Below are 57,999 nucleotides of genomic sequence, written 5' to 3'. Positions count from 1 at the left end.
GTGGCTCCGAGGGGAGCCGTGAGGGCGGAGGGGGACACACACGTGAGTGGGGCTCTGAGGGAGAGCCCTGCAGGCCCTGAGGGGAGCTGTGCGGGCAGTAGTCCTGGCTGCGAGGCGAGCTGGAGCCGGGCCCTGCTTTGTGCCTGTTCTCCGGTCAGCTGTGCAGTGGCTCTTTCTCATGAGGCTGCTCGGGGTGCCGAGGGCCAGCCACATCGTCGGTGCTGTTGGAGGAGAGCTAAGCCAGGGCTGGATTTTTCTGTAGAGGGTCTTCCTAGCTACTTGTCTCTATGAGTTTTAAAATGCTGGACGAGCCAACAGCCAGTTGTACGCTTTCCTGTGGTCCAGTGAGCAGAGCCATGAGATTCTGTGAGTTCTTGCCCACTCTTGGACCTGCTGAGTTGCTTTCCTTGCCATTGTGTCTGTGTGTCCCGTGAGCTCCCGTTGCCTTCGGTGTACGGTGAGCCAAAGCAGGGAGATTCAAGTAGAGCGGGAGAAATAGTGCTGGGAGGGAACCACGTTTTGCTTGCGATAAGTCTGTGAGATCTCTTTGTTTCTCTATTCTCTGGACTGTCTTTGCAGTAAATTGCAGGTAACTGGAGTACAAGTTTTGTACAAAACCAGAAATGCACAATTGAAGGGTTAGAAAAGAGTTTTTGTAGGGGCTTAGCTGAGTTCCCGGTGCTATAATTGTTTTTGTAGGTTTATTAGCTATGTGAAAGTCCTAGACTGACAAACTGGGATGTACTTATATGTTTGAAAGATAGGTTTTCATATTTTCATGTTTTCTTTCTATTTTAGGCCACATCTAGACTCCTGGTGAACTACCAAGAACCTTATCGCTCCCAGATTTTAGATTATCTGTTCAAGGTAAAGTTGGTTTCACTGCTACAATAATGTGTAATTTCATGCAGAATTTCTTATTGTGTAATGTTGGAACTACCACTTGAAATTAGGCAAAATCCCATCTTCTAAAGCATCTACTTTAATGATTATTTTTATCAGAACCGTAAATTTTAGCTGTTGTTTTTAACAACCAGCATGTTATTCAGGAGCCTGTTTCTTCAAATTATTATTAAAATTCCTCTTATTTTTTTACAATATGTTTTAAAAAATATGTTTTCAACATGTTTTGGTCATCCATGTGGGCTTAATGAGGTTTAAATTGTTTTTGTGGCTAAAATGAGGGGTTTAGCTTTTCATAGTGATTGCAGGAAGTGGGTCTTTGAGACAGTTTTGATTTTTTTTTTTTTTGAGTACAGATAGATTCACATAATGTGAAAACGACTGTGCAGACTGCGTTGTTTCAATAGCATATCTATTCCAAACTAGTCTCAAGTATAAGTGCAGTTACTCTAGAAGGTGTGTGAACGTTATTGGTTTGTAAGCTGCTTTAGTTAGCAAGTGTAACCTGTGGAGTTACCCAGCTTAATATATGGTAAGATTATTGCACTGGACAGTAATAACTTGTTTTGCTTTTGGCACTGTAAATTACTCTGCTGGAAGAGGATGTCATGTCACTTTCAAGTAGTGTAATCCAGATGGCTGGAGGGGAAAAATTTACTGTGTAGTTTAAAGAATTGGTTTTAAAAGGTAGAGTAAGGCATAATGTGTGACTGGGGGACCAAAACCTGTGTTTTCTGGAGACTGAAGCTGTGTGTTACAAAAAAAAATGAGTTTTCTGAAGGAATCAATAGGCATGTGGTAAAAGAAAATCTAGCTGAGAGATCATGATTTTCAAAGAATTTTTGACATGCTCTTTCATCAAAACCTCTTAAGCTGTCACGAGATACCTGGGAGGGGTATACCTTACCTATACCTTATTTTCCTTGTCTTTTAATGTCAGTCAGCTTTCATGATGGGGATGGGAGAGCAAATGTGTTAGAAGTTTAAAATCAGAAATGTCAGGAAGAGAATGGTAAATTAGGAATATTTGCTTCTTATTTAAAAACAAATAAAAAAATCCAAAACTTGTAAGCTAAGCAAACTATCGTCTATGCAGCATATTTTTTTAATCAAACTGCATTCTCACATCTTAAAACTTTTTTTTGGGTGCCAAAATTATACTTGGGTAATTCCGTGGAGGAGGCCAGCTCATTAGTGGTTATTAAAATAATGATTAGTTGTAACTTCTGGCTTAAGCAACTCTTAAGCCACTAATCGCTGGAAGAACATGCTAGGAGTAGGATCACTTGTATGAGCTTGAACTTCATATTCTGCTCCACTAGTCAGATGCCAGGGGAAGAGGATAGTGGACTAGGTGGCCATTTGTTTTCCACTGTGGTGTTTTTTTTTCTCTCTTGCCTTTCTGCCCCTAGTTAGCAGATTATTTCTGACCCGTATGTATGCTCTTTCGCATAAGCAGTGTAACCCTTTACACCAATGAGTAAGTTATTTACAGAAATATTAACTTCAATAATTTGATTTTAAAAGAAAACAAGCTTGACTTGTAATAACATTAAAAATACCATTGTGTTCCTCATATAGCCCATGTTCTATTTTCTTGAGCATATTTTCTCAGTATTTCCTTGAGCGTAACCAATTTAAAATCTGCACAGTTGGGGAGAAGTGTTGCTAATCGTTCAAGAGTTGGTGAAACTGACTAAAGATAAGTGTACTATTTATCTTGCTCGATTTCCTCTTGAAGCAGAATTTTGTATAATCTCTCATTGCATCTATAACGGGTGTTTATAAAAAAAAAAGTATTGAATTTTTAGCATCCTCAAAACTGTACACTTATTTATTGCATTCTTCTTGTTAACAGCAGGATTCTGTTTGTTTTCCTGTCTCTCTTTTTTCCTAGCCAAATTTTGGTGCTTCTCTACATATCCTCAAAGTAGAGATTGGAGGTGATGGACAATCAACAGGTATGGATTTTGCCTGAGCAGCGTTTAACTTCTCATTGCAGTGATGCTGTAAGTAACATGTCCTGCACGTGTAACTTTAGCTGAAGCATGGAGATGAATTCTGCAGAAAAACATAACCAATGTCTGCTAACTTGCAGAAAAGAAATTTACACTGGCATTCTGGAGATGGTTTTCACTATCATATGGTTAATAGGTTGCATTCTAGAGCAAATGAGTTCTTTTTTTCCCCCAAGATTAAGGAAGCTCTAGTAGCTTTCTGAATTGTAGAGCATTTCTCAAACACCAGTTTTGCAATACAAACTGTAAAACTTGTGTAGGACTAGGTAGTTTGTGTCTTAAAAGCATGAAAATGCAAAGAGAGCTGGCCAGAGCAAATATGTTTCTTTGGTTTAATGAGCTGTTGCATTTCACTGGAGTAGCGTTATCTGACGCAGGTGCTATTTTTTTTTGCCTGGCCACAGTTGCAAATGAAAATGTCTTGGTGTAATTTGCCTAGCCTACTATATTTACATATAGGAGAAACTGTTTAGTAACTGATTGGAAGCTGAGAAGCAGTAACTAGACTACAGTTCATATCTTTTTTTTTTCTTCTTTCCCTCCCCCCCCCCGCCCCCCCAGAAGTAAATCTCGGCCATGTCAAGAATAGACTTAAAGAAAACTCAGTTAATAAACAAAAAGCATAGCATCTCTCTTTGTGGCATTTTATATATATATTTTTAAATGTCTGTGTTTGTGCAATTAGATACTGTTTTTCATTCTTTTGTTTACTTTCCTTAAGAAAAATTAACATGGTGAAAAGTATTATACTGGGTTTAAGAGCTCGATATTTGCTCAATAAATTGCCGGTTAGAAGAGAATGGAGTCGTCTTCATGCATGCACAGACCTTCTCTTCAAACACTCTTGCTGCTGGCTGTGGAGAATGTTACATACTTGTGTAATAGCATTCCAGATTTTAGAATGAGAAAAATAAGATGCGTATGTCTTAACATACTAGACTGCAGCTCTTATTCTGACCTCAGAGGTGTGATCAGGAGTCTAAGTTTGGAATCTAATTGTTGTTCTCTGTCTCTGACAAATAAAACTTCCAAATAGTCAAGTGTTAGTAAGGTAAAAAAAATCAATCCTATTTTCTGTAACGAAATGTGCTGTTTCAGCAGGCTTCATAAAAAAAGAAAAAAAAAATCTCAGTTCTCAGAAGAGAACTCTGGAACAATTCGGCATATACTATAGCATAAGTAATTGTTGCACAAGTTATTAATTGACTTTTGTGTGTAATGACTTCCCATGCAACACTGATTCTTTTGCACCTTTCTAGTTTGTTTACCTTTGCCTAAGGGAATTCAGTGCATAGCCTTCAATTCCAAAAACTCTTCCTGCAATCACAGAACACCACGGAAATTTTAAAACAGATCTTTTACTTACTATAAAAATAAAAAAATCTCTTTCCTGTCACTGAAAAACTTCATGGCAGTTCCTTTTTTTTCTCTCCCTGGACTTACCTTGCACAGGAGCAATGAACTATAACCTTCTTTTGTTTGCTTTTTGGGTTAGATACAACCTGCTTCTACAAATTTTTTTTTTTTTTTTTTCCTACCCCCCCTCCTGGTCTTAATGCTGTAACTTTCCTAGTGGTTGTTGGGAGCAAGATAATCGTGAATATAGATTTAGTATTATCATAGCTAGGGATAGAAAATGCCCAATAGTTAATCACATTCTGATGTTAAAAGCAGGCATAGTCCCTTAAAATTAAAAAATATTAAATATATGCTAAGTTAATATACTAAGAATGAAGGGTGGCAAGTCTTGTGTGTTCCCTCCCACTACTCGTTTTTCTTTGAAATACATACCAAAGAACGTGTGAACCATGTTGGAGATATGTGCTTGCATACTATGGCAGTGAGCAATACTGAAAACTTTTAAATGTGTAACAGCTTATGACACAGAAGATAATTGTGAGCTACCTGTCTCTTTCTTTTTCCTCCTAGATGGTACCGAACCCTCCCATATGCACTACGAAAATGATGAGAACTACTTCCGGGGCTATGAATGGTGGCTGATGAAAGAAGCTAAAAAGAGGAACCCCAAAATTAAACTGATCGGTAAATTGCTTCAAGCTTTAGGATTTAAATGCTTTTTCCCCCCTAACTAAATTACATATCTGACCCTTAATTAGCATATTAATTTTAATGGGCAGACATTTTGATGTTGCAGTAGACAAAGTAGAATCTGTAATATTTGGTAAGCTGGCCTTGATGCTTCACTTAAACTTACTGTGTTCTACTTTGTTACAGTAGCACAACTGTAACAAGTAGCATAAGAAGAATGTATGTATGTAACAAGTAGCATAGGATAAGAAATGACTCTAATAATTTGCTTGTATCAAGTAACATTGATGGTTAGACTGTATCACAGCAATGAACATAAATGATTTATCATGAGAGCTGAATTTCTGGATAATAGGGTAAAAAAATTGTGAGGGATAAAGTAAACTTACAGAAAGTATAAATCTTATATGCACTAAATTCAATTATATGTTCTTATTACAAACCCCTCACCCCCTCCCCACTCTAGTAGTCTTGTCTTCTGATATGTCTTATGTATGTAGTTGAGTTGTAAGAGGACTTTCCTGTCTCCCTGTTTTGATTGTGGGTTGTGTGTGTGCTGTCACAGTACAAATGTGGAACCCTAGATTTTAACTGAAACACTTTACCACATGTATTTCACATGAAACAAGGTAAGAAATCTATCAATTAAAAAGTATCTAATCCCCCTTTTCCAGGAATCAGACTTTGCCATATCCAGCCACAAGGCATGATTTGGTGCAGGATTTGCTAGTCAGTTTCTGTTAGACGTGCACTGGGACAAAGCAGTAAGCTTACCATTTATGACTAATTGATTGTTAATAACCTCCCTTTTCCCTCAGATCAAGCTCTCAACAAAGGAAGGAGGGTTTGCCTTTGAATTAGCCTATGGTGTCTTATACAAAGTCAGGTGAAAACTTAGCAGGATCTGGTTAGATTAATTTGTTGTTCTTATTTACTACAAGATCCAGTAAACAGCTGAGACTTGGAAATGTTTTTTCATGATCTTAATCTTTCTTCCTCTAGTATGATCAGATCATCACTGCTTCCAAAGTTCATATTCAGGAGATTAACAATTTTTGGTGTTCAGTATTGATCCTTTGTCTATAACTTTGTGAATTTTTATCCTAAAATCTTTGGAATGTTAAACCTGTTAGAGCTAATACCACACAATTGAAAGACTGTATGTAGTCAGTTGTTCTCTAGTAATGAAGGTTTTCTAGCTTAAAAAAAAAAAGCAGCTATTAATATGTTTGATCACAATTTATATTAAAGCATACTCTCCAATTAAATAAGTTATGTTTCATTGTCTTCACTGGAACTATGTGAATTTGAAATGCATTTTCTGCTGCTTCATTTTAGGTAGATCAAATTACAGCTTGCTATTGAAGCTTACTGAGTAATGTAGACCAACCACTTATCTTATTCATTTGTTTTTCTTCTCTCTTTCCAGGATTACCCTGGACGTTTCCAGCATGGATAGGGAAGGGTGAAAACTGGCCCTATGACTATCCAGATGTCACTGCTTACTATATTGTTTCTTGGATATTAGGAGCTAAACAGTATCATGATTTGGACATTGATTATATTGGGGTCAGTAAAGCGAAATCTCCTGTATATTTTATCTATCTTTGTTCCTAAGATCCCGGTCTTGTCTCTCTTTGTTGGTTACTGGAGGAGGGGAATGGGAAGAGAAACTGTTTTGTAATTGCAGTTTTGGCTTTTTCTGTTGCAAGGGGAAAGGCAGAAGTTATGTTAGTTTGCAGTGTTTCTGCAATAATGGCCATTAAAGCAGAACCAGTGTAAAATGGCTGGTCTCCTGCCTTCCCAATTCTAGAACAATGTTATGAGAGAATTTGAGAATTCTGAAACCTGTTTGAGTTTTGGGCTTGTTATTTTCTGCCTTGCTTGTTCTGCTTGGGTTTCAGCAGTTACCAGCTAACAAAAAGCATTAGTTAAGACAGAGTTTGTGAAAGTCAGCTAACATGACTTCTTGGCATAAAATATGGTCGCTGTTTTGCGGAAGGGCAATCCTCTACAACTTCTTCCGTTTTTACCCGCATTATTTATAGTAGATAAAGGTGCATGTGTTACAGTACATTACAACTACTGTATTGTGTTACAGTGCAATATATGGAAGTAGTGAACAAATGTCTGAGAAAAATGTCATAATTTGGAGATGAGAGAGAGAAGTAGACAATCTGGAAAAACACTTTTCAAGTTCATTATTTGACTGAGATTCAACTTTTTATTTTTTCTTCTGATTTAGAAGGCTAGGATTCCTCTAAAATCAGTCCTATACTTACTGAAACACTTCTTTTGGACTTTTAATTGTTTTGATATGAGACAGGTGTTTAACTGCAGAAAAGCTGAAAATCACTTCAGCAGTCCAGAGCAAAGCTTCTGAAACTATGGTTCCCATCCCTCAAAGGAAGTCTGACCTTCCTGCTGTAATGTGGGAAGGTATATCTGATGTATATCTCCTCTGGAATGCATCCCCCTTGATGTTGCGGACTTATTTCAGCTGTGTCAGTCTTGCACTTTGAGTAACACAGTGATGCTTCAGCAATTCAACTGGGGGGACAGGGAGAAAACTGCTGTTAGATTTTTCTCCTGGCTATGCTCTTAAGAGTAGAAGGCAAGTTCTGCACTTTACATATTTGAGTAATGTCTGGTTTCTGTGTTGTAACTTCAGAGTGATTGGCCTTTTGAATTCTATACTTCTAAGAAAAGGGGATTTCTGCTTCTACAGGCAATGTGGTGACATTGCATATTGTCTGATTTCTTTGTGAGTATAATCTGATGTACAGGAAAGCAGTGAGGTCTGTGAAGGCTCAGAAACTGTCAAAACAATTTTAATGCTGTTCTGATTCTACATTGTTAGCCTTTACTGCTCTATTGGTTTATAGCATGTGTTATATCATTATTTGCTTTATGATGAAATGAGCCTTTCAGTAAGTAACTTTTTGATTGGCTCATTTCTGAAGTCACATATTAGCACATATGGAAAGATCTAGAAATATCAAAATCAGATGGACATATCCCGCGTGCAAGAAACTGCTTGTACATGGTTGGGTAATCTACACCTACAGGAGGATACTTTCATCTTTACTGGTGAATGGGAGTCACAGTGTTCATGTTGTGGTTAGAAAAAAAGAAACTAAGAAGGTTTCCGACTAGGCATTTTATTGGCCAGGGTATTTGGTAGAAAGGAAGACCAGCATTCCCGCTTTTGAATTTTCTCTTTCCATAAAAGACGGAAAATCCAGAGCAACAGAAATGACATAATTTTAGGTCCGTTTACTTAAACTATGCTGGATGTCTCTTGTGTTCAAGTATGGATATAGTCCATAGAAATAAATTAGAAAGAAGTGCAAGTGTCATTGAATAACCCCCTGAAACTGTAGGCAATTGTTTGATGTGTAACTTATTCTAGCTCTCCTATGTCAGTGTATGGCAACAGGGCCCTTTCATTAGGACCACACCTTGAAGCCACAATGTGTTTCTCAATGATTTCTAACAAACTAGACCAATTGGTAATAATGTCATGTGTAACACTGCTACCATTGTAGAGCTCAAGCAGCTCTAGAGTTCTTTTCAGCAAGAAGGCAATCAGTAGACATTAGAGATAGATAAACAAGCAGCTATTTTGAACTTTCATACAGAATTTTCCCCTGAAGAGCTGATAACGAAACCCACCAGAGAACTTTCCTCTAGCAAACTGAAACCAATGAGTTCATTAATGGATTGTATAATCTTACATATACATAAATAAAATCTTTCATTATGCATTGATGTATCCTGATTTTTCTAAATGGCTTTTTACTTTTTCTTTGTAGATATGGAATGAAAGGGCATTTAGTAGCAAATATATTAAGGTATGTATTTTTTCTTATTTCTCTAAAGTGAGATGTTTGTTATAATATGTAAACAATTAGCTTTTCTGAATTTGCTTAGAAAAGGGATCTTAGTCCTGCAGCTACTTCACTTACTAAACTCTGTTTCTTGTAGTTGCAGGCATGGAATGCTAACAGGATCAGATCTCTAGATCTTTTTTTTGGGTGTCTGAAACTGTTATTTTGAACTTTGATTGTGTCAGTGTATGCTAAATGTTTAGGACCTCTACATTTTAATGGAAGCTCCAGTTGATGCTACTGAAGTCATACAAATTCATCATCTTTGTACTGGCTTGGATATAGTTACAAGTCCAAGATCTAGAATTACTTAAAATTCTGTAGCAAAGTTCCAGTGGATATAATACCCTTAAATTTTTGCTAGAACTCAAGGTTCTTATTTTATGGAAAACATAATAAAAGCTTTGTGGGTTTAGCTGTGCAAAAATCAGTACCTCCTGTTCTAAAAGAGTTGGAGGAACACAGTATTTCACATAACCAACCCTGAGATATCTCTAATGTCTCTCACTGCTGCCTGCCCCCCTGCCCTTCTTTGAAAACTCACTTCTGTTTGTTCTGTTATGTTGAAGTGGAGTCTTAAGTACAAGCTTCTCTTTTGTTCATTTCCTTGTTGCTGCTTCGAGGCTAAGAAGCAATAGCATTGTCTCTACTTAAAAGCAAATAAGAGTTAAATTGAGTATGTAGAAAAGCTGCTGATTTTTTTTTTTTTCAGAACTCAGCAGGGATTGGATCCCATCTGCTTAAAATTAGTCAACTAGTGGCTAGTAGAAAAGTTTCAGTTCTTACAGTTTGTGTATACTGGATGAGGTTAGTCACATCATTTGTCCTTTGCAACTTCTGTAGTTATTTTGTTCAATGATTAGTTTTAGTAGAATGATACAGGAAATGGCATAAGACAGTTAAACTTGACATTGCAGTCAGAGCAAAAAAGTTTCTTTAAGTATCTTTCATGAGGCTGGCATAAAATTCTGCCTACTCCTGAAAACTGAGAATGCTTTCCTATAAAACATTTCTTTTTAAAATTATATTTCCTAGAATGTAGCATTAGATAAATACTCTTAAAACTGTTTCCTATGATTTGTGTAGTGTTTTGACTGAGGGAGGGCAGGAAGCACTGGCAGAAAGCTCTGTGCTGGTTGTATACCTTGTACGAAGAAAGAGGAATACCTTACATCCAGCTTTATGGGTTTCTTGTTAACAAATATCTTAATCAACGATGTATTTTAAACTGATTTACCGGGTCTGCTGCCACCAGAGTAACTTAGTTTCCAAGTCTTATCACATCTTAGACCAAATTCTGTTATGTATACTTCACAACTAATTTCATTAAAGGTATTTTCTAGACTCTCACTTTTGTAGGCTGCTAGGCCATTAGTTCCTTTTGGACACAGAGGTTTGGCACTAGAGTTTTTGAGTGACTTACAAAATCCCTTCCAGAGAAAACTCAAATACATTGAAGTGTGACACAGCAGGATATTTTGGCATCTATGTCAAAGTGTCTTGTTTCTTTGGGCATGTTAAATTACAAAACTCTGGTGGATCTGTAGATGCTTCAGATTTTGCGTGTGAAGCTACTTAAATCCCTGTCTAAACTTGTTCAGTGGGTGTGCTTAGAATCCTCTTAAAATATCCCATCCCAATGTGTGTTCAGCATAAACCATAACCTAACTTTTTTTAAAGCTAGGAAATGAGTTCATAGGGTGCTCTCTTTATTACAAAAAACCCTCAGGAACTAGAAGTTTTCTGTTACATTTAGCCTCGGGCAATGTGGGTTCCAGGATTTTCTTTTTCAAAAAGAAAAGTGGTTCGCTAATAGAAATCACTTGGGATACTAGTAGTCTCCTAAAGGATAATCCTAATCATAGGTAAGTTATGCTGGTAGGGGAGGAGAGGGAAATGTGTGTGTGTGTGGACTTCAAATAGAAATCTCTAGTTGTTCAGTATGTATGTTATACAAGCAAAACCAAACAGAACAAAAACACTTGTTTGCAGGCTGGAATAAAACAATGCAAGTAAGATGGAAGAAAATAGTGAGAATTTTTTTTTTTTGTGCTGCAAGTTTTATTTCTTCACTGACTAGATGTTACATTGCTTGGAATGCCTATAAGACTGAACTGAACCCTTTGTAAAAAGAATGATCAGAGCCAGAAGGCAGATCTTACTATAAAGAAAATACTCATTTCCCTATATCACTGATTGGCTCTTTTTTTAAAACTGGTTTTCTGGCTTTCTGTATGTCTTGTAAGAAATAGAAATGTTCTGTTTTGCTCAGTCCTATGTCATGTCACCAGGAGGCTTTCTCATCTGTTTGTCTTGGCTTCCTAATGTGGGGAGAATGAATGTGGAGAACAAACTGTCTCCACAGTTTGTTGAGTGCAGATGCGGCATTCTACTTGTTAGATTTTTAAATGCCTTTGAATTGAGATTAAGCTTTTGGCTTCTAAAGCTAAATGTCTAATTTAAAATTTGATCTTAAAATCACCCAAATATTTGCTGAAAAGTGTCAGCCTTCTCTCCACCGTACGCTAATTGATATAAGGCTTTTTATTTAACACCTGTTTTACCATCCATTCTCTTACACTCTGCAGTGTCACGTGACATCTATTCTCTAATCAGCATGATAGTTCTGTTTGCAGTCTGGCATTTCGAAAAAGGTCTATTTACTGAAGTGTGCTGCTGCACACCAAACATTTTCTGTAATGTCTGACAAATACATGACATAGATAAGCTCTTAGTTATCTTGCTAAATTTTTACGTGTAAGAAGTTATTTTAGTTACTTCATCCACTAGGGTGCTAGCTATATTTCTTATTAAGTAGAAAAAAAGAAAAAATAAATGACGATTCTATTGCTTATAAATTCTTATTCAAGAAGATCCTATTCTCCCAATTATATTTTTAAATACTGTCATCTTAAACTAACCCTAAAATTTAAGGGGTATCTGTATATAAACATGAATACTGGGTGTGGGGGAACCATTCTGCATGTGTTTTTATGGAGTGCATTTTGAATGTCTACAGTTCTGTGTCCTTGTTACCTGTCTTTCAACATGGAAGTTCTGCAACGTTTCTAGTCGTTTTGTTCTTCTAAACTATTTCTATGGTTAGGCAGTTTTTCCAAATGTCTAGGTAGCTAGAAAGCTTTAAATTGCAAGGACCTACTGTAAGTATTTCTACCGTTAATAATTTTTCTTCTGATAAACTTTATGCTTCAAAGGCTTCAAGCAGCTGAACAGAAAACTTCATTGCTACTTTTCTTCTTCTTAATAAGTTTTATGTCCTTTAGATCTAGGCTTTCATTGTTACCAACACTCGGACTTTGCTTTGTGTCCTTACTTGACTACATGTCAAAATAGAAATGCTCCCTATTCTCCTTCACATTGCTGGAGGGCTATTACAAGAAATTATTTAGGATTCATGCCTACTGATCTTCAAATGGTTGGAAAAATCTTTCTCATGCATGCGTACATACAGCACATAGTACATCATTCCTTTATATCCAAGATTGAAAAAAGGATTTTAGACTATGGACTAATGTCCTTTTTTAGATGCAGCTGTATGTGGAAGCTGCTGAAAATACTTCTAAAAAATTTTTTTTTAATTGAGTGTTCAGATAAAACATGCTTGTATAATACCAGCCCTGTATAAGCCTGGTTCATTCTTAACTGTTAGAGCTGGGTATATTTTGCCTGGGTATATTTTGTCCAAGAAGTTCCACAGGCAGATGTGGGAGGTTTATCATCTTTCACAGTGAAATAGTAAGGAGAAGCTGGACAGACAGAATAGGAATTCTCTTCTGCCGGCATGTTTGAATTCAAACTTAAGTGCCCTCAGTTTTGTTGTAAATATGCAATTCCAGTTTTATGCATTACGTTCCTGAAAATTAGTGAGACATATGAGAGCCAAGTAGTGGGTAAACTTAAATATCAGACACTTAAAACATCAAGAATTTTTTTTTTGTTCAGTAAAATAGCCTGTGAAAAGAACACTTAGGTACTCTTCACTTGAAAAGGACAGATGTTTGGTAAAGATTTCTGTTCTTGTAGGAAACTGCATGGCTACAAGGTCTTTTCTGTTTTAAAACTTCAATCCCTGTTTTCTCAATATACTTTTTTTGGGATCAGGTTAACTTTCACTTCTGATCACTTGTGGAGGTATGTCCACTTCCACATTCCAGCCAGTCATAATTTTTAGATCAACTTAACATGACTGACTTTATGATAAATCCATTACTCACATGTAATGAATTACATGCATGCAATGGATTGAGTCAGTATGTTGAGAGTGTCTGAGCGGAGTACATATATGCACATGGGGTGTCAAAAGTAATCCAAGTGATGAGAAGCCCATTTTTGTGTAATGGCTATCTGAATGTCATAGATAACCCTTCAGTGTTAAAAATACTTATCGTTAACTTTGTTTTAGTTGTCATTATGGCTCTCCTTTGAGAAGTGAGAACTTTTCTTATCCATCTTGATCTGAAGACAGATGCTTCCACCGACGACTCCTTCAGTTCTTAAATTGTTTTTTAGTCTTAAATTTTCATGTTGCCTGGTTGATGAAGGCTGTACTTTAAGTGGTGTTATCTGTTACTAAGGTACTTCGACAATCTTTGGACGGACTGGGTCTAAGAAACATTGGCATCATCGCTGCGGATGGAGATTGGAATGTTTCAAAGGAGATGATAGTTGATCCCTATCTTAATGATGCTGTTGAGGTAGTCGGGTAAGTGTGGGAGAAGGGAGGAGTCTTACACATTGCTTATTGCTTCATTTCTGTGAGTAAGTCTCCATCTCTGTTTTGAGAAGTCATATTCTTATTCCATACTTCCTAGCCATTCCCAGTTTTGTCATCATTATGTACAGTGGTGACTGATTACTCTTTCCTGTCTTCCTCTCTTCTTTCAGTTTAGTACATGTGTAAGGTAACCTTACTACTCTTCCATCATCTTTCAAGTGTTCAGTTAGGAGCCATGTTTTAGGCTTCTTATCTTGGCACTAGCGAATGACAGGAGACTTCTAGCTAATCTGCGCGTGCATCTTTGAAGTCAGTAAAACCTTAGGACTGAATTCTTGGTCTGCAATCAGTTTTAATTTCAGGTGAACTTGAACTTTCACATTGGAACTTATCATCGGGGACTTTCCATGCTTGCAGCATTCCGTGTTACATGTCCTTTGCTTGAGATTTTTATGGTCATGTCCTAAAGCTAGGAGTTTCTGTTTGTAGCTTATATCTGGTAACAGACAGTATTAGAAGTGTACACACAGACAGTAAGGTAGAAGTAAAAACAAGCATCCAAAGTTTGTTTTTAAACTAATAAACCTTTTTTTGAATGCCCACTGTTGTAGTTCTAGCAAATGGCAACTTGATTGTTTGCCTGCACTCTTGCTCTGTAATACACTTTCCTACTACTTTGCTTCTGTTAACTGGCTTGATACTTATTCTGCTGCTCTTTCTTTCTTGGTAATCTCTGATTTCTCAAAACTATATATAAATAGGTTTTTAAAAATTATAGCACATTCCCAGTGGAAATGACCTATACATGTATAAATTGTTCACTTGTGTTAACTTGCTTACCTCTGTTGTTAACCTTACTGGGATAAGGACATGCTTGTGGTCACTAGTGTACCATTTATCCTCATCTATACACAAGGGGGTGTGATACGCTCATAATTGTTTAAACTAATGCATGGTTCAAAGGTTACAGCAAGTTGGTTAAGCAGGGATTTTATAAAGAAACTGCTTTCATATGTGTTAAGCTTGTAAACACTGATCACCTGGAAGTGGCTGCCCGAGAAATGCCAATATTAATGCCAGCATTCAGTAACTCATTTGGTTTAAAAACTTATAACTTTCTTAGGTTAGGCAAGACTTGCACCTCAGCAAGTTATAGCGTGTTAGGAAATGTTTTAGTTAATGATTTCCATGCCAATGAAACTTGCAGAATGAATGCACGGAGTATGTATGGCTCTTACTTCTTTAAGAGCTTGACAGAATCAAGGATAGGAGTACCTGTTTTTGTTTGTAGCCTTTAGGACCACGGACATATTTTAGTTGTCCTTTAAGATGAAAGTTTTTTTGTCAGAGGTTTTTCTTGAATGTCATAAGGATTTTTCCCCAACTCCTCCACCCTGGCTGATCACAAAAAATGAAGAGTTAGGAGAGTATTTCCTGTGCAGTAGTGTTGTTATCCATCAAGAAATTAAGGTTAGTACAAAATGAGAACACCATGTTTCTCAGTCAATGCTGACTTTAAGGCACCAATTACCAAACAGGGTTCTTGCTGACCTAGAAAAAGATGATAGTATTTAGGTGTCTGTCCTTCAAATGCTCAGGTTCAGAAAGTTGCTAAAAGTACACTGTATCTGTATGTCTTTTAGACAACCGTGTCTAGTTGTTTGCAAAATCTGCTGGTCAATCTGTTTTCCTACATAGTCTTAAATTCTTTTCTCAGAAATCCTTTCCTGTACATTGTTCTGTAATCTCTTTTCAAGTATAACCCTCTCTGTGACTTTTTCTTAGTTCTTCTACTTGGAATGGAAATGTGGGATTAAATTTATATTGTTTTATTTAGAAATTATAAAGATAATTGAAATGCTTGCTTTGGCATCCATCCACAAAAAATAACTGACCTTTCCCTTTCTTTGTGTTTCCTTTAATTTTGTTTTTTCCTTTCCTTTGTTTTTCACATCAGGTAATTTTTACCTTGATACCATTGCTCCCTGTGGAGCTTTATCCCTGCCTAAAATACCATTTGCAATCTGAAGCATATATAAGGTAGATTTAAGGTAAAGTTTCTATGTCTGTTTTTTCCCCTCCATATTTGCTGTCTGCTGGCTTGTGATTTGAAAGGTGGAGACTTCATATTTTCTCTTTAGAATGAAGGCTACCAAGCTGTTATCATTCAGTATGTTTCAATTTCATTGGTTGATGGAGTGGTCTTCCTGAACATATTGCTTGCCATCATTTCATACCAGTGAGTTGCAGCACTTGCCATTGAAAACAGAAATTTTGTTAGAAGAAGAAAAGAAAAAAGCCTTTATCTACTAAATCAAATTACTTACCCAATATTAATGAAGTGCTTGAAAATGAAAAAAAAAAAAAAAGTAATATAGTTACCTCAAGTCTTACTGTGTTATGTTATGCTTCCTTATTTTGTTTGCAAGACCATCCTCACTAGTGTCTTCCTATGTTATTTTGATGGGTGCTATTTCTGTGTTTGTATAGTGTATATTCTTATTACTTTTCTCCCAGGAGGTATTATGGCTCAGTACTACATCTTCTGTGTTAGACATGAATTTTGTTTGCTGTGTTTAACAAAGCCTATAGAGCCCATAGCTCTATTTGGCAAGTCCTTTCTTAAAGGCCTGTATGCCAATACACAATTAGACTTGAATATATTCTACAATATCTTTTGCTGATGTTTATCTAGTAGTATACAAATTGAGAATGTTTTTCCATAATTCTCAATTATCTAAGTTATCTTTGACTTGTAAGCCATTATTAGTGGACAGTAATTGTATGTTGGGTGGTGGAAAATAATCTGCCTTCGTTAGTTTTTATTTGCCAGACAGAACAAATCATATTGTATTTCTAGCTGATGGTAGCATGAGTCTTTTCTAATACAGTGATCAAACAGCAGAAACGATTGCTGCCATTTCAATTTCCTGTCTCCTAGTGTCTGTCATTAAAAAAAAAAAAAATCATGGTAACTCTTAATGAACAGAGAAGATGGGTGACATTTAAGAGCTATTTGTCAATGACTATGGCTTTTATGTAAGGGGTTCTTGTTCTGTTGATTTTCATAGTTAATATAGTTGCAACTTTAGAGGAATCATTAGTCTTATGATCCAGGAATGCTTTCTCAGTTCAATAGGAAGAACAAGTTCAGTTCACTGTTATTTGTTCTCTCTGAGGTGGAAGACTGTTGTGGTTTAACCTGGCAGGCAGCCAAATACCATGCAGCAGCTTGGTCACACCCTGTGCTCCCCCCAGCCCCGCAGCAGGATGGGGAGGGACTCGCTCACTCCACCTTCCCCCAGTGGGATGGGTAGAGAATCGGGAGGGTAAGAGTGAGAAAAACTCGTGGGTTGAGATAAAGACAGTTTAATAGAACAAAAAAAGGGGAAAATAATAATGATAATGATAGAATATACAAAATGAGTGATGCACAATGCAATTGCTCACCACCTATGCTGACCGATAACCAAGTAGTGATCGCTACTTCCTGGATCACGTCTACCATTCATATACTGAGCATGAAGTCACGAGCATACCCCGTTGCCCAGCTGGGCTGACTGTCCTAATTATGTTCCCTCCCATCTTGTGTACCTAGCTCAGTCAGTAGGGCATGGGAGCTGTCCTTGGACTAGGAGGGTACTTAGCAACAACTGAAAACATCAGTGTGTTATCAACATTCTTCTCATACTAAATCCAAAACACAGCACTAGGAAGAAATTTAACCCTATCCCAGCCGAAACCAGGACAAAAACATTTGCTATAAGAGAGAAAGATGAATTGACTTGTCTAAGACTATGCTAAGCTGGTGGAAGAATAAAGATTAATTATAGAAAATAGTCTTCTGGATTTATTTTATGATTTTGGACCATGCTGCTTTTGCCATCATTTTAAACAGGATTTTGTATTACATAATTCAAAGCACAAGCTAGAAACTTAATTTTGCATTTATGTAACTGATCTTAAGACACAATGTTTGTCTCAATTTAAAACAATAGATTTTACTGGTAGAACAGCCTTGTCTTTTTTTTTAATGTCTTATTTCTGGGTATGTTATCTGTAATTAGATACAATTATTGACTAACTTGGTTTGCACAGGACCTCTGGATGTCATCTGGTTGAACCCCCTTGCATCAAGCAGGTGCAATTAGATCTTGTGCTGAGGCTTGTTCAGCTTTAATATCTTCACAATCCCTTTGGGCAACTTATTCCATGTGTTTGACCATACTCATGCTCTTTTTTTTTTCTTTTTTTAAGCTCTTATACCTAACTGAATTTTTCATCAGTCCACAGCCTGTACTGTTGCAAGGGGTTATTCTGTTCCAGATGTAGGACTTCATGTTTGCATCTGTTGAACTTGACGAGTTCCTGTCAGCCTTTTTTTCCAGTCTGTTAGTTTCCTCTAAATAACAGCCCTCCTTTTCAGCATATAATCATTGTTGTGGGTTAACCCTGGAAGGCAGCTCAGCCCCACACAGCCACTCATTCACTCCCCCACAATGGGATGGGGGGGAGAATCAGAAGGGTGAAAGTGAGAAAATTCGTGGGTTGAGGTAAAGACAGCTTAATAGGGAAAGCAAAAGTTGTGTGTGCAAGCAAAGCAAAATGTGAACTTCCTGACTTTTGTTAAAGACATCAAATAGTATTGGCCCTAATATCAGCCTGTGGGGACATCCTAGCAATCTGCACCCTGGTTGGACTTTTCTATCCACTTTGGTGGGAGACTTTGCTAAAGCCAAGGTATATGATATCCACTGATTTCACCTTGCCCACACAGGTAGTCATCTTGTTGTAGAAAGCAGTTGCGTTTGTCAGGCATGATTTGCCCTTGGTAAATCCATGCTGCCGTTCCCAGTCATTCTCCTATCCTTCTTGTGCTTGGAAATGGCTTCCAGGAAGACTTGCTCTTTAACCTTCTTGGGGACTGAGGCTAGATTGATGGGCCTGTAGTTTCTTAGATCCTCCTTCTTGAAGACAGGCATTAAAACTGTTTTTCCCTAGTCATCAGGAACCTCCCATAATCGCTAAATACTTTAGCCTTTGTATGTATGTTAAGTCTGCAAACCAAATACTGCCTTATTCTAATGCAAGATGTAACAGGAAAATACAATGCAGAAGTAATACTAACATTGTGTTCAGACAAAGTTCTTTAGACTTTGGGGCAGGAAATGTTGACGTTTCAGGCTGCTGTCAGACTGCACATAAGCTAGTTCAGATTCTAATCTGTGGAAAAAAAATCTTGCAGCGCTGTTTCCTGCAGGTAGTGTTCCCTGTTACAGAACATATGGTAGAAAGACACAGAATGGTTTGAAGGTAGTTAGGTATTTGATGTTATCTGAATTTACAAGTACAGCAAATGCTGTTTAGGGGACCTCTGGACTTCAAGAAACTACATAGACTCTGTCTTACATGACATTTTGGATTTGTTTCATTGACTTTCAAGGTCTTAAAATGTCTCTAGGGAAGTGTACAGTGGTTGCAATTTTAAAACTTGAAATAAAACGCAGTTGAGTAGTAAGATGTGTATGTGTCTGGGGTTTTTCTCATTTCTTGTGTTGGTTGTGTTTAGGAAGAGCTGATCTCACTTGTTAAACTTCACTGTTAAACTGAAATAGTTGATTAGCAGGGAGAATAGGTGGAATCAACTCTTTTTCTTAATTAGACGTTTACTGTGCTTTCACAAGGCTTATGAGTTATAATTCAGTTGTCCTTGCCCTGTATGTGGTCCTTGTAGCCTAACCCTCAGCATTGTAACATCTAAGTGGCTGATGTGCAAATAGAGTATCTTGCATGAAATGTGATGTGCTTTGTCTTTAACTTTATCTGCAGTTTTGTGTGTAAGAAAATAAGAACCAAATGTTTTTAATTTTTCCTTTTGTGATGTACTCTGGGGTTTGGCATGGTAGAGGAAGAAGGTGTCCTTCTTTGAAGGCATTTTGTACTTGACAATCTATGACATTTTGTTTGGTGTAAGAGTTTGTTGTTCAAGTTGTAAAAACAAGAATTGGAACATGATTTGTTTTTAAAATATGTTCAAATAGTGCTGAAGAAGATGCTGCCTTTCCCAATATAAATTTTTGACAGTTTGAAAAACTTTTTTTTTTATTTGTCCCTTCTCTCTGTTCTCTGTTCTCCTCTTTTTCCAAAGCTGTTGAGATACACATTGGATAAGCACGGTCTGCAGCAGGTGAGGATCATAGCCAGCGATAGACTGTGGGAGCCCATTTCCTTTGTCTTGCTGATTGACTCTGAGCTCCATGGAGTGGTCGATGTGATTGGGTAGGGGGTTCTCTCTGTTTTTCTTTCATGGTGGCTTGTTCATAGTGTGTCTTCATCTTCCTTATTTATAACTAGCACAGCCAAAGCTTCACCTTTTTATATTCTTACTTGCAATGAAAGGAGTTTCATCATATGATGCTAATATTTTGCAAAAGTAGTAGACTAAATTTGAGATTGATTATTGACTTGTCTGCTGAGTGGAAATGTGTGTAAGACTTGCTCATTAACTTTTCTTTTTACAGTAGCTCTAAATTTTAATTACTAGGTTCCATAAACTTGCCTGACCCAAACGCATGCTTCAAATCTGTCTGTTCCTTGCTTCAACTTGAGTCTTTTTCATTCATCTTTATATATCTGACCCCTAGGAAGTGTAGAAATGAAGGCTTTCCCTCCAAATAGAGATAGGCAGTCAGTGCCTCCCCCAAATCAATCCCTCCCCCCATTCTGAAAAACAAAAACTGTCTTGACAGTTTTTTGCAAATGGAGTCTTGGATCATGTGTGGATCAACAAGTGAAAGCAATTGTGAACTCACTCTGGCCAGATGTAAATCCACTGTAATTACCATGATCCCAAAGTAGTGAGTATTTTTCCTTTCTTTTTTTGGCAGCTACAAGTATGCACCCAGAGTCAGTTCCAGAAGGTCAACTGTTTTTACACTCTCTCAGTAAGCTGTAGTTGCTTAACTCTTTGCAAGTTTTACATCCCTATTCTGATTCAATCTTAACAGGGAGATGAAATACTCTCTTGTGTAATGGATAATCAGTTGGCTACTGGACATTTAGTGATGCACATCTAATCATGGTATCTTTTAAAAAAAAATTGTTGGCTTGCTTTCTTATTTGAAACTATAAAAAGTATTTCAGGTAACCAGGATTTTACATGAATGTACATAAAATAAGTTTTGGACTTGGTAACATAATTTGTGATCTGTGAGGTCTCTCATCAGACAAGCTGGATGGGAAAGTAGTTAAAGCTGCTGCTTTTATTTTTCACTGTTTGCATCCAGGCTTCCTCTGCAAGATATTGTAATGGCTAGAAATTAGAGGGAGCCCTGAAGACACACTGTAAAACTATTAATAGATGTTCACCCACATAGCAATGACCCGGGTCACCAAAGCTCTTTATAATGTGATATTTTCAAACAGCTTTTCAGAGCTATTATGGCTGCATCAATTTTACTAGTGAAATGAAATACAATAAATTATAAACAAGTATTACTCTTATGTTGAACATATTTAAATTACATTGTAGCTCTTGAAAACAATGTTTTTCAAGGATGGGCTTGCAAATTCCATGGCTATTCATAGGAGTACTTTAGATGTGCTACTTGTTTGTAACACAGTTAACCTAGTTAGATTTTTGAATTCTATACGGTTAGAGACCAAGCTATTCTGACTCTACATGTTGAAAATTCTACCCTCCCCCCTCTCCCCCCCCTCGCCTTCTTGCTGTTAATTGAAAGAAAATAGGAAGTGTTTAGGATGTGTCAGTGAGTTTAGGAGTGACAACTTTCATTTTCACCTAATAGGAATTTAGTATGCCATTAGGTTACAACTCAGTCTTTTTGGTTAGAAGCATCAGTGTTCTTAACCAGATCTGTTCTAAATACACATTTGGCTGAATGTAAGTGTGGCAGAAAACCAAGCCTTTTAAAGAAATTTGTTAGACCTAATTATGCCCAAGTTAACAACCTAAGAAAAACAAGATGATGTGACATTACTGCATGATGGAATTATGATGTGGTGTCTGTAGTAGTGGGAATTCAAACTGTCCCAAGTTCCTGCCAGGCCTGTGTGCTGATACAGAATGAGAACTAGGAACGACAGTGTTGTTAGCTGACGATTTCTGTTTTCTAGAGATGTTTTTGAGAACTAGATTTTGAGGTTTTAATAGGTAGTGCTTTTCTGCAAAGCTTCATTGTAGTGATGGTATTATATAGAATGATCTTTTTTAAGATTTATTTAATTTCTTCAGGCTTGTACTGATGCATGAGAGAAAAACGGTGGAAACCCCTGCAATTTCTGTCCTTATTTCCCCCTTCTTCCCCTTTAGGCCATTGCTGTATGCAAAACAAAAAATAACATGAAGTTTTTTGTTTGTTTGTTTTTTAACTAAGTTATCCACTAAGTTGTCCACATTGTGGGCAATTGTGCGAAGCAGCATTTGCAATCCATAAACAGAAAAGCTTTTCTTAGTTAATGTTACTTTCTTAATATTTCTGATTTAGTTTAGCTGCCCTACACAGGCAACTGTGGATTTTTTTCCCGTTGGAGTTATATTGCTTCATCATCTGCTATATAAAACACACTTAATCTCATAATAGTTAATATTTTAAAAAGACCTTGTTACCACTCTAACAGCTAGAGGCTCTGGTGATGAATAAACCATCTACTGGGAGATTGAAAGGAAGAGGGAACAATGAAAATACTTCTTTAGTAAAAGACAGTGGTTTGAAGAATGCAAACACTGATAGCAATAGCTGTTGGTAAATTCTCTCATGGTGATAAGAGGTTTAAACTTATGTGTCACTTCTGTAATTCTGTTCCTAGTATTCCTTTCATTACCTTTTCTTTACCAAGGTCCATTCTTTTTTCCCCCCTTTCATGATATACATCACTTTTTCCTCTCTCTTTGCAATGGTCTTCCGTTATAGCGTGTCTGACTCTCTGCTCTTTTGAGCAGAGAATCCAAAATCCCACTGCTTCTGCTGAAGTATCACATCTATAAGAATGATGCATAAACTCTACTCCAGTTCATCTTTTCAGGCAGCAAGAAGGGTATGTGTTTAGGAGTCTGTGGTTCTTCCTGAAACATTAATCAGGATACTCAAGTCTCTCCAAATGGTAGTGGTCCTTGTGTGGACCAATTATTTCCTGAGAGTAATTGAGTATAGCTGCTCCTTTGTAGTTGTTTTCATTTCCAGTGAAGTAAAAAGATTATTTTCACTACTGAAGGAGCAGAGCACGGTGTTCTGGACCCAGCTAATCTCCTGTCCTTTGCTGCATACCTTGTGTTAGTTGTTGAGGCTGTAGAGTGGCACAAGACATCTAAAAGAGGGCTGTAGCATGATCTAGTGTTTTCTTTAAATGTAAATCACATAAAGTTCAACAAATCCAGCACATACTGAATGTGAAAGCCTTCACTGTAATCTGATAGCAAATGTTTATTTTGTGCATTTGGGTGGGTCTTTTTAAAGTATACACTCTACTTAAGTGCTATTAAAGTTTAAAAAAAAAGATTGGTGTACTTATTTTTAAAAAAAGTTAGTTTTCATATGGAATAGGAGTTACGCACTCCTTAGTCATGTCCTACTTTTTAAGGACTAATTTAGATATTAATGAAAGTGAAACAAAACCCCTTGGTTAGCAGCAGTGTAAGTGAAATACAAATACAGTGTAAATTATGTTCATTAGCAGTAATAGAAGTTGCATCTAAGAGCAGAGAAAAATGATTCATTTCTCAACTGGTGGTGAAACTGTTTTACCTGATTGCATATCAGTGGGACAAGATGAGGATGTTATGAGTGTATGGGCTTTAAGTGGAGCAAAGCTGCCGATAAAGATACACTGAAGGAGTCTGCCTCTAGAACCTGCTTGTTCACCCTGTAACATTAATCCTGTCTATCATCCCTATTTTTTTTCAATTTATTTCCATAGCTTTAGTGTTTTTGCATTAAATTATTTCTCTTCCTTCTTATGCAAATAAGGGTGACCCTCTGTATTAGTGCAAGAAATCAGAGCTCTATAGATCATGTTCCTGTGTAATCTTACGTAAAGCTCTCTAGAACACTCCCCTGCTTTTTTTTTTTCTTTTTTCGTTTCGTGAAGTACAGCTTGTATTTGGCCGGGATGTTGTCTCTTAATATGTAAGAAACAGGTCTTCAGAGTGTGGAGTGTAGAAAGACAAATTATTCCTTCTTTGCCTTGTCTTTGCAAGCGACACACTTTATGCCATTACAAAAACCTTTGCTTGGTATTAAGGTAATACTTGTGTTACCAAGCCAAAGGGAAAATATACAGTAATCTGTACAGCAGAAAAGGATGTAGCTAAAATCTCTATTATGTGTTACATTATCATTAGTGAAGCTACGTATGAAGGACTACAACACTGGGAAATGGCCCATTGTCCAGTAGGGGGAAAATAATGGCGGGGGGGGGACACACACGACCAACCCAACCGTCTGCCTAGAAAAACTGGTATTTCTTGAGTCCCTGTCACAAATTTATCAATTTGTTAAATTTCAGGCTAGTAGTAAAGGAAATATTTATGCCTTCCTTCCCAGTGCTGATAGTTTCATTTTAGTGTGTTCAATGAGTGTGCTAAGTGAGGGGAAAGCCATGATGCTGTTTTCTGCAAGTGATTTGAAAAGTTTTATTTCAGTCAGACTAATTTGGCACAGTGAATCAATGTTGTGATTGAGTATAATCAGTAGTCTTCATTTGGGAGAAAGCATCTCTTCTCATACTAAGGAAGATCTTGGAAAGAAAATTAGCTTTCATTATATGTTTCAACTATTTTCATTTTACACCTCTGTAACTTTTATAGTCCAACTAGCATGCCTTTTTGAAACCTGAGTTTATTAAAAAGGTGTGCAAAATTAGCCAAGTTCATGTTTAGGTCCTAAGACGTTCATGCAGTTAAGTTCTTAGAATAATGCCAAGTACTGTATCTTACTGTTGATTTTATAATTATTTACAGTTTTATTTAAGATAGTACAAGGTAGCACGTATTTTCTCTATTTAGCACATTACGGTTATGAAAATCTTCAAGCTCAATTTCAGGATAAAGCTTTGCTTTAGCAAGCTGCAAAAAATGCACGATATATTTAAAGCTAGGTTTACTTATATGCTGGAAAGTATCGGAAGAAATAAACTTCTACTGATGCAAATACGATAAGCTATGGAATACTATAGTGCGCTCTCGTGCCATTTTCTTCTATTCCATTAGTATTATTCCAAAGAAAGTTTGTTTTTCAGTTTGGAGGAGGTGCATCATTGCTGCTGAACGTACTTCCAGGCTTTGATTTTTCTTTTTGTGCTAAGTGCTCTTTCTTTTTAAAATATTGTGTAGGGCTCACTATCCTGGAACAAAAACAGTGCCAAATGCCTTATTAACTAAGAAGAAACTGTGGTCTTCAGAAGATTACAGTACTTTCAATGATGAAGTAGGTGCAGGCTGCTGGGCTCGGATCCTGAACCAAAACTACGTGAATGGAAACATGACCTCGTAAGTGTTGTGCACTGTTGCTCGCTTTCACAACTTCATATGTAAGGATTGTTTAAAGTACTATATAACACATCCATCTGCTATGGTAAGATAGTAGGTAAACTGAAACTCTACTGTCAGTCTGAATTCAAATATAGTAAGGTATGAAGTCTACTGTCCTTACCTCATTCTGGGGTAGAAGTCCCACAAGTTTTAATGTATTCTTGAGTTACTGTTCCACAGTATCCAATGGCAGCTGAGTTCAGATATGATGATATTTGTTAAAAAGAGAATGTTCTTAAGAACTAACAACATGAAAAACATTGGAGGAAAATAACATTAAAGCTAATTTATTTGTATTTTTCTTAAAGTCTTTATTAGGTTGTTTGTCTTTAGTTAACCGTAGTAGGTACGGAGGTAATTATCTAGTTTTTCCATACAGCTTCTTTCTCAGAGTCCATTCTAAAACATGCTGTAGTCTTTTGATATGTTTACTGTTTCCTGCACACTTTCTTTCCAAAATGAAATCTGGAAGAAAGCTGTTCTATTTACTGGGAAATTACATAACTCGCAGTTTTAGAAGAGAATAGAAAACATACTTTGTTTCCAGTGCAACAACTACTAATCTGAAAGGGGTTGGGGGGAAGTCTGTTTAAAGAAAATGTAGGCATCAAGGTGTAAGCAAAATTGTTCAAAACTTTTAGTTTTTATGTAACATCATTTTGGAACAATAAAGAGAAATGTTTTTGTCTGAAATGCTTGAAACGGAGCACAGCACAAAGCACTTAAGTACTTGTAAAGGAAAGTTTCTTGAGTCACCTGGTTTCTATGAATCTTCTGTCTCCTTCTCTGCAAGATGAAATTTTCTAATAGATGAATATTTCTTATGGGAATTCCTGACCATTCTGGTTGCCTCTTGACTCTCATATGCTTTAATATCTTACTTTGGGGTCTTTCTTTTCCCATTGTTTTTCTTTTTTACAAGCCTTTTGTAATTATATATGCCTCATTTGTTTAGCAACCTGACAGCCAGACCTATGTATTGTATTTAGAAATTATTGTAGAATAGTTCCGGGTCCATATATCCAATATTGAAATTATCTTGGCTTTTATATTGAAAACAGAGTCTTGATGAAAGGCAGCTTATCTTTCTGCTAAGCTTGTTTCCTTTGAACTTGAGTTCCCTACATTCCTTTTCTAAGTTTGAAATTCTGCAGAACTCAGAGAGCAAGTTGAGTTTACAACTCAAGAGTTGTTTATTTTATGAGCACCTTTTTGTAGGATTTCAGGATCTCTTCTGAAATGCATATATAGTGTGATAAATCTATGGCAATGACCTCAGAACGAGGCCCTTGCACTCATCTATATGTGATAGCAGAACAGCATGCCAGCTTTTGCTTTCTACATAACTGCTTTATTAAGCTGTATTTCCATACTTATGGCACACAGGTCTTAAGTTTAAATTCCTAGCAAAAGATTTTCAGTGAAGACGAAATCAAAAGACCTGAAGTAACTAACCTTGTCAGTATCCTGACAACTTCTTGAAATAGCAACAACTCCTGGAGGATGGCTGGTTAGAGTTGTTTTCTGTTTGTTATTTATATGGATAAAGGGAGGATTATTTTTTTCGGTAGTACTTAACTGCTCCCCCAAACCACTTCCCCACAAAAAAACCCTACAACCAGCAACAACCAACCAACGAAAAATAAAAACAAAACAACACCCCAACAAAAAGTTGTAAACCTTGATAACTTTTTTCCCCTTCAAAATGAGTGGGGAAACAAACGGAGTCTTTAACTCTCACTGCACATTTCCTTTCATGTGCAACTTTTTATGGTGATATAGCCAGAGAATGGTACAGAGAATGTATCATCAGTTTCGTAAGAAGTTCTCAACACTGGAAGTTGATTTGTTTTATTTTCCTTTCCTGTGTTTATTTTCTCCTTTAGCTGGAAAGATTTTTTTTTTTTTGCCTTAAACTTCTTTTCATTGTATGCTGGAGGAAAAAAGAGGAATAAGTTCTTGTACTAAATTCATCTAATACTATCCATATGAATGGAGCAAACAAACCTGTTTTTCTTCCAGAACCATTGCATGGAACTTGGTGGCTAGTTATTATGAAGAGTTGCCCTTTGGTCGATGTGGGTTAATGACAGCGCAAGAGCCGTGGAGTGGCCACTACAAAGTAGAAGCTCCTATCTGGATTACAGGTAAAAAGTTTGCAGTTAAAAGTTTGGTGATCTAACACAGAACATAACTGTATTTTCCAAGGCCTTTATTTATTTAGTGTTTTTTATGTGTATTAATTTTTGTACCAAATTAAAGTAATTTTGTGGCAAGTTTTGTGAATACTTAAAAAAGAAGAAGAAGAAAAAAAAAAGCTTTCAGTGGAAAGCAGAAAGATCTAATAGCGAGGGAAATCTTAATACTTGACCATTAGATACAGCAGAAATGAATAAACTACTGCCTTTTATAGCTGTTACTATTAAAATATTTTGATCTGAAGTGCCCATAAAGGTTAGTGTGCTTTCCTAGTTCCTTTCTCTCTTTTTTTTTTTTTTTTTTTAATCCTTAAGTAGACATTTGATACCTCTCAATTGGAGAAAATGGAACAAAGAACCTCTGTATTCTTGTCCTGCTTGAGATTCTTGGCTTGTGTAAGTCAGCATTTCCTTGTGCTTGGGGAAAGGGGAGTATGTTCACATAGTGTCTATGGACACATGGATTCACTGGCTATTCTGTAGTCCTTTTGTAATATTTTACTGTCTCTGCCACAGTTCAGTAGAGCAAGTAACGTGTGCAATGCCATAAACGAGGAACAAGGCAAATGCCTTCATTTTTATTCTTCTGCTAGTTACCTGTATACGTAAAAGCATTAAAAAAAAAATGGCCATACTGTCATACAAACAGTTCAGAGCAACTGAGCAGTTGCTCCTGTTTCCATGTTGCTCAGGATTTTCATGATCTGGGTCATATTCTTCTCTGGTACTCTCTTTTATATGCTGAAAACCTTACTTACTTAGTTATTCCTCATAGAGATGCCCATCTATGCTTTCTCTGGCTTAGCTGTTTACTTTATTTAAAAAAAAAAAAAAAAAAGAGAGATTTGGGAAAATCTAAACTGTGGTGGATATTCATATTGCATATACATGATTGACTTATATAGTGGTATAATAGTTTTTTCTTCTTGTCTAAATAACTGCTATCATTTTAACTGTTTCGTCTGCCACAGAGCTGCTGATTTTAATTGTGCCTTCGTGTAATTCTTTAATCTTTCTTCTTGTATAGGTAGAATTTGTTTTGGAAGTTCCATTACTTTCTTCCCAAAACCAAGTTTTTATTGTGTAAGCATATATGAGAGAGAAATTTAATTCAGACTACAAATGGTGGTATTTTTTATTCAGACTTAATTATTGTCGTCTTATTTTTGTTCTGTTTTGTCTCAGCACACACAACGCAATTTACTCAGCCAGGCTGGTCGTACTTGCAAGTGGATGGACACTTAGAAGGAGGTGGCAGTTTTGTAGCTCTGACAGATGGCCGAGGAAACCTTACCATCATCATTGAAACTATGGTATGTGCATCAGCACAGTTCCAATGAACTAGAAAAGATAAAAGAAATGTTTTGTTATGAAGAATCTGTTTTGATTTATGTAGTTCAGTATCTGTGAATATGTTCTTTGATGCTTGTAGCTTTGTTAGTGAGACCACTAGAGGTCCTTTTTTCTACCTAAACTTTGACTAGCTAGTTGAATCTTCCTGGAGACTGATATATATGTCATCTTTATATCACAAATTAGCTTTACTTTGATGACACACTCTGGGAGGAAATTAATTCTTGTGCTTTTTTTAAGCAGTATTCAAAATAAAATTATTATGCTAGTATAATTGCAGTTATCATTAAGATAGCAGTGAAATAAATAGTTGCAAAGTGATCTTATGTTGCTTTTTTAATTTCAGTTTATGCTGTATATTTTTCATGAACATTGCCACATGATGCGTTTCAGTAATGTATGTTCCTTCTGTTACATCTATGTTTTTCTTCAGACTCATAATCACTCTCAATGTATCAGGCCTCTGCTGCCTCATTTCAGTGTGACACCTCAGAGAGCAACTTTCTACCTCAAAGGGTCATTTGTAAGTAGATCTTGAATACATTTGATCAGTCTTGTAAAATGAATTGCTTTCCATAATCAAATACGTGCAAGACAATATCACAGATTAGCAAGAAATTGGAGTTCTTTACCTCCAATACTAGAGGCTGCTACACACCTGGCATTTTAGTTTTAAGCATTTTAGTTCTGCTTTTACCATCAGATGTAATGTCACAACTGAATTTGTAGAATTACTACCTCCCAGTCTAATCATCTGTATATTGAAGAAGAAATTCCGCAGAACAGAAATGCAATTGGGTTTTTCTTTAGGATTTATTCCAAGGCTGGGTGCTCTGAAATGCTGACATAGTTTGACTGGCCAGCATGGCCATTACCTTCCTAGTTATCATTAACTCCTTTCCAGGGGAGTAACTGCAGTTGATTTTATACTGTAGGTTATGCTGTTCCATCCTGTGAAGAGATATTCTGAGAATGTCCCAGTTGTGGTTTTTTTTTTTTTTTTTTTTTTTTTTTTAATCTCGCTAAACTGAATTTTCCTCTGAAATGTGAACAATACTTTCACAGTGTAAACTGGAGTGAATCTTTGTTAGTTGATTTGGATGATTGCTCCTCAGAAGCTGAAAGTGTTTACTTATTTGGAATTTGATTTTTGGTGGCATTGCTTTACTTTCACTTAGGAGAAGATAGTTTGGACAATACTTTTGGCAATAAAAGGGTTTGCTTAGGAAAAGTAGTTGAGCCTCACTTCTGATATAAAGCTCCCTTTGGGGGAAGTATCAGGTATCAGGTATCCAAACCAAACTCTAGATTGCTTGCTTTGTTGTTCTTCTGGGTAACTAAAAAAAATTGAGGGGTTCAATATGATTAAAATCTGTAACTAATGTAGTTGATAGTATCACAGAATTTTGGAGATCTGTAAGCGAAGTACTTTGCTCAAAAATGAATATCGAAGAACCAGCAGCTAAACTAAAGGTCTCATTAAAGCAAAATTAATGGGAGATTATTTCAGCCGCGTTGCTTCTAGGCAGAGAGCTTGTATCAAAGGGATACTGTTGTTGGTAATAGAGACGCTAAAGATTGTATGTGTGGTTGCAGTGCTTTCTGTCTTTATAAGCCACATTACTGCATGTTAGGACAATGGCTTATTGATGTATAATCTATAAAAAGATAAGCCATATGTAATGGCTAGCTGAATAGAGTGGTGGCCTCTAATGTGATCAATAGCTCCAAAATAACAAAAATTAGACACCCTTAGAGGACTGATATTTCTCAATATTCACCTTGAGAAAGTTTGTGTTCGGTGGAGTGTTGTTTTTTTTTTTTTTTTAATTTTATATTGTGTTTCATTGTAGTATATGGTGGAAACACTTCAAGTGTGGCATTCTAGACTTGGTTTTGAATCTGGAAACTCTAGTCTTTTCCAGCAACTCCATCCTGTAAAGGTGAGTAGATCAGTTTTAATTACAGTCTCTCTGCAGTTTCAGGTGTTTCTTCCCCCTTTGCTGGAACTCCTTTTAGGAGTTTCATGCCTAAACTACATAGTTAGGGCATGTTTTATTAGCTCTCTTTGACTACAGTTTTACTAGCTATATACAAGCTTACCTGGAGGTAATAAAGAGTTTGGGGGAAAGGGGTTTTCAAGATAGGTCAGAAACATTAAATGCTGAGGCAAGAAGACAGGATTTTTTGCCTTAAATCAGGACTTTAGAAGATCTCCTTTAATTCAGGAACTTGGGTATTTTGTTATGCAGTTGTTTGATTTTTGCAGCTTGAGCTTTCTTTAATTCCAGGTGTGGAAGGGAAGTTTTTCTTTAGATCTAAATGTGGATGAAGTCTACACTTTAACCACACTCAAGACAGGGCAGAAATGTGGTTGCCCGGAGCCTCCACCACCTCAGCCCTTTCCTTCAAATTACAAAGATGATTTCAATATTCGTAAGTCAGAATTCTCTTATCCAAAAACTTAATTCACACACAGTCTTAATGTAGAAAGGCAATAACAATTATGTTATTTGAGTCCTCTAATGTAAGCAACATGAAATAGTCTGAATGTGTGTTTTTATTTTTGTTTATTTATATCTGCTTCTCCACAACTTACACCTGTGTACTTCATTTGCATGAAGTATTGAGACTTTTTAAATTCTGTCTTAACTGGGTGATCACTAACAGTTTTAAAATAGTTGATGCAAATGATACAGCTCATAACTATAGTGAACTAGTTTTTGGAAGGAAGACAGAGAAGAAGGTAATTTACTTTGTTCATGTGTTTGCAAAAACTGGGGTCTGCTTAAAAACAAAACCAAAGCTAAAATCACCTTCCAACTTCCAAAACTTCAGTTTTGGAGACTGTGCTTTCATAGAGTAGTCAAAATTCTGGAGAATATTTTAAGAGGAAATTCCTGAGAACAAGAGTACGCAGAAGAAAAACAATGTTTTGGTATTGATACGTATTTTATTTTCTGAACAGGTAATCCACCTTTCAGTGAAGCTCCAAATTTTGCAGATCAGACAGGTGTATTTGAATACTTCATAAATGCTTCTGACCCAGGAGATCATGTGTTCACACTCCGCCAGGTTGTCGTTCAGCGACCCATCACTTGGGCTTCTGATGCAGACCAGACCATCAGTCTCATAGGAAATTTTCAGTGGTATGTAGATACTGTTTTCTAGAGACGTCTGGGGAAATGTCCTCCTTACCAGTGTGAGTTATGATCAGTTAATCTGTGTCAAGCCTCATTTGTCTTGGACAGAGGGCTTTTGCATTCAGACTTTCTATAGACATGTAGAAATGATGACTTAATGTGACTTCCAAAAGTCATTGAGTCCTGCTCAGGGCTATTGCCAACTCTAAGAGATAAACTGTGTCTTTGTCTAAATGAGTGTTAAAAACATCCAAGGATGGAGAGTCCACCTAGTAGCTTGGCCCACTGCTGCACTGTCTTGGAAATTTTTTTTCCTAATGTCCTGCTGGGCATATTTGTTCAAGCTGATTCTTCAGAATAATAGATCTGGGTTGGCGTACTAGAAAGACCAAGTCAAAATCCTAATTCAAAGTGTGCACTGAGTTTCAATAAGTTTTTAAATAGGACAGAAAAATTGATTCAGTTTAAATTACTTAATTTTGAGTTGCCTTGCTTGATTGTTAGCGATTTGATCAATCTCATATCAACGAAATAGTCTGGGAGTTAATTCAGTTATATTTGTTGCAGACTGCCATCTTCTGAGCAGTTCCTAGAATTGTGTGGATTTGATTCAACTGCTACTTAAAACAGTTTTATTTCTGGGTAAATGTAACTGAGATTTACTGGTTTGATAAGAGTATGGTTATGATTGCAATTCTTTCTAGGAGCTATAATGATCGTAATTTGGAATCAAGCAGCATATTTTAGCATAATGGTTATTTAAAATTAAAAAGCATTTGGGAAAGAACCTGTAAACTAATTGGTTTAGTAATAGTAAGTAATAATAAACTTTATGCTTAAAACTTTTTCTTCTATTTGGAAGTCTAGCTTAAATTCTTTTGATATGTTCTTTAAAATAGCTATTCTGTCAGGTGTTTTTCACTTTGATTGGATCATTGATCCCCCAAATGCTTTTTCAGAACATGCTTCACGCTTCTAATTTCTGGCCTGGATAAGTGATTGAATCACTTTGCTCTGAAGCCTGGAAGAATACCACCATCTGGTAGCTGGAGGTTGTTCTTCAGTTACCTGATATTTTCTTCTGCAGCCTTCTGTTAAGCAAAGTCTCATGTTCCCCCTATAATCAACTTTCCCTCATTGAGTAGATCATACTCAGTGATCCCTATAACAGCTACACAGGATGTATTCTTAAATTACTGTACTGAGATTCCTAAAAACTCTATTTAATAATTTCATTTTGGTTCCATTTCTTTCTGGATTTTCATCTTGTTTTCAGAACCAAGCTTGCTTCCTGAATATTCAGCTGATTATTCAAATTTTACTGATCTGTAACTTTTCATAAGGATAGTCTTCAATTTCAGGTCTTCTGATTTGTTTGCTTCATCTTCAGTTTAAAGTTCATCTTGTCCTAGGTAGATGTTTTCAACCTTTAGTGCATGCTATTGAAATACTGAACCAATCTTGCACTGAATTTCTCTGTGGAATGATACTTGACTTCAGTCGTCAATGGACATTTATTGTGATTAAATTTCAGGATTATTTAGTTGGTTTTAGTTTGGATTTTAATCTTGTGCTGGTGAAAGCTTTTTTGTTTCTACTCCTGAATTTGTTAGTGTTTTGCTCTGGCTTTATTGAACCTAGCTGTATCCTGAAAATACTACTATTTAACTTATTCTACATTGCTTCCAATCTCTTTATAATGGCTTAAACAAGATGTGGGGATCTCTTGTTTAATACCTAGGGAGGCAAGAAAGAAATCTTGTTTGTGTAATGAATGTGTATCCAAGAATCTGATACTTCTAATACCATTACATTAGAATGAAATCTCAAGTCGTTCTTACTATTATGTAAGACGTGGGGAGAAGAGTTGCTAAAATAAATATTCTTTATGATATAGTTACCAGCTGAACTGATGTCATAGAGAGTCTTTTCACATTCTGTAAATACTTACAGATAATTAGAAACTTCCTAAATATGCGACCTTGTGGCTGTATCCATATTGCAAGTCCTTTCAGACATGGGATGTAGATTTTTAATTTGAATGTACATTAAAAAAGGTAGAGAATGCTTTTAAGTTTTACTGTTAAGAGGCTTGTAGTGCACCTTCAGGGCAGGGGAAGTTGTGTAAACTTTCTAGGTGCCATTTGATTGTCTGGTATTCCTTTGCTTTATTCTCCTTTACAGCTGTCATTATATGTATAACACGGTCCTTTACTGTTGAGCTGAAGTATCACCTCAGGAAATTAAAATAATTTCAACCTATTCGAACATTTTGTTTAAAAAAGGTTGTTTTGGCTTTTGGGCAAGATGTCTGGATTACTTAAGACTTGGCCTGTATTAAAAATCCTAGAGAAATGAAGATCAAATTTTAGCAGATGTGGTGCTATGATCTTGAATCTTGGATTTGATTTAGTTATCTAAAAGCAACTTTTCATTTTGTAGACCTGACAGTTTTTCTGTGGAGATGCAAACCTTCTGTTTAGTGGGGTGTGGGTTTTTTTTAAATAATTAATTGAAAGTTGCTGACAATACTCTTCGTTTTGTTGTTGGTTTCTGAGAATTGCTCTTCCTAAGAAAATCTATGGACTCACAGGTGGGAAACAACCAATCTAGGCAAGTCCTGTTCATCTTGCACCTGTAGATCACAATTAGGATTGCTAAATCTTTCCTCAAAAAGGTTGCTGTACTACAGAGGGAATACTCTCCTACCTACTGCCTGCTCAAAAAACCCGATTCCTTGCTTGTTGAAACACTAAACTTCTCTTATAGGGTAAACATGACAGTCACTTGTGACATCTACATAGAAAAACAACGTGATGGGGGCGTGTTTGTTGCAGGAAGAGTTGACAATGGTGGGATATATGTTCGACGTACCAAAGGAGTTTTCTTCTGGGTTTTTGCAGATGGCACTTACAGAGTCACTGGTGACCTTGGTAAGCAGCTCTTTGCTAAAGTGGGTGCTGACATATGGACATGTCATTTTGATAACCTTGATAAAAAATACTAACATTCGGATTTTGTAATTCAGTTGTCATCACTATGAATTTAACACATTGTTCTCTAATGATGGCCACATCTTGTATGTCAAGAGAGTATCTGAAGGCTACTAGCTGGTCTACTTCTCAGTCTCAGCTTTCTGGATTTTTTTTTTCCTCTACTGACAAAACCTATTTTACACTAGTAAATGTAGATTATTTTGCTTTTTGTAAATACCCTGATACAATACTAATTACAGAAAGGTTTGATCTGTATTCTTATACTACACCTAAACAGAAAATTCTGCTTGAAATGCAATGGCATTTCAAGAACGCTACTGTCTTGTAGAACAGTGCAAGTCAACGTACATAGATCTGGCTTAGGTGATGACGATGAGTGGCCTACTGTTTTCCACAAATTATGCATTCTACTGTTAGTCTAGCTCAGTGGAGTGAGAGCATATTCTACTTGTGATGCTAACATTCATATTTGTTCTTCTATAGAGCACTTGACAGGCACATGGAAGAGTGTATGTCATAATACTTCATCAATAGCTAAAAGCTCTTTTTAACTTGCTTTGAAATAGTGGCAGGTTTTGTTGTTTAAATGCATTTCCTATCACTTCATGAGTATAAATCAAAATTTTCAATAGTTTCTTATAAGTCAAATGCAACTTCTAGATCTACAGAATATCTGATATCAAGACAGCCTATAACGACTCGTTTCACACTGACTGGACCTTTAAAAATAGTCTCATATTCTATTTGGTAGCTATAGTTTCTCATTTCTTATCATTTTGGTTTTTTGTGGGTGGTTTTTTTTTCTTTCCTTTTTTACCATGAATGGGTATCATAAAGAAGGCTTTACATTAGCTTCTCTTAACATACCGATGCTCCCTAGGGAAACTTTGCAATGTCTAGCTCCATGGGCCAGGGGAGGTTTAGGCTGGACATTAGGAAAAATTTCTTCGCCAAAAGGATTGTCAAGCATGCCCAGGGAATGTGGTTGAGTCACCATCCCTGGAGGTATTTAAAAGACGTGTAGATGTGGTGCTTAGGGACATGGTTTAGTGGTGGACTTGGCAGTGCTAGGTTAATGGTTGGACTTGATTATCTTAAAGGTCTTTTCCAACCTAAACGATTCTATGATACTATGATACTGTAACAACTTATGTTTCAGCTGTATGTAAAAACATACTCATGTTTAGGATTGACTCCAGTAGTTATTTTTAATAAGACATAACAACATTACCCAATTAGTTTCTCAGGCTTTCAAAAATAATTTTTCCTAGATGAAATGAGAGGATTTTGATTAACCACCTCATTATTTCAGGCTGAGACACTTGTTACACAATATGATAATTTTTTTCTGTACAGCTATTTTCAGTGATCTTTGTATTTTTCTAGAAGGGAGCCTGAATGTTCAAATAACTTGCAGCTAAAACTGTCTACTGAATAACTGAAGATTCTACATGTAGCACTTAATTTTTTCAGTCTTCCATCCAGGTGACAGTCACTCCCAATTTTTGCTTAGCTTAAATTTTGACTAGAACTAAGCCACATGATGATGTGGCAACTCAAACCTTCTGATTTATAGAAGTTCCAATACATAAACAAGGAGACCTATAGAACAAACAGAGCAATAGGTACTGTCATGCTTCATGAACCCATACTCTCAGTAGAGGGAATCCTTATCTCAGGCCAAATTCCCAAGAGCATTGGAGATTTCAGTGGAAAAACAGTCCTGGCAAAACAGGAGAATGCACTGATAATGTAGAGTCCAGGTTTGCATGTTAAGCCTTCCATGCTGCAGTTGAAATTGGTAAGATGTCAGTCCTGAATGCTTCTGAAAAATAAGTATTATTTTCCTTTTGCTGGCTTCGTATTTATCAGTCTCAGCAAAGGGGTGAAGTAACACTTTGCTAACCTTAAGCATGTTTTGCAGCCGGAGAAGAAATATTAATGAAAGGACTTTCTGGTGTCCGGGATAATGCGTGGCACACGCTTACTCTCAACGTTCAGGTAAGGACACAGGCAAAAAGCTAGAAAACCAGTTATGAAACTTCCAGTCCTAAATGGTTTACACAAAACTATGCTATACTATTGACTGTCTGCTTGCATTAGTTTGCCCTATCTAAAACATAAATAATATCTCTGTTATTTTAAACCAATATTAAAATACCATACCAGGTTCTGCTGCCTGTATTTTTAAAGAGATCTTGAGAAACTGGAGAGGGTATAGAAAATAACTGGAAAGATGAGTTGAAAGCTGGAGATAGGAAGGCTAGAAAGGCAAATCTTTTGTTTAATCTAACGAAAAGATCATGACCTGACTTCCTGTTCTGAAGACTGTTAGTAAGCTACTAAACTAGCCTGTTCTACAAATCTGTCTCCCACCAATTCCCTTTGCATGCTAAGGCCTTGTATGTGGAGCTAGTTAAGGACTGGGGAACTCAGATGAGCTGCCATCCTTCTTTCCTATACTGAAAAAGCATGGGCATAGTGTTGCTGTAAAAATGGGCCACAGTTAATGAGAAGCCTGTCCACATTTTTTCCTTCTCCCCCACTCCACCCCTTTTGGTCATAGTCATTTGGTGAGGAAAGTAGTCCCAAGCTCTACTTTAAATATACCTGTGCACTTACCTGGGTGTGACATTGGTGCAAGTAACTAAAAGGCTTTAAGTTCCACTGCTGAATGCCTAATCCCTTTGCCTAATGTAACCTTTGCAACTGCAATGTGGCCTGAAATGTGGGGAAGCTTGTATCGTAGCTGGGGAGATCTTCAACTGACGCAAATTCTCTTTTAAAATTATGCACTGAGTCTTTCCCTCATCCTAAAATGTCAGCGAGTATTAGAAGCTATTTTTTGTCTCTTGGATTTTCACACTGGGAGACAAAGGGACGCTTGTACCTGAAGCATTCACTTGAATGGATGTGGTTTAGTTTTGGCTTTTGTACACCCATACTTATGACGGTGATTGCCATCTGTAAAATAGGCCAAGACATTTGCTAACCTGATTGGGGTGCTGAAGATGAACATAAATCGTTTAAAACACAAACCAGTGGTGGTAATTTTAAAATGATGATGCTACAAACTTCCATCTGTGCTGTTAAAGTGTTTTGTATGAAATATGCCTTTGATGTAATGACAGAAGTGCAGAGTCCTTTTTAAAGAATTCTCTTGCTGACTTCTTGAAAGGCATTCTTGCTTTTACCTGTGTCTGTAATTGTCTTTCAGGTTAAGAAATACAACTAAACTGAAGTACTTTTTTTCTAAACACTGTTTAGTGTAACACTGGCGAGATAAATTGTAACTTTTCCTGAAACTGTTTTTAATTTTAATTTGAACATGATACTTGAAAGTTCTGCTATCTCCTCTTCCTCTCAGCTTAATGACTAAAATACACCTCTCTCTCCTTTTGACTTTTGCCTAATTCTGCAGAATCAGTGCCAGGTGTATCATATCCCCTTAAGACAGTTGGGCTGTTTGAGGGAGCCTGACATGTGGAAGAGGAAAACCAGTCTACCTTTCAAATTCTACACTGAGTTTGCAAAGCTGTGAGTTAGGGGAAGATGAGCCTTTTATATATTCACTGTAAAGGCATTAGATCTGTTTCAGAGAGCTGATAGGCACTAGAGGATTCTATGCAATATTTAAAAGCACCTCTCCATAGAAAATGTGTGAAATGTAGTTGAAAGTTGACTTGACATCTTTCTGCCTTGTCTCTTCTCACATGTGGGTAGGCTCAGTGTCAACACAATCACTGGATTTTACAAAGTTAACTTTTTCCTTTTTTTGACAGGGCACTTCTGCCTCAGGACTGTTAAATGGTTATCCACTCTGGGAGAATGTCACCATTTCTAAACCAAGTAATGGCTGGGCTGCTATTGGAACTCGCTCGTTTGAGTTTGCACAGTTTGACAACTTTCACGTTGAAGCTAGCTGAAGTGGCTTTTGCATTTGGAGAACCCAGTTCTCATATTACTTTCAATAAGAGCCAGTTCAGACTTTGAGGACAACGTAATGCTATGCTGAGATTGATCTGTTGGCAAGGAATCTGAATTCTGTCCTTATTATTGTTAAAGGTTTACTTGAGTAGGTATCAACATGACTGTAACTTTATCCCCGAGTTGCTACGGGGTTTTTGCCTTTCGATTTTTGGGGGTAAATTTTAGTTCAAGGTAATGAAGAAAACAAAATCATGGATTTATATCTCTTTTAATAACAACATCTTAACTTCCCAGCTCACTTTTAAGATAACTTTAGAAGATAACAGAAGACAGAGGCATCTCAAGCTGCATTTTTAACACTTACATGATTGTGTCCATTCCTTTCACTCTGAAGGAAAGAATTAAATGCTAGTAAACCTTATGAGCCAGTGGCCCCATACTTTTGTAGGTCTGTCATTCTCAAATTTCATTTGGATGAAGTACCTAGTTTTTTCTACAGTAAAAAAAAAAAGATGTTTTGTCTGTTTTTCTGCTATGTCTGAGGCTAGACATTATAGTACTCCAAGTGCATTTGATTACTTCTTCCTGATTACTTCTTCCAACTTTCATTGCCAGCCTTAAAATAGATCTTATTTTCAGTGGAATGGAAATGTGCCTTATAGCTGATCAGGCAGTGCAGGATGTGCCTTACATCTAAACTACCTCCTCTTTCCAGTGAAAGGGTTGAAATGGATGAAAAGATACCGTAACTTGCGGTTCGTTAATGATAGTCTTGTGGTTTTTTGCATGGTATAAAGAATAATAACTTTGCATCATGGATACTGGCAAGCAGAGTGCTTGCTTTTGTGTCAGGTCACATGTTGAAAAACTGGCCTTTTGTTCCTAGAAATTTGGGCAACCATGTCTCACTTTTGATGGATCTAAAGCTTAGAGCAGAAAATAATTAAAGCATAACAATGTTATTTAGCGTATTATATTACTGTAGCACAGAGGAGGTATGGATATTATCACGTCCTGGTATAAAAGAAAATTAAAAAAAATAGTCTTTGCCCTTAAGAGCTTGCAATCTAGTCATAAGGTAAGTGACAGCAGGTGGATGCAGACAGAATTGTTTGGTGTGCCAGGCAGTCGTATTGACACAATAGTATCTGGTTTTAAACTTTTCCTGGGCATCATGGAGTAAAGTTCAGAGGGAATTTCAGATCCTTGGGAAAGGAGGGATTCTGTTTTGCTGTTGCTTCATTGTTTTTTTTTCCAAGTTACTGTGCTACAAAAAAAAATTCATTGAGAATATAATGAGGTACTGAATGGGATTTTCATCACACACATTACAAATTCAGTTGGTTTCTGAATTTTTCTTGTTTGCTGTTGGTCAATTTGAATGAAGATGATGTCTGTTGCCATAATGAAACACACCTCCCGTGTCCGTCTACTTTTCACATCTACATCCTCTTTAATTGACAAGCAAGTAGTTCCACAGACTTGATAGGGCACTAATAACTGTATGAGGCTATCTGTAGCAGGCAGTATCTTATCCTGAGAAACAGATTTGCAGTATACTTCAATTTATACAGATTATTATTCTGATCCACTTTATTTTGAAGGCTGATTCCAGTAAGTGTTATCTTCAGTCTTCGAAGTTGTCGTCTAATATAAAGTTAATGTAATACGAATCATTACTGGAAAATTTTTATGAAGGTTATCTTCCAAATTAGCTTTTGGAGAAGAGATCTCAAAATTGCATCTCTAATAAGTAAAAATGCTTTATCTTTTAGCTATTATACTGATACTGCCATTGATTGATATGAATCATTCATATGTGCAAGTTTCATACATGCTAGTAACCTTGAAAAATGGTCCAAACCACTATACTTTAAAACTCCTGTAGAAGGTTTCCAAATATTAAATAACTGTTTACTTAACTGGGTGAAAAATGAAAGCCATTTTTCCACTTCAGTTTCATTTGATAGTTGAAGTATGGCTGCAAATCTGTTCATTATTTTCATGATTTTAGGAGGGATGTCACTTGTAACTCCAGATGTGAAGGAATCTAATTTTAGGTCCTCATATTCAAGTAATATGAGTATAGGAGAAGTTGTTCTCAGAATACACCTAATTTAGCTGTGATGGATTTTCCTAGTAGGATACTTCTTGGAGACTTCCTGGTAGCTTGTGTGGCGACAAGCATTGTTTGTGTAAGAGAGAGATCAGCAATGATGCAGTTATTCCAAAGGAGCTGTCCAGTTTTTTTACCTTTTAATGCACTAGTGTAATAAACTGTACTGTTATATTGTGTACTAAACACAATGTATTTTATCACTGGAAGTGTTGATTTTTTTCTAATCTTAATTTATAATGTTAGAGGATTAAACTATTATGAACAGAGTAAGTGATTTAATGGTGATATAATGTTATTCATCTTTATATGTCTGTAATTCTTCACCCTTCAGCAGGCTCTAATATGTTTGGCAATAACAAGCTGTCAGGTCTTTCACTGAGGGGTGGATTTATGTTGTTGATTATAAATACTAATCATTTCAAATGGACAAATAAAACACTTAAAACCCCTTTATTTTTGCAGAATGCTTCTGTAAATGGGTCTTGGTTTTCTCCAGTAAGAAATCTGACAGTTTTTTCCATTGTGATTCCTGATAAATATGCTTGGCATTAACTTAATTGGGTTGTAAGAGTTTTTCTGACACTCTGAATAGCCAAGCAGTCCTCATTAACAAATATCTCAAAATCCATATGCGTTAGGACTTGTGCTGTTGATAAAACAATTTTTTATAGTGCTGAATATACATTTTGCTTTTTTCTGTTTTTTTTTTTTTTTTTTGCATTTGATTAAGGGAATAAAAATGTATTTGAGGGCCAGTCATGCAAAACTGCTGAGTACTAAGGTCTTGTGAGATTTAGTTGGAAGTCTGTTTCTACATATAGAAACAGACAGTGCTGTATGGATGTACTTTTAAAATTTAAATGAGGTTTCTTTACGTTTAATATCCTTTTGAATCAAGCTTCAAACGTGCTCCTCCCACTCCCAAACTTAAGGCTTCAACTTTAAAAGGGGAGGGGGTGAAATTCCATAGAGCTAGTCATGTTTTCCAGGCCATCATGCCAGTAGATATGAATTACCCTGGAAATATGTCTTCCAGTAGCCAGGTACGTGCTACCACCTACACAAACACTGCATCAAAATCAATTCTGTCCCTTCTCTGCTGCTCCACCTTTGAGGTTAGACACGATGAGCAGTTCTTGGGATTTTCAAATTCCTGCAAAACACCAGGACTCTTTTGCTTTAAAATTACAGGAGACTCTATTACTTTAGGCTACTGATGATGGTTCCTTTTGCAGCCACCTCCTGGTTTCACTGTATCAAAAGTAAATTTCTAGTTCAGGATTTGATTTGGAGTGGTAGTGGTTTACTCTTTCCTTATTGAATCAGTTTTATTGCATGGTAGCGGAAGGTTGGTGGTCTTCACTTAATTTTTCATTGGCTTACCTGAAGTTTTTATCCAGAGTCCATTTTCTGGAGGGGTATGCATATTATGAAAATAGCCACCATAATTACAGCTGTCTTTGATTTCAGCAGCATGGGCAAAGACGGACAGTGCTTGGAGACCTTATTATCCTCACTTTGATGTTTTGGCTTTTTTTTTTTTTTTTAGTTTTTGGGGTTTTGTAAGTACTGCATTTGTACACGTCTCGCACATGCTTGGGAGTGGGGTGGGGGGAAGGTTGTAAAAAACACCCTAATTTTAAAAGACTTGCTAGGCTTGTAGCAGAATCATCAGGTAGCTATTTTAAGGTTTTGAGCATACTATACTTTGATACTTGAGAAGATATATCATGTGCCAATTAATGTCAGGGCTTGCTGAAACAGAGAAATAAAAGGCAAATGATTATCCATTTTCTTAACAAAGATATCTTAGGTAAAGGTTAAATGCTTTTTGTGTGTGGCTGGAACCTTAGCAATCATCCTGCCCATGTTGATAATGCATGAAAAGTTAGCCTGAGCAAGTTCCTCTTGCCACTAGATATATTCCTTCCATTTATGTTCAAGTGTCACTGAAACAATAAAGGTGGTGTTTCTAGAACTTGTGTTTTAAAAAAAAAACCAAACCCAAAACACCTATTAGCAACTGAGCACAGGAGAACGTGTGTTGCAGCAGTGTTGCCAAGCTTTCACTGTGTGCCAAGATACTTCTGTGTTGTTTTCATAGTGGCTAAAACAAACAACTGTAAAATGGTCTTTTTTCTCCTCAAGGAATTATATTTGGATAAGGTTAGAAACAGATACAGAACCCAAGCATAAATTTTGTCGGGGGGGCTCCAAGTAACTTTGCAGCTAGTGCAGTAAACCTGTCCTTTACTTGCAGTAAACCTGTCCAGGCTAAACCTAGGCATATCTCTGGGAAGTGGAGACAAAAGTAACCTAACAGTATTTGTTAGTGTTGACTTTTTTTTTTTAAAAAATGCCTTTTCTGTTGCTATCAAGTGTACCTGACTGAGAGTTAAAACTTCACTTAGAGCAGGAAAACAGTAATTTTCATTTTACTGTGCTCGTGGATGCATTTCAAAACGCAGATCTGTAGTGGAGGATGGCTCAGTACAGTACTAACTCGAGGGTTTGCAAGAGAAGCCAGAACTTAGTACACGAGGCTAACATTGCGCAGCCATGATTTGGGAACCCTTGATGGTCTAAGACAGAGAAGATAACACCAAAATGACTCTTTAAAAACAAAGCAAAACAAAAAACCAAAATAACAACAACAAAAAAACCCAAAACGCACCACCAACAAAAAACCCAAAACAAACTCTGCACATGTGTACCCAAATAATACGGGGAAAAGCAAAGAACAGTCCTGGTTTAGCTTGACTTCCTTTGTTCAGTTCCTGCTGGGAAATGCAGTCATCTTCCTTGCTGTTTTCCATGAACAGCAATTTAATGAAAATGCCTATAGAGAATACAAGACTTCATTGTTGCTAAAAAGCAAATGTTCTTTAGCTAATTATAGACACTGCCATTTTCCAAGAACACCAGGATTAGAAAAGGTTAGAAAACATGACAACAGGTTATGCAGCTGAAAGGCATGCCTGTGATGTGTGAATCAGTCCTGCTCCTGGTTGCAGAAGGTTTCTTCTCTGCTAGCAGACCAGCAGAGCTGTAAGAAAAGGGAGAATGTTTCTCTGTTACTGCCACCCTCCTTCCAAGGTTTTGGGAAGCTTCATGTACATCAGCCAATCTGAGATCGCACAGGAGAGGCTCTGTAGCCTCTTAGCTTGGTTATACAGAGTTAACTGAGTCATTTGAAAGAGCACACAGCAATGATGAACAGCAAATCCTATTGAGGATGTCCGTATTCCCTTCTGATGTGATTGCTCTTGTAGTGGGAGCAATAAATGGTAGTGTTCACTGGCAAGAGATCAGACAGGTTTTGTGCTGAGCTGAGGTGCACGCTAATGTCTCGGTGCAGAGATCTACAAAGCTGCATTGGGATGCACAATGCCTCTGGCATAAGCTGCTGATTTCCTATTCAGTCTAAGACTGCTGCTTAATGGTTCAGCTTCAATTTTTTCTTGCTGCTCAGCTGATACTTTATCCTAAAAAAAATGTTTCGCCAGCATTATAGGAAATTCGCTCGACGCAGCAGGGCAAGTCTGTACCAGAAGGAGGAGGCTGAGAATACCTCATTGATCATTCAGCCCATCTTTTTGCCAAATAAGAATTTTTTCCCGTTGTACATTTTTGGGGCCTGCCTTAGTTGAGTGCTGAGGCAAAAGGGTGGGAGAGATTCCACTTCTCTTTTGTAGGTGGCTATTCTGCTATTGATTGTAAAGCAAACAGCATCATTACTTTCATTTGTGATCTGTGAAAGGGATGGAGGGAGATAGTTCAGCTTTTCTTCCCAATTCATGATAAAAGCAAGGATGATACTGCAGAATGTGTCTAATATTTATTGACCTCTAGTATTTACTTGTGGGGTGGCTTGAGTCCTTCATGAAACACCTGTGATTCTACCTTGAGAGGCAAAATGCTTTGGTTAGATGAATGCTTTCATATAGATACATTTACTATGAATACCCACTTCCCAAGCCAATGGGAGTTTCCGTTACGGTGTTACTGAATCTGTATGGGTGGTAGACTCCTTTCAAATGCCATAATGAGAAAGATTTAAATAATTTTTTTCTTAATGATAGTTCTAGTAGATCTCTGCAGCAAAAATCCCACCCTCTCCAAATGTAAATATATTCTTTACATCCCTTGGTTTCATTCTCCTTCCCTGTTTGCACTTTTAAAATGGTGAATACTCACAGACATCTGTCGCCCTTCCCACTCAAATACTTAGCCAGGTGAAAATGCAATAATCTTCATCTTTTGTACAATTCAATCTTTTTAGCTTTGTATTACAGCTAATTAATTTTTTTCTTGTGCTGAATCTGAATATTGTCACTTCACTGGATTTTCCCATATAGTCTAGAGTTAATGAAACTGAATAGGTTTTCACTGGAACCTGATTTTTGTAATAAATAGAATTCATATGAACCAGGTTCTGCAAGGAGGCATCAGCAGGACCCTGTAGGCAACTAAACTTTCTTCTGGTGTTTGAGTTGCCAATCCACAAGTCATCTTACCTATATTTTTTCTTCCCTACCTTTATCACCCCCCCCACTCCTCAGTGCCATATAGGGTGGCTACCAGGGTAACATCCTCAATGGTAGTATTAAGGATTGAAAGCGAGTGTTTTTCTTGTGTGTTACATGGTGAATTGGGAACGGTAGATGCCAATCTTCTGTACCTTCTTTGTAGAAGTCTATCTCCTAGAAGTTAGGCAGGTTTTTGATCACTTTTCTTATACAAATAGGCATTGGAGTTCTAATAGTCTGAGGGATTTTCTTTCTTTCCTTTTGGACCATGTTTCTATTTATCATTCCTCCTTTACCACCAAAATGTTCACATTTGACTTCCCCCTCCCTTACCGCCCCAAGAAGCCTGGTGCAGAAGGGGTGCTGGCTTGCTTTTATTACATCAAAACCTGATGACAGCAATTCTGTGTTTAGCAGCTTCCCTGATGAGCATCCTCAGATGCCTTTGGAGATTTCTGCTGGGGGTAGTTATCCGTACTAGTCATTTCAGAAGGCAGTTTCTCTGAAAAAGTTGCTAACTTCCACGAAAGTAATGTGCTGATTATAAGTGTGGTGATGATTATTTTCTGCCCTGTTAGGTTTTAGCCTTGCATTGTCTAACTGAAATCTCTTTTTCTCCCTGTGCCTGCTTGTTTCAAAAGATTGTGGACCACATCCCACTTCAACCCTGCAAGGAGCTCAGTACCATGTAAATATTACCAGTGCCCTCTACTGCAGACAAAAGAGAAAAGCATGTTGCACGCTGTACATTTCTCATGATCTGGAGATTCTCTATTTAGGTTTATCTCTGTCGAGGACAGTGCTCTGAAAGCAGAATATAATGATTTTACATATGAAGCTGTATTGACTTTTCAAAATGTGCTGTTCTGTTTTTAAGTGATTATGGACCACTGTGTGCAGTCCTGGATAGTCCTGGATTTTTAAAAAACATTTAAATTCACTACGCTTACCAGACCTTTAAATGAGTGGTGGATGGAGATTTGGAGTGCATCAGTCAAAGGATAGAAAACTGCAACTGTTGTTCAAAGTGCCTATGCAACCCAGAATGAATACGAGCAGTCTGAAGATTTAAACTATGACATCCAAGATGTCATAGTATGGATGTCATAGTATGGTATTTATTCCCAACATGGTGTCCTGGGTTCACTCCATGCATCAGTTTCCTCATTAGAAAATGGATGCAACACATGGGTATAAGTGGCACAGAGCACTCTTGCTTAATAGACCTGAAATAGAGCTGCTGCTTTAACTTCCTTCCTACAAAGACTAAAAACGTTAGCAGGGAAAAGCACTAATTAAAAGCTCAGTGTCACCTCCTATCAAAAGTGTAAGTGGGAAAATGACAGTGCTCAGAGAGCAAGCCTCTGTGGATGTGCCTCTGCTCGGCAGTTGTCAGCTCTGCGTTAGTGATGGTGGGGGACTGGGGGTGGTGACTTTGTTTCCTTTTGAATCTGCCACTGAACATGCTGCCTTTTTTATACTTCATGTCAGAGATCTACAGTGCATAGGACAGTGATGGTGCTCTACCTCTAACGATAGTCACACTATGGGTGTGGGTCTTTTCACAGAGTTTTGGGAGAGACTTCCTTGATTCCGTGTGCCAGCAGTACATTGGTGTCCTGTGGTTTCTCTGTCCGACAGTCTCACAGTAGGGAAAAACCAGGCAAAAATGATGGAGTCAGTGAGCTGAAACATAGGCACAACACCAACAGCTGCCACTGCCTGCAAGGAAATCTTCCTGAGAAGGTAAGGCAACGAGCTGTGCTTCATTGAGCTGCCTTTCTAGTGGAACCAGTAGAATGGAGATGAGTAGGATAGGTTGGAAAAGGCCTTGTTTGGTGTAGAAACACACAGAAGAGTGATGTAAAGCTTGCACAGTGTCTCCTTGGAGTTGTATCAGTCCCTGCATACATAACAAGATAGGAAGAGTTGTGTTAATGCACCTATAAAAAGCCTGAGTCTATAATATGCCCTCAGGAATGCTTGTCTCCAGGCTCTCTCCCCTCTTTTCATTGAAAAAAATGATGTAAGTCATACCTAGCAAAAGAGCAGAATGGTACGAGAGGAAAAAAAGGCCCAGTCCACTTGTTATATCTGCAGTCACCTTTTCTCAATGTCGTATTCCTGAAGCTAATGAACACTGTTCACATTATTGCTTAACTATAGCTACTTCTTTTTCTCCAGAGACCTAATTCCCTGTGAAAAGTCTCTTGGTCCTAACCAAAACCAGATAAACAGCAATGCTATTCCAGTTCACTGAGTGTGACTGACATGGTATTTGAAACCACTGCTCAGCCCAGACAGTCAGGAAGGGTAGCTCATACTTCAGGCTACAAAAAACCCCACCTCATTACAGCAAGTCTGATCTGTACTCAGAAAAAAAATCTGTAGTGGTATCACAAAGATTGGTTTCCGAATGAAAAATTGAGGTTTGACATGAACCTTAGGAATTTTTATCTTTGGTGACAAGTTTGTAAAGAAAGAGGACCTTGCCGTCTGCGCCGGAGGCACTAGATGGCAGTGGAAGTATGACTACGAAAATAGCTGTCTTGCTGGGTTTGGGGCCAGACTCTCTGAGCCATGAAAACAAGGAATGAAGGCAGCTTGACTTGAGAAGAAAGATAAGGTTGAGACTACAGACGGCCTTCTGTGCACAAAACCCAAGGCTTCCCTTACAGGGAATACTAATTCGTCTTTTAATAATTTTGCATCTGCTTTAAACAGATTAATCTGTAAAAAACCCAAATGCTTTGTAAAGCATCTATTACCTACAGTGGTTTCTCTGGATCAAAGTCATTAAAATAAGAAAAAGCCCCAAACATCCAATTGCTGCCAGTGGCATAGCTTTTGTCTGAGTCTCGGTAATCTTTAACTCGTGTGTTCGAGCTGTGAAAGGATCTGCAATGATTATTTTTAGTGCACAATGAGTTTGCTCTTCACTGATAATTGTGGTGCTACAGCCCATATCCTAAAAGCCTTTTACGTGCCACAGCCCTGGTATTGGAAGGTCTCCCTACAAGCATGTGCACGTGTACTGCTGCTCGCAGCCATGTGCTCTACTGACGCTGCAGAGGGGAGCTGTGCACGCGCGCAGACGTGATCACAGGACGAAACCCCAGACTGGACGTGACAGTGAATGAGAAAGACGTATAGGAGCTTTTTACAGCGCACAGTTGCAAGATTGTTATTTCCCATCACTTTGAGGTTTTCTGAGGTGTGGGGCTCATATTTGCTGCTTTAATTTTAAAATATCAAATTGCTAGCTTGGGCAGCTGCAAGGGACTGAGACACTGTGAGAAAGCAGCAGCATGTTTGCGCTGGTAGAGGAATTGTCATCCAGCTTACCCTTGAACAAGGCAGTTCTTTGCTCAAAGAGGTCTGGAGACAAGGAAAGGCAGCAGCCCTGTAACCACGTGTGAAGGGAGGACACAAAGAGCATGTCGGAAACTGGAACTGGCTGACTTCAGGGTGATTGAGAAACTTATAAAAACAAAGGGGACAACAGTGTGAAAGCAGAAAGGGAGGGTGGGTTTGGCCATTATCAAGTGTCTCAGAACAGCATAATCAGAAATATGGGAGGTAAATGAGCAGTGATTACCGGGAAAGCAATTCACTCCCTCATGCCAGGTTTTCAAAAGCTTTATGTGCCGTAGGTTAATAGCCCGCTATTTGCTTTCACTCTGGATTAAGCCCCAGACTTCCTGAGGTGATGTCCTTCCCTGTCCCTCACAGGCCACCAATATCAGGCAGCTCAACTCTGGGCGTAAGCATGGGCCGTCTCAGCTCAGCCTCTCTGGTAAAACCTTGCTCAAGGAAATCCTTAGTTATGGGTTCACAGGTTTTTTTTTCTGTGCCCCTTGCATTGCCCCAGAAAGGGCCTACCCAGGTGTGTGTAGGGACTGGGAAGCAGAAGGACTTGTGGAATTTAAAACAAAGATACAAGATCCTGATATGAAAACGTATCGCTATGCCTTGCCTCCTGGAAAGCAAAGTGAGAAATGTTTCTGATTTTGGCGGCGATTATAGCAATTCCCAGAGGACACGTGAAACTGAAATGGGAACTGTTCTTCTTTAGTCCTGCTTTTATGTAAGGCTTGCTTCTCTAAAGGGTGGATACATCATTTGTGTGGTGGGGAGAAGGCAGAAGGCAGAGAACTTGGTGCTTATTTGTCTTAAGTGACACTTATGACCAGCATTTCGTATGAGTTTCTGCGGAGGAGGAAGATAATGTTTTCTGTGGGAGTGTTGTGCCCCTCTGTCTAATGAGAGGGAATGTCTTCTTTGAAGAACTACAGAAATTTTGCTTATTGGTTTATAACCTTAATACTGTCTGTGTATTTTTTCATCCATTTTCTTGATGAAATTCCTCCGAGTGTTGTTGGTTATCTTTACAGGTCCTTAGGTGTTCTGTGCTGTCTGGGTCATCGCTCTTTTCCGTGTAGTTTGCTCTGACAGAACATGATCTTCAGCAACATTTCAGATTTTCATTTTGCTTTTCCTTGCTATAACTTTAGCTTCTTGTGCAAAAGTGAGAAAAAAACCTTTCCATGAGGTGCTAAGGACCAAAATGTGATCATTAGACCTTGACAGGTTTTCCTTTTCACCCACAGTACTTTGAAGGCAAATTGCTTGCCAAAAAATGTGCTTGGATAAGCGAAGGATATACAGGAAAGCTGAAGAGAGATTCCAAGATATCGTATGGCCTGTAGAGGACAGTGGTTATTTATAAGTATCTTTGGAGCAGGTGAGTTATATGGCCCTGTCTCGGCCAGCACGGTAACACCAGCACGACCGTTTTGTGTAGTCAGCGCAGGGATGCAACTTGGCAGCCTGTTAGCAATATTTCGAGTAATTCTGAGAAGTTCCTTGTGGATTATTTAGTGAGTGAATTTACTTAAGACAGAGCCTTTAGCTCCTGAGAGAGAAGGAAGAGCCCAGAGGAGCTGCTGTTGTAAATCTGTGCTTGCCCGTGGCTGGCAAGAGTTCCTGTTTCTGGCTTCCCCGTCTGCAGTGACAAACCGCCTCTGAGGCCCCGGCGCTGCGGCGCTGGGGCTGCCTCATGCTGCGATACACAGCACGGAGCAGGGAAGTTAATAAGAAGGGGTTCTGGTAACAGAGCTGAGCTGCGATCCGATGCCTCAGAGAGCCATACATAACGCTGGGCAGAGCACAGTCTTCTCCCGAGAGCTGTAATGTGGAAAATGCCATATCAAATGGAGGGCTCGTGCCAGTCTCTAGACCAAGGGTGTAAGGCAGGGTACCCAGAAATAGCTGGCTGAGGAGCAACCCTCTGTTAGTTATAAGATGTTTTAAGTGAGGGAGTGGACCTAACTCCCAGAGGAAGTGAAGATATGGAACTTGGCGACCTTCAGCTGGAGCTGTGGGTAGTTAGCCCTTCTGCAGATCGAATCTGTGAAGGTTTCTGGTTAGGCTTCATTCGTGCAGCCTGTCTTTACAACTCACTTGGTGAAAAGACAGGAAGGCTACTCAGATGATTAAGGAAGCTGAGGAGGTAGGATTTCACCTTCAGACCAGGGGGGCAGAATGGCACCATCTTAACCTGCTAGTGGCTTTTAGTACTGCTGATACTCCTGCAGAGTGGTAGACCAAACACAGAAGTGTGGCAGGGTTCAAACAAACAGAACCAACAAACACAGAAGTCAGCCCAGTGGCAGGGTTCTAATACTGGAGAAAAGAAACCCTTGTGTACCTGAAATTGGGATGTTTGTGAGTTACTGAGGAATCATCCAGTCTTGACACGAGTCCTAGAGTCAAGATTTTGTAGAGTCTTTTGCCACTGATGTGAGTTTCTTATAACTGAGATTTCCTGTCTGTGAAATGGTGTGCCAATGACATTATTCCATTTTTCTAGCCTTGAAATCTCTTCATAAAAATTCTATCGCAAATGAAAAAGTATGATTATAACTCAGACAACAAATACAAGAATTACAGCTCTTGCCTTTTAAAATTCCTTTGGTGGTGTTTTTTGGTTTTGTTTTTTTTTTTTTTTTAATTTTTCCTCTGGAAATAATAGCTCACATTGTATGAAGTCAGCATCATGTAATGGAATTTACCCTGGAGAACTGGAATACTAAAACTTGGACTGTAGTTAGGTGATGGCAATACAGCAACTGAGAAATGAAAGGTCAGTTGCTATGCATACAAAAATGGTTTAAGCCTAGCTCTGGACACTGGGATTTGCTTCAGGCAGAGAATTGTGGCCAAGACCTAAGAAGCATTCACCTGTTGTGTAAAGTATACCTAAATAGTTAACTTCATTTGTGTGAATGCAACGATAAGGCTTCTTTTTCCTATTTCATTTACTCACCTTTTTATAACTGTCTTGGAAAAATGGAATTTCCATCCTGTGGCAAAAGATGTCTTTGGTATGGGAAAAAACTAATCTTGGAAAAATCTGGGGAAAAACTCCACTTGGGGAGAACAATGACAACATGGTTCTGATTTCTTCCTAGCTTCTGTTAAGGCAGCCAGATCTCTGGAAAAAATGAGGAGGCTGAGGAAACCAGAATCAGCTTCTCACAAATAAATGATGGTGTTTAACAAGTACCTGATGGGGTAGCAAAGGGATAGCAATGCGTTCCTTGTGACGTTTTCAAAATGACTTCTGCAAGAGCAGAGAAGGACCCACCAATGGGCAACTTTGAAAGCCATCTCATTGCTGCAGCATCCTCTTGAGCATAATACAGGGTCACTGTCACCTGTGACTGTGGTTGGAATGGGAGAGAAAAGGAGATCAAGGCAGTGACATTTTCGTCATGGTTATAAGAAAAAGGAAATTGCAGTGAAATTGTAGCTTCAGTGACCTCTTCCTTTGAGCTTCCATTGACTGCATACAGATCAGGATTTTAACTCTAGGGGAATTCAGATTGAGAGGCCACACTAGATCCATTATGTTCACAAAAAACGTGCAAAAGTGAGATAAGAGGTCTAATAACTTTCCTGGATTTGTTGCTTGAGGAGCATAAGAATTTCAGAAGAAGAGTCTTTTTCAGTATGGTCCTTTCTTGAATCCACTTGATGCATTTGGCATGTCTCCTTATCTTGGATTCAACCAAAAGCACCAAAGCAAGTGACTTCAAGCTTGACTTCAGTGCTTCCTATGCATATTTCACGGCTTATAGTAGATACAGTCAGCCATTCCTAATACTGATTTTAAAAGGATATATTACCATTCCGGAGCAGATCAGGATTTTTCAGATAGAGGAAAGAAGAGTTGACAATTCAGAGCAACACACAGCCTGGCAGTCAGGTTGGTAGGTCTGAATTTGGAATAAAAAGATTCAGACCCTTGTTCTCTCTGATTTAGTCCTGGAAATTAAACTGGCAGTCTGTTCTTCCCTAATGTTGAAGTTATTTGCTATTTTGGGGGTTCACTCTGGACTCAGCCTCATCTTATGGTGGTTTACAATTGCTGTCAGATGAGTTATGTTATTTGAACTGAGCCATTGTAAAAACGTATGTATGTTCTTAGCTTGCAACAAATTTTAGTAATTTAATGATGCTTAAGACAGCTCCAGCATAGAGAGACACCCTATTAAAAACAGTAAATCAAGTTCTGCAAGCACAATAGCTGAATTGGAGTATGAGCTATTCCATTATCTTCACATTCTGCTTCTTTCCTGATACGTACGCACGCAGACATATAAACTACTTGCATTTATAGTTTTGCAATACAGTGTGTTGCTTACAGCCACAATATATTTTAACCTAACGGCACAACTTTTGAGATGTTCACAACACTGGACCACCTATCACCAATAATGCTGGTTTTGCTTCATGAAATCCTCCTCAGTACATTCCTTTTTGTCCAAACCCAGTATCTTCATAAACCACATTTTGAAGCATCTTGTAGAAAGGCTAAATACCAGAATAATGACAAAATTTGTTTCCCATTTACCACTGCTTGAAGGGGGGGAAGTAGCAAGGGGGAAAATTTCTTTTTCCTGGGTCTGCACTGAATTATTCTGGTAGTATCCATATCCCAATACAGTGGACAAAGGGGGAAATCTCAGCAAAGGCACTGTGGTGTGAGAAGGCATCTTGAACTGTGTTCATCCCTAAATTCTAGTTTCTTTCATGGAATATGAATGTTAAACACCGATCCCAGCTCACACTGAGAGATCAAATTTAACTGATGGGCTCTCTGGATGAGAGACTGATACCTGTATTATCTCTAGCTTCAGAACATGCTCAGTAGCTACTTCCTCTCCTCCCACCTTCGGCTTCTTATATTCTTTTTGCATCTCAGACTATGGGTAGACAAAGTCCTTCTGCCTTTTACCTTTCAACTATGCAAGGCAACACTGCTTAAAATTCCAGAGGGCTGTCTTATTAGCTGTCATATTCTATGAGCCCCTGGGAAGTCAATAAATGTCAAAGAAAAGTTGGATTACTTATGTATTTGTTAGGTCTATGCTACAGTTCTGAGAAGGCCTTGTGGCATTTGGTCATCACATCCTTAGAAGACATAACACAGGGTAACAGCACTGTAAATATATCAAAAGAATTTCAACATTTCCCACAGTACGATAAATCTGTATCATTCTTGAGACATTATTGTGTTGAAAAAGTACTTCCCTCTTCACCATTTTCTTTGCTAAATGATTTGCTCAGCTCTCTATATTTTTTTATCCATAAGCAAATGTTTAGTGCAATAAGGAACCAGGCTGGTCTTAGACTTTGCATTTCACACAATAATTTTTCTCTGAATCAGTTCCAAGTCGTGAATACTCTCTCATAACATATGCAGAGAGAAGAATCTCGTCAGGATGATGCTTAAGCCCTTCGGTAGGATTCAGGAAAAGATTTATAGCTGTAGCATTGGTGATTGCATCTTTCTAGCTGCACAGTTGGTACCCTGTAATGAACTGCATTCCCTGCTGACGCTGTTTGACCAGGCATACTCTGTCACTCAGCTTTGGCTAGTTACGGGTAGGGTCAGCACCATCTACCCCATTGCGCTTGAATAAAATGGTGCAGACAGCAGCTTTCTTTTAAATCTGGATGTCCCATCCATGGATGTGACAAGCATTCGATTGTCATGCCCTGCTGTGATCTATCTGGAAGTCACACAGCTCCAACAGCCTTTGAAATAAAAATTATTTGTAGAAACTAGAGAACCCAACCCTGGTGTCAGGGGCTCCTCTCTCCCCCTCTGGCTCCCCCCACCCCCACAATTTCTGTGTGCCCCTTGTTTTGACCGTGGGCTGTATTTTAGAGTTCAGCTGAATTTGGTTTATGGGTTGTCTTTCAGTTCGCATGGGAATTGAAAGTGTTTCTCTGTTAGTGATGTTAGTTATGGTCTAGCCTGGTAAATGAAAAGGAAAGACAGAACCTGTAGCTTTCATGGTCTGCACTAAGCTTTCAGATCAGTATGACAAGGCAAGAGACCTCACAGAAACAGAAATATGTAGTATGCACAAAATAAAAAGCCGTCATCCACAGCTTTGCAATGAACAGAACGATGTGAGTCATGCGTAGTATGCTTGTGCTGGACTTGAGAAGATTGGCCAAGGACACTATTGACTAATTCTTTTCTTTTAACAAAAAGCTAATATATGATTGTTATTATTCTGGCAGGGGAGACTGCTTTCTAAGTCTCATTTGCATTCAGCAAACACCCCAAAATGTGGCCTATCATCCATAAAGGGAGAAAAGGTTGTGCTGATGCCTGATTTCAAACTAGTAGTTCATGGGCTTCAAATACTTCAAAACCATTGTGCTCGGACTACTGAGGCATGCCTTCTGAAATTTGGCATCTGCTGTGGTGCGATAGTTAAAGCTGGTGAACTGGTAATACCTATTTAATTAATTCTAATAACTTCTTTTTGTAACTGATCTGTCAATAGGCCCTGTTTTCTCTATTCATCCATTGATCTGTTTACGTGAACAGCTTTTGCACTGTTATTTACAAATTATTCTCTGATTGTGTTGTTAGCCTTTTGGAAAGTGCTGATAGCTGAGTGGACAAGATGTTATTTTTGATCAGATAATTGATGACCAGATCATTTATGCCTAACAAGAAGTAAATCAAAGGCCTTTCAAAATGGTCCCATGGACATTACTGGGCATTGGCATTTGTGGTGGCACGTTTATTCTCCATAATCACTTGTGCGCACAAATACATCATTCGTGGCTACTCGTTAAAGTAACAGGAAAAGCTGACATCATGCTAGAAGCGAACAAATATCCGCTAATGCTTTACCATCATTCTATATTATTTTTAAGGCTTCTGTGTGTGTGTTGGTTGCTTTGCAGGCCAGACAGGGACTTAAGAACAGGTTGCCCAGATGATTTGGTAATAAGACATAGTGTTGTAGGTAACATCTGGGGCAGCAAGGAAGAGAACTGTAAAGGGCAATAAAGGTTACCTCTAAGATATTAGATTCAGGTAGGTCCACAGCTTGGTGGCTTACTCACTCGGATGCAAACGTATTGACCTAAGTGTGCATAAAGTCTTATTACTTTTTAGGACTAAGCCCAAGAATTCTAAGGTCAATTATTTGTATTTTTCATTACTGTAGATAATAAATAAAATGGCTGCCAATGTCACTGGGGTACCATTTTACTGAATATGAAGGTGGAGTGCTATAGGATCTGCAATGGGGTGATAATTTTTGGCAACACAAGTCTGCAGCCAACTGGGAAAGGAGTTTATTACTGACAGAATTTTTATTATGCTGGCTCTAAGTTTATTAAGCACTATACTGTGTAATTTCTGTCAGCATATTGTATCATTTTCTGAGCCATATAATAATATTGCTTTGAACTTCTACAGTGCCTTCCATTTCTGTAGCTTCCTAAAAAGTTATACACATGTTAATAGCCATGGCACCTCAGAGAGGCAAAGAAATATTCTCCTCCTTTTGGGACAATCAGTATTTCTTTTAGCAATGAAAGTGAAGTGAAATGAAAGGCTCAAAATTAAGCTGAAATTTTAAGTCAGGGCTGGGCTTAAAAAGGGAGGAACATCTTGTGCTTTAGCTATTTGACAGGTCTCAAAGCAGCTGGTCTTGGCCACAGACTTCCTGCATGACAGTTAGTGAATCCCTTTTGCCTCAGTTCTTCAGATGCGACTGTATTTCCTGCCCCTAGTCTTTGTCTTGGCTTTTCTACGAACAAGTTATTTGGGGCAGTATGCTTTCTGGAGTGTGCTTTGCTCAGTGAAGGTGGCTGGGATCGTTGGACCACTATGTTAATTACCAAAAAAACCCCTCCCAAAATAACAATGTATGTTTACAAGAATGTCATTTTCCCCTACACAGCGATAGTAAGGCTTTCACTGTATAGTACAGCACAACCACGGTTTCTCCTGCGACTGCTGATGGAGTCAGCTGAGGGTGGAACCAAGTGTCTTTGATTACCTCAGCATGTGCCCAGACCATTAACACTCAGGGATCCTGAGCTCATCAGTCTTCATAAGCTGGCCAGAACTTGGACAGCAAACCTTTAAGGGAAACCCAGGATGCTGCAGGCCACTGAGCTGGATATTTCAGTAAAATCTCAGTCTTCTCACTGGCCCATACACCAGCCAAAGGTACAGAATAATGTTAGGATGCATGCTGTCTCCTCGATAACTGCCTTTGAGATATGGTATGAGATAAGGCCTGATTATTTGTAGGACTTAATCAGACGGTGTCAGGCTTTGCAACACTAAGTCTGTGAGCCCTGTAACCTGTAATAATGTGCACTGTGCTCTGTCTGCCTGCACTGGTTCTTGATTGCTGGTACACCATCTTCCTCTGCATCACTGTCCCTCCATGGTGTGGCTGTGTTTCAGTGATGGCTGTAGTGAGCAGGACCTATTTTTCATAAAAAATGCTGGGATTACAGCTGTGATATGCACTAACTGCTTTTTGATGCTTCATTCTAAACTACAGAAACAACCCACTTCAAGATGAAACAATCTGACTTGCTCTTCATAGTGGAGCAGGTGACTCAGCACAGGGAAAAAAAAAATAATGTCCCCTTCTGCATCCTTCTCATCCTGTTGCCATAGCAGCTGCAAGCAAGGTTTCTGCAGAAGGGGACTAGGTCTTTCCAGCCCAGAGCAGTAGATCTGTTAGTCACCATCTTGACTCTCCCACATGAGTGCCCCAGCTCCCTGCCTGAGATGCACAAATAGAGCCAAGGGCTCTCAGCCTCATTACCTGCCTCTTCCAAGTAAGCACTTCTGCTGCCTGCGAAGCCTTCTACTCCTGCTACAGAGACAAGAAATAAAAAAGGATTAGTGTTTGACTTCTGTTTACTACAGGATTCTTTAAACCACCGCCTTCCTGTAGATATAAATCCTAGAATACATGTGTTCCTTTCTTCCTTCACCTAAACCCTGTCAGCCTTTGTAATGGGCTTAGGGCTGTAAATATGTCAGTGGGACCAGTTCTATGCAGGCACAACTTGCTCTAAGAAGGTCAGCAGATAGATAACCATCTTATAGGAGGGTCATTGACACCCTTGTGTCTATTATTTAGTCAGGACTGTAAGGGTGACCTGCAGAATCAGATTCCTCCTCTTTTTCATATCTTTATCAGAGAGCAGAAACAACCCAAAAAGTCTTTATCAAGAAAA

At 38.0% G+C, this 57,999-nt stretch overlaps 1 protein-coding gene across 1 annotated transcript; it reads left to right on the top strand.

Moving 5' to 3' along the window:
- Positions 1-798: 798 nt before the first annotated feature.
- On the top strand, positions 799-38,759 carry GALC (galactosylceramidase; the record flags this gene model as incomplete). Its single annotated transcript, XM_009583982.1, has 16 exons — positions 799-867; positions 2,801-2,864; positions 4,851-4,964; positions 6,400-6,539; positions 8,786-8,824; positions 13,456-13,583; positions 24,946-25,101; positions 27,166-27,290; positions 28,527-28,654; positions 29,128-29,217; positions 30,548-30,637; positions 30,986-31,130; positions 31,663-31,843; positions 34,607-34,770; positions 36,758-36,834; positions 38,616-38,759. Coding segments are annotated over 16 exons (1,854 nt in total), but the record flags the coding sequence as incomplete, so codon positions are not given.
- Positions 38,760-57,999: the final 19,240 nt, after the last annotated feature.

The sequence above is a fragment of the Fulmarus glacialis genome, unplaced genomic scaffold (assembly GCF_000690835.1).
Source record: "Fulmarus glacialis isolate BGI_N327 unplaced genomic scaffold, ASM69083v1 scaffold37788, whole genome shotgun sequence".
In the NCBI taxonomy this organism is placed as follows: Eukaryota; Metazoa; Chordata; class Aves; order Procellariiformes; family Procellariidae; genus Fulmarus; species Fulmarus glacialis.
The sequence above is the reverse complement of the archived record's forward strand: the minus strand, read 5'-3'. Positions and strand labels throughout refer to the sequence as shown.